This window comes from Rhipicephalus sanguineus, chromosome 7 (assembly GCF_013339695.2).
Source record: "Rhipicephalus sanguineus isolate Rsan-2018 chromosome 7, BIME_Rsan_1.4, whole genome shotgun sequence".
Taxonomy (NCBI): Eukaryota; Metazoa; Arthropoda; class Arachnida; order Ixodida; family Ixodidae; genus Rhipicephalus; species Rhipicephalus sanguineus.
The window spans coordinates 106,710,814-106,773,777 of NC_051182.1; the positions used below are offsets into that span (position 1 = coordinate 106,710,814).

Below are 62,964 nucleotides of genomic sequence, written 5' to 3' on the forward strand. Positions count from 1 at the left end.
ATTACTTTTGTAAATAGCTTGTAGACAACGGACAGTAAGCTTATGGGCCTGTAATTTTTCAGGTCCTTGACGTCCCCTTTCCTGTGGATCGAGATGATGTTGGCATTCTTCCAAGATTCTGGTATCCTCCCCGTCGAGAGACACTTCGTATACAGGGTGGCCAGTTGTTCTAACATAATCTCTCCACCGTCTTTCAACAGGTCTGATGTTACCTGATCCTCACCAGCTGCTTTGCCTCTTTGCATTCCCTTTAGGGCTTTCTTTACTTCTCCTGTCAATACTGCTGGGATGTCAGATTCCTCTGCGCTATTACTGCTTCTTACGTTATCATCCTGACTGTCTCGGCTGCCATACAGATCTCTGTAGAACTCTTCCGCTACCTCAACTATTATAGCCATATTGTTTGTGACCTTGCCTTCCTTGTCCCTTAATGCATACATCTGATTTTTGCCTATGCACAGTTTTGTCTTCATAGCTTTGAGGCTTCTTCCGTTCTTTAGAGCATGCTCAATTCTCTCCATATTATACTTTCTTATGTCGGCTACTTTACGCCTATTGATTAACTTCGAAAGCTCCGCCAGCTCTATTTTGTCTGTTGCATTTGAGGCTTTCATAGCTTGACGTTTCTTAAAGAGGTTTTTCGTCTCTTGGGATAGCTTACCAGTGTCCTGTCTAACGACTGTACCCCCGACTTCCACTGGACACTCCTTAATGATACTAGTCAGATTATCATTTATTGCGTCAACGCTAAGGTCGGTTTCCTCGGTTAAAGCCGCGTAGCTATTCTGAAGTGAAACTCTGAATTTCTGTACTTTCCCTCTCAGAGCTAGTTCATTAATCGCCTTCTTGCGTATCAGTTTCTGCCGTTCCTTCCTCACGTCTAGTTGAATTCTAGATATTACCATTCTGTGGTCACTGCCTGGTGTAGTACTTGGCCACTACCTCCCACATGAATACACCAATTAACCCTCGGCCCTCAGTCCCCAGCGGCTGCGAAGCGACTGACCAAGGCGGCGGTCAGACTTGCGACACAGCAAAGGGCGCTAAGAATCTCTGGGTCCGGACAGGCCGCCATTGGAATATGAATTTGGCTACGTATAACGCTAGAACTTTATCTAGTGCGGCGAGTCTAGCTGTACTATTCGAGGAATTAGAGGGTGTTAAATGGAATGTAATAGGGCTCAGTGAGGTTAGGAGGCCACATGAGGCTTATACAGTGCTGAAGAACGGACACGTCCTATGTTATCGTGGCTTAGCTGACAGAAGAGAACTAGGAGTGGGGTTCCTTATTCATAAAAATATAGCTGGTAATATAGAGGAATACTATAGCATTAATGAGAGGGTGATATGTATCGTAATTAAGTTTAATAAGAGGTACAAGATGAAAGTGGTACAGGCCTACGCGCCTACATCCAGCCATGATGATCAACTGGTTGAACGCTTCTACGAAGACGTAGAATCAGCAATGAGTAAGGGAAAGACACAGTATACTGTACTGATGGGCGACTTTAATGCAAAAGTAGGCAAGAAGCAGGCTGGAGATCATGCAGTTGGGGAATATGGCATCGGCTCTAGAAACGCCAGAGGGGAGTTACTAGTAGAGTTTGCAGAACGCAATAATTTACGCATCTTGAATACCTTCTACAGAAAACGGGCTACTCGTAAGTGGACGTGGAGGAGTCCTAATGGCGAAACTAAAAATGAAGTAGACGTCATAATGTGCGGCCACCCGGGCATTGTACAGGATGTGGAAGTAGTTAACAAGATCCAAGGGGTGTTTGATAATGATTATATGCAGAGAAAAACTATGAGGCGCATCACAAGCGCCTACAACATGTAATTACTAATCACTTAATCGGTACATCTCACATTCGCCATTATTATGTGGCTCGACGTTATTACTTCCAAAGTTAATTAATGAAAATTAGTTAACTTGCACATGTGACATCACTATTGTTCTGTATCCCATTCGTATTCACATGTGGATCAAGCGTATTAAATAAAACGTTAGTTAGTACACATGTAATTAGCTAAATGTATCAATTTTTGCTGTTAATGTAGGCTTAGCCACGTACGTACTGTATTTGCAAAGATGAAAGTCGCATAGATACAAGCTTTTTTTACGTGTTGGGCATGTGAAAAAAAAGCACCTAGTATGTTCCACTATATGCTGCACCTGCACGTTACATATACAAAACTATCAGAGTTATGCACAGGATAACCAAAGGTGCGTGTAGGAGCGTTATGTGTACAACACTACGTCGTCTTCGTGAGACAATAGTTGGCGTAATATTAATGAGAATGTCTAACTAAGAAATGAGCCCTTAAAAGTAATCGTATTTCCTTCATTAATAGTTGGCGTAGTATTTGAGCGCTGAAATCTACTTGTTCGCCGAGTCAACTTCGAAAAGAGACGCGTTTCACGTGCAGTTCTCAAAAAATTCCAACGCATTTATTCATTTACGACTTCGACCCCGGTTCAGGAATGGATCTTCCTCCACCAAAGACGCCTTTCGCCAGATTCATCGCTGTTTCTAACACCTTCATCGCATCCGCTTCCGTAGCGAATACCAGGAGTGTCACTGTGAAAGTAAAGGACAATGTGGCGTTACCAGCAGGTCAGGGTTGCCAACGGCCGTCAGAGCGTCCAATGGCGCAAGCTGCGCCATATAACAGAAAGCATTCACGTGCGAAAAGCAGCTGTAAGCGTCAGGCAAGTTCTGCTATAGCATACGTCAATGTGGTCTATAGGTAGGGCTCCGTGTTTTCGGAGTTTATTTTTCACTAAATTCGGAGGGTGTTTTTCGGAGTTTGTTTTTTGGCGGAAATTCTGCGTTTGCCGGAGTTTATTTCTCATAAATCCCCAATTATCCGAAATTAGGAGTTTAATTTTGCATTATTCTCAATACTCCAACATCTTATGTGAAAATATATCAGAACACGAAAACATCAGAACACACGGAGCGTATTTCAGTTGTCTGGAAGGTTTGAACTAAAAAAAAAACATGTACACACATGCACAAATACTTGAATACAAAGCACCTACGTTTGTGCGTATTACAACCTTAAAGCTTGTTGTGCCCCGCCACGGTGGTCTAGTAATTATGGCGCTCGAGTGGTCGCGGGATCGAATCCCGGCCGTGGCGGCTGCATTTTCGATGGAGGCGCAAATGTTTGAGGCCCGTGTACTTAGATTTAGGTGCACGTTAAAGAACCCCAGGTGGTCGAAATTTCCGGAGCCTTCCACTACGGCGTCTTTCATAATCATATCGTGGTTTTGGGACGTTAAAACCTCACATATTATTATTAATGCTTGTTGTAATAGACGCAAGCATACTTTACGAGGTCCGCATATTTGACGACGTCTGGCGCGCCCCAGTGCTGTCAAAAGTTTTACCGGCGAGTGTTTATCGGGTTTTTTCATCTTTACCCGAAAACATGGAGCCCTACCTATAGTGCACGGTGGTAAGATGGTCTATTGGGCTGAAAGTATAGGATGCGGCGCGTCATACCTTGAAGAAGCCATGAACCACTCATCGGGATTGGTGAGAAAACAGATCCTGCAGAAAGCAGGCGCTGCTCTGAACAGCTCAGCCAAATCTTGCCGTCGCGCAAGATTTGGCTGGTGCAAGGTGCGTTGACAAGCGGAGCTCAAAGTTGCAACTTTCTCAAGCGCGCTATCTTCATACAGAGGCCCGTCCTCACTCTCTTCGGTGGGCGGGGCGTCTACTGTACGTCTTAATACAGCAGGTTGCTGCCACTGGTAGATAGCTGACATAACTAAGAGCGCCATTTGGAGCAGATGCGCTTCTTGCCACGGGATGCCGCCACGTGCCGGCGCCGAGCTCCATAGTCAGCTAACGTTACACAGTGAGCCACACCCGCGCACAGGAATCACAACGAAAAAGAACGATCACGTTTCATCACGCGTGCTCAAGTTCATGACGCGCGCTGATGTAACTCCTTTCCCCCGTGCTGTCCCTCTCTGTGTAGCTTCCAGCGCGCTCGTCGGGACGAGAGAAGAGAGAGCGCGCTTAAAGGAGTACTGACAAATTTTAAAAATTTTTGTATTGCTCTAAATAAAAGCGTTGGTGTCGAGAACACAAAAGAGGGCATTGTGGTGTCTCAGGATGCATTGAATATATATTTTTAATACCACTTTCTCAAAAATCCACTTTAGCTTTCGGTATCGAAGGGGCGGTATCGCAGTCACGTGTAAACACAGTGTGAGGTAGGTCTAAGTCACGTTAATGCAGTAGCTCTTGACGTACGAGCAGCACTCTGTAGTCTTCTCTTAGTTGTACGTGCGCCACATAAACACAATAGGAATGAATTGCCGTCCTGCGGCTTCTACAGAAATTTCGGCCGCATCCAGGGCGCAGAGTTCGGAAACCCGGTGAACTGTGTTGACTCGTCACGATAATGTCCATTGCGGTGGGGTTGGCTTGCAGATGTTAGGCGACGAACACATGAGAATCAAAGTAAAATAGTGTATAGGTCTTTCCTGGCTCCAGTGTGTGGAGAGCGTTAACCCTGCATGCCAAATAAATAAGAAGTGACCCTTTTGCGATGCCTCAAAATTGTGTCAATACTCCTTTAAAGCGCGCAACAAATCCCTATAATTCCGCTCGTTCTCTACGGATTCGAGAAATTATTGTGGCAATCAATTCGTGAGACAGTAAGCTTTCATACTGAGGTCATTCGATGATTACTTGTAAAAGTGGTTCAGGACCCCTTCAAGGTGAAGCGCGCAACAAGTAACAAACACTGGCGGCGCTGCGATACTGGTCGCAGGTATGGTGGCCAGAAGCGCAGGCATGAACAACCGGCCGTCGGCTCATCACTCATTTGCTGTCAGTGTGGTATTTGATTCTCTTACATGTAAACTTTCTAAACGGTGCGGCGGTGGTGGTGTTGCAGCAAGCGGGGTTAGCTTGGCCCTTCGTGTAAACCCTCGTGTGGATTTTTTTTTTTTGCTAGGAACGTGTCTTGCTTTAGAGCCGTCTCTGTCTTTCTTTTTCTTTTTTTGTTCTTTCCTTATTTACGTGCTTCCATTGCAAGCAGTTGCAAACAGTGGAGGACGCTAAGATAAAAGCTTCAACGAGTAGATATAAAAATGGCGCGTGAAAACAATGCAAACATTGCGCACCCTTACATTACATACTATAATAGACACGTCGACGTACAGGCGAAAATCATTTGTGCTTGTTTCATACTGCGATAAATGGGATAAAGATCAAATAAGTGCGAACTGGGCAGGCCGTTTTAATTTTAGAGTGTCAAGGCAAGTGTCACGAATTTTCTTAGGTAGCCTGGGTAATTTACTTTTTGGTAATTTGCCAGCCATAAATGGTCCTTCAATGTACATTTCTCCTAAATTTCCCATGAGGGGTAGCATGGACAACTGTTTTTTTTTTCACTAACACCATGTTCACTAATTATCACAGCTATAAGAGTTAACGACGTGTAATCGCACTGGTCCTCTGAGTACGTCCCATATTCGTTAGAGCGAATGTACATTTTACCTTTTATGTAAATGCAGTCCATATGTGCTCAAAAAAACTTCGTCTAATAGCGCACCACATTTACATTGGGTTTTTGCTGTCCGCAGCTTATCTTATCTGAAAGCAAGAACTTTGAACAGGAGATATACGTACGGGATGCGATCAACATCATGATTCCATTTCTGGGCAGGAGCGCCATGACTCTTGACTACCGAAGACGACAGAACCTTTTGACAGAGAGATAAAATTGCCTTAATTATAAGGCGAAGGCATTATACAAGGACAGGCATCCGGCGTACGCGTAAGACGTTCATAACCTCAGACCCTTCAGCTTATGAGCACATATATGATGTGCAAACGCACAGCGTTACATAAATGCGCAAGTAACTACAAAGACTGTGCGTAACAGATAATTCATCAGGCACGCACCAGTAGTGAAACACGTGTATAAGTCCAACAAAATGTTAGCATAGAAAAAAAAGAGTAACGTTGATGAGAGAAAAGTGGTCATGCCGGTCTGAGTTATACGACTCGGGGACAGTCTGTGCAAAATAGGCAAGACCATTACACCTTTGCAGAAAAGGAAATTTTTTTAAGAATATTGCATTGACTCGCGCAAACGTTTCTTTTTTTTTTTTCTATGAGAAATAATTCGGTCTTGCCTCTTAACTTACTCTACCTTGAGTTCGGCTTCAACGATGAGCACAAGAACTGGGCGTCCCAAAAGCAGCAGTGCTGGCCGGATTCAACGCTCACCTTCTCTGGGAAACGGCTGTTCCTTTTATACTGACAGGTACATTCCGATTTCGCAACAAACTTTCCGCGAAAACCGCACAGTTCGCGGAATGAGCAGTGTACTTTAAAATAAGAAAAAAAAGGCTGCGGCTTATGGCTGCCACCTGTGACTCGTGAGCTCGGAACGAGTTGAGATATGGGCCGTATACGACCCATATCTCAACTCGTTCACAGCTCACGAGTCACACGTGGCAGATCTCAACTCGTTCCTCGATTACTCTATGCAGTCACCGCAAGGAGGGTGATTTATCAAGGTCTTGTTTTATTTGTTGGACACAACCTTGATGAAACCAGCAGACAATGAAGCCAGGGAAGGTGTAGTGGTCGTTATTGGTAGTCGAGGAATATGTACGCTGCACATTCTAGCTAAAACGTTCAGCGGTGGTATAACGATGACATTAGAGGAACGCTAGAGCCAGCTTCGAAATAGATGCCCATAACCAACTGGGACATGTGAATAACACTCATTGCGTTCCATGCACAGCGGGTGTAGCTTATTGGTATAAATCTCATGGATTGTACACTTTTTTTGTTTTTTTGTTATCCATCAATATGCACGCCAATCGCTACTGTTTAGTCATGCCTACAATGTTAGGTAGTTACGCCACACAATATTTTTTTCCTGATTAAGATCGGTGCGACACCAAGCAGCAGCAACAATTCAATAATTCAGCCATTTGTTTTGTGTTTTTTTTTCTTTATTTTTACGAACGTCACCGACAGGCAAAGGGTGCAAGATGTATCTTGGAGCATGATAAGTCAAAAGAACGCTTCGTCTAGCTCGTCACATAATCTATTAAGGACCCCTGCGGCGGTGGTCCAGTGGTTATGGTGCTTGAGTGTTGACCCGAAGGCTCCGGTATCGAGTACCGGCCGGGGCGGCCGTATTTTGATGGAGGCAAAATGCTAGGGGCTCGTTTCCATAGGTTCACATTAAAGAACCCCAGGTGGGCGAAATTTCCAAACCGCTACTCTACGGCGTCCCTCATAATTATATCCTGGTTTCGGGACGTAAATCTCCAACAATTATTATTACAATCTATTAATGCAGCCATAGTTTCTGTGTTTGTTTTTTATTATGACGCATGCAGGTGTATGAATCAGACACTGGGCATGACTTTACGAATAATTTATGGTTGCATATGTTACTATAGTAACATATGAGCTTGTCTATGTTATACATTCAATAGATAATCACTTAAAGCATGAATTACTATGTACTGTTGATGAATGCGTCAAATTTGAAATAATTCATCATAATTAAAAAGCTTTATTGCAATAAACCTATAGCGTGACAGGATGCTTATTTGTACATAAATATCTCAGTTAGCCATACTTCATTATTGTGCACTTGATGTGTTCTTGCATAAAAAGGACGGAATCTTTCATTCGAACGACATCCAGAAGTGAATTATGGGTTGCAAGCATTGCGAGGAATAACTAAAAAAATATAATTCTATTGCCGCTGCTGTCGTCAGCGGTACGTGTAACATACCGTAAAACGTAGTGTCTCTACAAAATTGATAATATTTAACATAACATAGCACGTTGCAATGTAAACGAATGCAAACTGAGTTTATGGGGCGTTTCAATTCGTGCAAAGCTCAATTTTTGTTACTGTTTCTTTGCCGTCGTTGACCACAACTGGGAAAAGCAAATCGCGTGCACAGTTGTGGGTACGATGCCTACACCGCATAAATAAGGGCTGCATAAATGCAGTCCCTCAAAAACAAAAGCATTTATCTTTAAAGGGACACTAAAGAGAAAAAACTACTTTTCGCGTTTTAGTAAATTACACTTTCACAGTACCGAAAACACCATCCTTACCGCAACAAGACGTTTGGTAAGCGAGAAAACACACAAAAAAGAAAATACAGGTTGCGACGCCCTCTTGAAGTTCCAGCACCAGCTCGCCGTGACGTCACAGATTTTGACGGCATCTGCTAGGGCATCCGTAATTGTTTATCATTAGGTGGTGCGGTGGAACAACATTATTGACTATTCATGCTAGGGAAATGGGAATAAGGCAGGAGGTAGAATGGGAAAAAGCGGGTAGGTGCGTTCCTATTCCAGGACTCCAGTGATCCTGGCTACACGCTCCGCCTGGTCCAAGAGGCCTCGTTGGACCTACAGCCCCGGCCGAGCGAGGAGGATACCCCACGGCCCTTTAGTGCAAATACGTGAAGAGCTGAAAGCAGTGGATCTGCTAACTCAGACGGAACCAGCGTCTGTAGAACTTGTTTAGTTTACAAACGTTAGACGGGACGACTACGTCTAACACAAGCTGGACAACTATACTGTTTGAACTAAGATACCCGGTGAGAGCGCAATATTGTAGTGACAAAATAAATCAAAGTCCAAGCCACATCAGGACGCAAATACAAGGGACATCAATACCAAAGAAGATGAATGCCAAATGCCACGAAGGCCGAAGGCAAGCCCAAGCCAATTAACTTATCAAAAGCTTCGGAGACAATCAAGAAGTACTATATACGGGCGCCGCTCGGACCGTCACAGTACACGTAATAGTAGCCATTCGCAACACGCAACGGAATAGAACTGACATAACGGCTTCAGTAAACACCAAATGCGTGCACAGCCACTGCCGAAGCTTCAGCAATCGCGTTAGCAATCAAACATAGCGACAGCGCCGGGCAGTCGGCACTGGTGATCTCCCGCTCTCAAGCAGCGTGCAGAATGTGTACGTATACAAGTTAGATTGCCAGGAATCGCGCTAAGAATATTAGGCGACGCACTCCAAAAAGAACATGCGATAATATGGTGTCCAGGACACGAGGTATTCCAGGCAACGAGAGGACGCACTCCCTAGCTCGAGAACTTACAAACCGAGCTGCGAGCCACAGCCCTTAACAAGATAGTCCGCTTAGGACCCAAGACATCCTCGAACACAGAACGTCGCGCGAGAGAAAGTCTTCCTTCGCCGCATCGGCAGCTGGGAGTAGCAGAAGCTCGTGCATACAGAATGAATGCAGTTGCACACCTATGTCCACTTGGAAAGGGCCCACCGTGCCACCACATATGAAGGGCACATTACATGCCGGCGTTTGTCCACGTGTCGTGCACGGCCGTCACTGCCACATGTAACGTCAGAATGCGCAGCAAGACCACAGCGGGGAAACTCGCTTAATTTAGAGGTAAAATGTATTTACATTGTGTTCTAAGAATCCAACGTCCTAACATATCAAGTTTCGCAAATTTTCGTTGAACCAATGAGGCCCGAATGAAGCCGGAATGAGGCAGGAAGACTTTAGAATTCAGGACGTCGCAGTGGCGTTCACGCGCTGAAGTTTCGGCGCGAAATTCCAAAATTAAACTACGACCTGTATATTCTCTTCTCATAATTAACCTATGATGGCGAAATTAATAACATAGTTCTGAAAGAATAACGTATCAGTCTAAACTGATTTAACGTTTCACTCTAGTGTCCCTTTAAGCAGACTTATGACAATGATGATGTCGATAATGACGATGCAAACTGCGCTTGCGTATGCCAACGTGCGACATGCTGTCGGGTGGTGCAGAGCCTGCCGCGGTTTTCCTGCAGCTGTGCACTCTCATCGCATCCAGCATTCCTCTCTCTTTTTCGGCGAAAACATTTCTTATCGCGCGCCGGCTCCGCTTGCGGCAATCCTCTGATATAACAGAACATAATAGCCTTATAAAAAAAACACCGTAATGCGTGATCAGTCCCAGCTGCGTTCTGTTGCGTAAAATCTAGTCGCGATTGCGCCTCGCGATGAGGTCGACGTTGCGCGATTCTGTGGCGGAGCTTCAGCTATTGCAATAGATGACGAAATAAGCGACGGCGTAGAAATGCCAGCGGAATATGTCGTTCCCATAATTATACGCTGAAAGCGCGTATTGTCAAAATCAGACTCGCTCATAAGCTGTTTAATTTGTTTAGGCCCTGTGCACGGGCTCACCAAAATTATACTCTGTCCGACTTCTCCAGACTCATACCTTATTTATTCTAATCTAAGCCAATGTTTTCCTCAAAAAAACGATGTGCGAAAGTGTGTGTGTGGGGGGGGGGGGGGGGGGGGGAGTCGGCTTAGATTCGAGTACTATGATTAAGGTTTTTTTTCTTTTTCTGGCCTTGCGAATTTCGGGGGTCGGCTTAGAATCGGGGCCGGCCTAGATTCGAGTAAATACGGTACTCACAGTTCGGCCCCAATGTGAGTGAGCTTGATCGAGTGAGTCGACCGATGGGAGACGTTGCCAATCTACGCGTACGCCGTGAAGGTATTACGAGCATTGTGTGTAGTTTCGCCTGTAAAACTGAGGGGCGAGCCATTTAAAAATACCTTTTTAACCTTCAGGGTGTTCGGTGCACTGAACGATGTGTAGGCTGCACAATGCCAAGACATAAGCTCAATTCTGTGTATGCTCACCACTTATAACTCATTGACGAACGGTGACTACATGATATAAGCACCATTTAAGAATTCTCAGGCCATTTTCACGCCAATTTTTCGGCACAATGAACTAAGCAGCCTGCCCTGGCGCAATAGAACACCCATGGATGTGGCACTTCTGCTGTGAACCATGCGCATATAAACTCCCAGGAGTTGACCACAACAATGAGTCATTATTTCTGTACCTTCGACAACACACAATATGCTCGGCTTTCACCCCAAGCGGGCAAGACGCAGCACTCATACCGTCACTACAGACATTTCCCAGCGTCGAATTCGCCATCTTGCCAGCTCTGATTGGCACAGTGGGATGCTACTACTACATAGTACGCAAGCTTTACGTTCTCAAATGCGCTTCTTATTAAACTTGTGTTCATTATCAGCATAACCAGGGCCGTAACTAACGTGGGGTTGAGGGGGTTCTGACACCCCCTGAAATTTTTTCACGCTTAACTTTTTTTCGGATGACACTAAAATACTTGCACGCCTTCACAGTGACCACCAGTTGCCAAGGTTAGCCGTCCTACACACAAACACCCCCCGAAAAAAGCTCCTGGGTACGGCCCTGAGCAGGGCACGCAAAGGGCACACAGTTTTCTGTAAGTTGGCCTACTTAGTTCTCCCGCGGCCACTTCACCTGTCTTTGTAGTATATGAACATGAACCATAGTTCAATATTAATACTCTTTGCTCGAAGAAACTGCAAGTCTGTACAGCTCAGCCGCTAAGCATCAGGTTTTTTGTGTTTTTCTTTTATTTACCTATGTCGTGAGGCAGCTTTCTTCGAAATAATAAATAATATTTTTCGTTAGCGATCTCCGTGACTTCAGTGTGAACCGTTTCACACTGTTCAGGCCGCTTTGTGCATGAAACACGCTTCACGAATCCTTATTTCTGACTAATTTTTCCGAAGGCTGTATTAACGACGAAAACGCCCTTTCCGCGCCATTATTTACCTAAAGCATGGAATGAGGATTCTACCACTAAATTTTCACTAGGTGTAGTATATTGCCGTCCTCTTCACGGAAGCCAAGGAGCACAGGCTCGAGTGCTTGGATATGTTTGGGCAAGTTGGTGTTTAGGGCGAGTTAGAGAGTGCAAAAAGACGATGACAACGAACAGGTACAGCACTGGTAGAGAAGCTTCGTAGCCTTGGCTGGGGCTGCCATTTGGACAATGTCGAATTCGCCATCTTGTCAGCTCCGATTGGCGCAGTGGGATGCTGCGGCCTCTCTGATTGGCTTAAAAAATAGTGCTAATACATAGCATGCAAGGTTTACGTTCTAAAATGCGCTCCTTATTAAACTATACTTCTTTTATTTTTGCTACTTGTAAATCTGAACGCAGATTTATTAGCTTATGCCCCTGAGAAATACTAGGGACAATCTTGCTGGGTAGACACTTTTATCAGTATGTTCTCACTCATTATTTAACTCATATTCTTTATCATATTAATTTGCGTTTCTTGGTTCTCATAGTTAATTTTTTCTATGTGTACCCACTCTTTGTGTAACAATAACACCCCTTAGAGAAATCCTTAGGAAATAAAGTGAGGTTATTTATTCTTGAAATTATTACTTTTTCAAGATAACCACCCGTTCAGGGTAGGTGCGGGATTGGAGCCCTATATCATAGAATGTACCCAGATGTGTATCACACCAGCACTTGGGCAGAGAATGATAACGCTACACTAAACCACATGCTCCTGGAATGCGAAGCAACAACTAAAGGAATTAGTCCCAATACTCTCTCGGCGAGGCGGGCCGATGTCCTGCACAGCTCAGAGCTCGCCAACCACACCTGCATCGTCCAGCAGGCCCGCGAAGCGGCGACTAGGCAAGACCTGGACGTCCCGAAGTGACAGACCTGAGCCCGGGTCGCTATAACGATTAAAGTTTCCTACCTGCCACGCTGGTCTAGTGCTTATGGTGATAGGATATGCTGACCCGAAGGTCGCGGGATCGAATCGCGATCACGGCGGCCGCATTTCGATGAAGGCGAAATGCTAGAGGCCCATAGATTTGGGTGAACGTTAAAGAACGCCAGATGGTCCAAATTTCCGGAGCACACCACTAAGGCGTCCCTCATAATTATATCGTGGCTTTGGGACGTAAAACTCCACTGATTAATAATCAATAAAGTTTTGCCAACCAACCAACCACCCGGATCGTGGCCGATCCCCAGCAGTGGGTGAAGAAATTATCATAACCATCATCGTCATCATATGTCAAAGAATGGCCGAGACGCGTGCTGAGATGCTAGCGCAACTGATGTTAGAATGCGATGCAAGACCCAGGTATAGAAGTGTACTCTATAGTGTACTCGCGGCATGCGCGACAGGTGGCATTGCACAGTGGATGCATGTGACGAGGAAGTGGCCCGACTTGGTGAGAAGTGTCCTACACGTGGCGGCAGAAATTGCGCAACACGGAGTCATGAAAGCCGACATGTGCACGAATGACGCAACCTTGCGCATTCATGGCGAGCCGGAGCTCTCGGATGAACAGTGATGATTTGACGTCATTTGGGCACGTGTCGTTATGACACGTAATGGTGCCCGTCCTTGTATCTTTTACGTTAGTATTTGCGTAGCACCTTGCTTAATAACATTCGTATTGAGTGCCTATTTCAACCCGTACGCTCCTTATGTCATATATATGGGTCACGCGTCCATAGGCGTGCGCAGGCTTCTCCATTAGGGGGAGCTAGTTCCAAGAAACATCCAAATTCCAAGAAAATATTCCCTGTCCTCTCTTGGCCTTTCGTTAGTCCCCAGTGTTTGCCGTGACGTCAAACATTCGCGTCTGCTCATGTCATCCACAAAAAGAACGTGTTTGTCGGCTCGCAGGTACGCGTGCTAACCGCTCTTCCTCCTCGCACGGTGAGGAGCATACGTCCAGGAGGAGAGACGTACGAGCCGACGAACATGTGGGCGCGAGGCCCACCACTGGAGACGCGGGCGCTGCAATCGCGGTGACGTGCAGGGTTGGATCACGTGACCTCGCCTCGCTCTGGCGACGGGAAGCGGACGGTTGAATGCGTTGTTTTTAACCGCGATTTCACGGCGTTTTCGCTATTGAACAGCATTTTTTTGCTCTCACTTCCTGTGTGTGGACCCCTAGAGACTACACAATCCGGAAAAGTGCAGTAAACGTTATCGGCGGCATGGTACTTTTCTGCTCCGTGTCACAGTGCACTACGCACGCTAAGGGGCCAGGCGTGAGCTTTCACTTTTACCGCCACTCTGCTTTTCACGAGCATGATGCCGCTGTCACTTGTCTTTATTTTTTTCTTATTTCAAGCCTATGGTATTAAAATGGACACCGACCACGAATATTCACATAAAAGCAAGACGTTCCGGGTCCCGCACGGGAAGCCTTGTTCACAGTTAAAAGCGAATGCGCAAACAGTTCGGTTATGTATGTTTTAAAATATGACGTAGGCAACGTGCGGACATGTGTGGAAAGTTGCCGTCATGATGATTAAGCTTGTGCGCCGTTGTTTAGATTGTCAGAGATTCAAGATAAAGCCGAGAAGTTCGGTTCTTTTCTCTTTCCGTTATCGTTGCCCGGTCTATATCATGGCCAGTTGCTTGTGCGTGTTCGGCCAGCGCGTTCGATGAAACCTTTCATACGTCATACATGTGCTACTTAAAATTTCCACCACAGTTAGCGTCCCCCCGCCTCCCCCTGCCCTCGTGTCCATTTTATTTGTCCTCGTGTATTTTCCCGACCACACGGGTTTCCGTTAGACTGTCGACTTCAGCACATGGGTTTCGCTTATAGATTATTTCTGTAAAATGAACTCATAGCCAGTGTCACTTGTTCTTCTCTATGTTGTTTTGCGCTACAGACGAAAACGTGGCCAGCTTCAAACACTGATTCACCTTCTAAAAGCAGCCGCGAAGTGTCATACTGCTTATCGATGAAGCTTTATGAATACTCCATGGGCGCTGGTATTTTCACTGCAACATAAAATTGCCATTTAGACCACGGTAATTACACCTTGCAGCATGGCCATTCAAGTGCACAAGTAATACGGCCGGCTGGCACAAGGTGCATTTGCTATCGCAATCGAGGCCGATCGGGACCGTGTTTTTCGATCGCGATTGGCCCCTTTATGCAAGCTGGAAAACGGAGTCATTCGTAGAAAATTTTTATCCCGATGTAGCTCAGTGGCGATCGAAAATGCACCGTACGTGCGACAACCTTAGAAAATTCGCGCAATGAGAAGCAACAGATTGATATTAAAATAGTGCCGCAGACAAACTCATGTGAAATGTTATCTAGCTACAACACTGAATGCGCGCGCGTACATATGGCTCTCGTGTGCTTGTCTCGATCCAATCATATCAGAAAGGTAGCGCTTGCCTGAATCTCTATACTGGATTGCTTCAAACAAAGCGGAGAAACCGCTTTCGTTGTGCTTCATAGGGCTATGTGTACTAAACAGGAATGTAAATTTGCCCATGCTTGTATTGTCAAGCGCGCCCCGTTTTTATATGCAAACCTACAATGAATGAAGTTGCACGGTTGCCCGCATTTCTTGGAGCAAAAATGTTTCTTTGACGCACGCACGCGCTAAAGCCCATTCGACACAACGTTACCTTTTACAAAAGCAGCGTGCGCGGCCCCCGTGGTTTCCATATCGGTGGCCATAGCAGACGACGCCGGCAGTCAGGACGCTATCTAAGGCATTATGAGCACGTAACATTTTTTTTCTGAGCATTTATTTAGGATTTCGTACAGTCAGTGACGAAGCCGCAGCAGTATTTTACTGATTTCGTTGAAGTGAAGCACAGCAATAATAGCAAAAAAGCAGACGCGAAAGCGGCTGCGGTCTGAGCGGGAGAGGGCTGGAGGAGCAATAAAACCTTGCACGTCACAGGGATGCCTCCGCATGGCGGCGCCACGGTATGTCCTCGCGCGAAGGAAAGAGCGAAACGAGCGAGGACCTCTTCTGGATCATCAAACGCCTGTAACTCCGCCGTTACGGCACCGTTTCAAAAAATTCTCGCGCCTACGCGTTCGTTGTAGGATCGTGAACAACTGCAACCCCACAACTAAATTTCGACCTCTGGGCGGTTTAGGTGCCCTTCAAAGGGGTACTGACACGTTTTTTTGAAGGCGAGTTTACTCTGCCATACAAATCTCATGTATGCATGAGACGGCTCTGAGCAAGTGTAAAGCTCAGCAAATGCTGATAAGATATTTTAATTTGATATTACAATCAATTTTTCCATGGCGCACCTACCGACATCGACACTAGCTTGACGTCAGGCTACAGTACAAATTCTGGTGACTTCACGCAGCAGTCTGGCTAATTGTGATGATGTTATAGACCGTTTTCACGGAGAGGAGGAGCGTAGCCTCGAACCGGTATATTTTCACCGCTTTCTCTCTCTCCACCTCGGCCGACCGCTGCCGCTGGTGTGTGCGGATTCCCGAGTTTTGCACTGCGTGGTGCGTGAGAGGTCAGCGTGTTTCCATTTTTCGACGCGCTGAAGCAATTGTGCTGCCGCAAATCGAAATGATGGACGAGGACAGGTTACCCAGCTACCATTGCGCTGTGTTTGGCTGCAGCAACAGCAACGGAAGCCTGAAGGACTGGCAGCCAAGGCATGCGAAGTGCACAATGCTTTTAAATGATTTCGCTTCTCTCAGGTCGCACGCCTTCTCCCGCAAATGGTATATTATATGTGGTGTCTTCACTTATGGCCACATTTTCAAGTCATCAAACCAGCTTGTGATTGTGCTTGGGTGCTGGTACACTTTATCATCTGCACCAAAGAGAACCAATGTCAATGCTGACGATTAATACACAAAATGTTTGGCCAAGAGTTGTTCTCTCATAACATCAACCTCTCTGATTTCTATGCTACAGCACATGATTTACAATGCCTGCGGCTAGAAAATGTTCCACGTTTGTGCGTGCAATTTCGAGGTTATCGAATTAGCACTTTCCAATCTACATGACAGAAAGGCCTGCATGACATGTGTGCTTTGGCGCAGGTACGCGTCTCGAACGTTTCGTCGAGAGCATGTTCTTTCCCGACTTGACAATTTTGTGACGATAACTAAGGTAGCGTTATGACAACCGCACCTTTTATTTTTTTTTTTCCGCGCGAAAACCTGGGTATCGTGAATAATCGGCCCAGGTTCGTTAAAGCCAGGTCGTTACTTGGACACGTGCGCTTGTCGTAATGCTTCTCAAATACTCGCCAGAAAACAAATTGACAATAATGTTACCAAAAGCGGGCGCCCTTTCGGCGTATCGCTAGTGGCGGCGGCTCGCGCCGAAGCGAACTTACGCCATGTCATGCTTCCAGATGTGCAACAGGCTTATTTTCATTTTATCATCGTGCTGTTTCTACGCCGAATTTTGAGCTCACCCGTCGTACATCTGTTTCTTATCTTGTGCAACGATCAGAGGCCACAAGCTTTTAACTACGACGGCGACACGAATGAACACAGGCATCGGTGTTTGTGCTCCTGTCGTTCCAAGAACATTGTATTGCGACGTGCTAAGCGGAACCAAATGGTCTGTTAGGGATTATAGTTACTTTTAACTTGCATAATCACGGCTCGGAAACCCGAGAGTCATCTTAAACATTAATGCGCGCACCTAGCGCGCAGCCGGACAATGGCCTACATGTTCGCTCGTCTCCATTTACGTTTCTCCGATTACTTCGAGAGTTGTCCTAAATTTAACGCTCTCTTATAGCGCATATTCCAAGAACCACACCGAGGTCAGCTATAACAAAACATACAAAGCAATTGCCAGTTTACAGATGCTGCTTAAGAACTGCATTGGCATTCTACTCATCGTCGGCACTGCTGCGGGTACGTCGCGTGGGCCGCCGCTGCTTGCTGTTTCAGCCATTTTGAAGCTGACAGCTTAGCGATTATTTACCAGCGCCTTTACACTCGCGAAGCGTTGCTCTGTTTTGCCCGTGTACCGCGAAGAACAGCGATACCTTGTGAACCGATACACCGCCGCGGAACCCCACACACCGGAAGGGCGGCAAAACACCGCAGACAAGGTCATAGGTCGCGAAAGTCGGAACGAAAAGTGGTCGGAAACCTATTGCGACAAACATCAACACCCGCGTGACGATTAAAGCGCTACTAGGTGAGGGGGGGACAAATAATGAAAACAAAAAATTAATTAAGCGTTTATTTTCATTAGTTTTAAATTTATTTGTCTCGAATTAAATTAGTAGATTACTTTAATCAAACTTTAGTCTTGGGAATGTGGTTGAGTGGCCAATTTTTTTTTTCGTTTATTTTCAGAAACAGCGGGCACATGCAGGCAGTCTGGTAACATGGGACAACGGTTTTGCGCATTTTGAGATTCAAATGGCGTCGCTCATTTTTGCGCAGTAGGTTTGTGCCTGTCGTCCGTAGATATTTCCTCGCATAACCGTTGTTTTCTAGTCGTGGTACTTGGCAGAAGGTAATATAGCCCATCGCAGCCATCGGGAATCGTTTCAGTGACTGTGTTTTGCCAGCGCACGGCCGGCGGGCTGTCGCCCTTCGGGACGATGAGTCCGCCACGCTACGCGAAGAAACGCTGCGCTGTCTACGATGCAAGAGCAACACGTGTGCAAGGTTTGTGTGTGTGATGATGTGGATTGTGTGGCCCGTGACGGGGCGAAAAGGGAACGACAGTTCTGCTCTGCGGTACGCCTTGGAGGGGAAGACGACGAAAAGGAAGCGCGAGCGGGGCTTGCGGCTCGAGGAGTTGGAGCGCGACACGGTTGGAACGGCAGCCGCTGGTCGGCGGTTCTGGTCGCGACATCGCTTAACCAGGCGTCCGGCAGCCATGTGGACCTGGTGAGCCTGATTCCCGCTCTGTGCCCGGTGCTGACAGAGACCGGCAGCCTAGTCTGTTCCTGGCCTGAGGTCCTGGGGCCCTAGTGGTGTCACGAGGTGGCCGCGGCTCATGTTGGCGACGGGCAGCTAACCTGCGCTGCAGTGGCCTGGTGATCTACCGACCTGCAGTGCCATCATCACCACCTCTACCACCTCGCCACGGTCAAGGCAGCGTGACTGTTGACTGCCCAAGGAGTACCGGTGACGACCGACCTCGCCGCAGCGGCAACAGTTCATAACGGCGAGTAGGACAGTTTGTGTGCGAGGCGCGTAGGACGTTTAGGATGTAAATAAGGAATGCTGTAGTGTGTTGTGTGTGAATCGTCAGAGTTATCGGTTGTGTTAAAGTCTGTGTTGTGTGTACAGAATCACCTGACTGCCGGTTGAATTATTTCGGATCCTGGGCCCACATTACACCATCACAGTGTGCACGTTGAATTGTTATGCTACTTCTGATTTCTGTGTTATATATTTTGGGGTAATATCCTGTTCAACTGCAATATTTCGCCAATAAAATACACCTTATTTATCAAATATGTCTTTTTCGTCTTCCCGTTATCTTGGAGGCTTCCATTATGGAGCCGTCATAGTGATAAGAAAAAGAACGTGCAGCTATAAAAAAAAGTAAGAAGCGGCGCCCTGTCAAAAAATTTCATAATTTCGCGCCCATCGCGTTAAAACGTGACGTCATTTCCGCTTCCGGTTGTGACGTCATCTTTTTCTTTTTTTTTAATTCAGTTTGTCCCCTCCTCACATAGATGGCGACTGTTGCAACAACTAGCCGCCGGCTTGACACGTGGGCTTCTACGGAAGTTACGCTACCAGTTTACATATACCTTGCCGCAGACGCTAGACGGCGCTGCGGCAGTGGCGAGCTTTAAAAATGGCAGCCTCCTTGTGAAATTGGTGTATAGGTACCAAAACTTTCAAGATGGCCGCTTGTGCGTCATCAACACTTCTGAAATGGCCGCTTGTGCGTCACCAACGGAGCCACGGTGCGGAGCAGCCGTGGAAACGTCAATATTTTGCGAGCACGTGACAAGAAGCTCATGGCGTGTTGTGACGTCAGGGTACAGTAGGAACCGAAACTAGCTTTTCAAAACATGCTGTAATTATTTTTTCAGGGCGCACTCGCGCTTGGCTTTAGGCTCTTGATGGCTTGACCTTTCATTTGACGCAAAAAAAACGACCATCAATATAATCAGGGCTCAGCGCACAAGGTGCAGGCGGCTGCCGCATTAGGCACGTTGCAACAAGAGACAGTTGTGTACACGGGTTGAAATAAAAGACTGAAGTTGCGAGAGCACGTCGCGAGATGTCAATTAGAACACTTGGCAAACCACTCCTAACGACACGTCGATTAAAAAGATACCGGGGATCACGAAAAGTAAATTGTGCATGTGCTTCGGCATATGCAAAAACACATGGCAGTCTTCAGAATATGTGTTTATTATGATGAATCCCTAATAAATGAGCAAGCTTCAACACACAACTGCATTGTCTTTTTAGAGCGCAGCTTTAGGCGCCCATTCCTACGTTGAGCGGCGTCGCCGTTGGTGTTGCTGGCGTCCTCGTAACCGATGCAGCGAACGAGTACGAAAGAGAGCGAACGCGGAGTCTGTCGATATCGATAGCCACTGGCCGATTACGCGGTATATTGGTGTTATAGAGGACTGGCACCAGGATCGACAAAGCTCATTTTACGTAACGGACTCGTGAGTCGACTCACTCAGACTCACGTCAAGCCGTGAATCTGAGTCAGAGTCCGGCTGAATAATATGTTCGTGAGTCTGAGTGCGAGTGAGTCCGGTTGAGGAAAATTTTGGCGAGCCTGAGTGAGCCCTCAGAGCAAAATATATTTCTTGAGTGAGTCTGAGTGAGCGCCAATTTTTTAGCCGACCTATGATTATCTGACAAATTGATCGCCGCAAAAATTTCTCGAATCCGTCAAAAACGAGCGGGGCTACAAGGATTTAACTGTGTCGCACGCTTTAAGCGCTTTCTCTCTCCTCTCGTACCGACGACCGCACTGGAAGCTACACAGGGGGGATGGGCACTGGCACGAGGGAAAGAAGTTACGACAGCGCGCGTGACGAAACGCGATCTCTCTTTCCCGTTTCTGATTCCTGTGCGCGCTGGTGTGGCTACTGTGTAATGTTAGCAGACTACGGAGCTCGGCGCCGCCACATGGCGGCACCCCGTGACAAGAAGCGCACCCGACCTAAACGCCGCTCTTGATTTAGGTTGGCTATTGGCCAATAGCATGCTATCTGCTGTTTGACGTCAAACAGCAGGCACAGGCAGCTCCGAAGAGAGTGAGCACATGCCTCTGTATGAAAAGAGGGCACCTGAGAAAAACGGCAGCTTCGCGCTCCGCTTCTAAACTCTCCTTGCCGCGCACGACTGCAAGGTTTCATTGAGCTGTTCATAGTAATGTCTGCTTTCCGCAGCGTGTTTTTTCTCAGCAAACCCGCGGGAGGGTTCATGATCCTTTAAAGGGGTCATGAACCACTTTTCCAAGTAATGATCTAATGACCTTAGTATCGGAGTTTACTGCCTCCCGAATCGATTGCCGCAAAAATTTCTCGAATCCGTCAAGAATCAGCGGAGTTACGGGGGTTTGTCGCATGCTCTCAGCGCTTTCTCTTTTCTCGTGCCGACGAGAGCACTGGAAGCTAGACAGGGAGAGATGGCACGGGGGTAAGAAGTTACGTCAGCGCGCGTCATGAAACGCGATCGCTCTCCCGCTGTGATTCGCATGCGCGAGTGCGGCTAACGTGTAAAGTTAGCAGACTGATGAGTGCGGCGCGGGCAAGTGGCGGCACCCCGTGGCAAGAAGCGCGTCTCATCCGGCTATCGGCCAATAAGCATGCTATGCCTCCGCGATGTCAACGTGTAGGCGCCCCGCCCACCGACGAGAGTGAGAACTGGCCTCTGTTTGAAAAGAGGGCGCCTGAGGAAACGGCAACATCGCGCTCCGCTTGTGGCCTTCACGCGGTGCGCACGACTGTAATATTTTGCAGAGCAGTTCATAGCAGTGTCAGCTTTCCGCAGGTTGTGTTTTTTCAACAAGCCCAAGGGGTGCTTCATGACCCCTTTAAGGCGAAAGCCTTACGTGGCTTGTTGCGCGATGGCCTTGAAAAGAAACGCGGCGTCTATTCAAGTAGTGCAAAATAAACCACGTGACTTCCTCCGAGCGAGAGGCGGGTGGAGAGGTGAACGAGCGGCGCACGCAGACAGAAAAACAGGTGCTGCGCCGACTTCGCGCAGCGGAGAATGCGGCAACAGTCGACTGCGAAGCGAGAGAGACGGCGATTGCACGCCTCGGCGTTGAGTCACTAGCGTTTCTTATTGAAGTAGAGGGAGAGCTATAATTGGACTTGGTCGCTGCCAAGAAGACTGTCACTACAAACAGAAATGTTCTCCAACCACGACACTGTCCAAATAGTTGAGGTACATACCTTGCTACATTACAGACCATAAGGCCATGATGAGGTCTGTCAGGGGCGTAGCCAAGGGGGGGGGGGGGGGGGGGGGGGAGGGTTGGGGGGGGGGTTCAAACCCCCCCGAAATTTTTCGATTTTGCTTGCGTATATAGGCACGCACACATACAAACGCAAGCACGAACATACATGAAATATGGTTGAACCCCCCCCCCCCCGAAAAAAATTTCTGGCTACGCCCCTGAGGTCTGTGCACGTCTAGAAGCCACCGCGGAGCCCCGGTGACGGTTTGTGGTCATCAAGAGTCAAGACGTGCAACAATCATACGTATTTCGGCTTGTGTTGCACATTAGAAAAACTTCTATGCCAAGGCATAGGAGACAGGCATGCCGAGCCTTTAGGTGGTGCATTAAGAGCTCGCATGTGTCGTTCAGATGATCAACCTAAACGCGCCACACGTGTACTTCACAGTGTGATTCACTATGTCTAGCAAGAAGTCTAGTCCCTGATTGTACAACTTCATGCATTACCAAATGTGAAGTAGGCTATCGCCTTCAAGTGTTACAAAGAGTGTAACGTGCTGTCGAACTTTTTTCTTTATGGCAAAGCTGTTTATGGCGAAGGTCTGGTGAAAAGATTTTTTTCTGTGCATTCATGTAGCCACCAGCCTTGTTTGACGCCAGCTGCATTGGTTAACAAAACAAAAGAAAATACAAATGCGGAGAGAAGTGCGTTTGGAATGTTAACTGTGTCAAGGTGTGATGAAGACCGACACAGACCGTGCAAAAAGATCCAAACGGCTGACCGCAAGCGAGAAGCCAGGCGGTGCCTGGCAAACAGTAACCCTGCGTGATGTGTTCTGTTTTGCACGGCCCTGTGTGACAAAATAAAATTTGGTCATACATCTTCCCAGGGTGGAATTGTGTGGTAATTTTTTTGTCTCCTCTTGATATTGTTTGCTCAAGTAAACTATTAATCAAAATGACAGCACCAAAATTTGCTACAGTGCACTGCACATGCATGGTCGTAGATTACCAAGGCGAAAGCCTTAGGTGCCTCATCAAATGCAAAAGTTGACCGTCGGAGTCGACGTCCCCACGGCATTGGGGACAACACAAGTGATACAAAAAATCATCATGACGTTACAGATCACAAAAATTTTGTCATTATGATGTCATCATGACACCACATGATCACGTCATTACACGACATAGTAGCTTGGTCAAAGATCGACCGACCACGGAGGCAGTGCAAAACCACGTTAAGTGCAGAAAGCTTTCAGAGGGTGGCGAGGCAGGATCAATACATCGACTGACAAAAAAAAGAAGATGGCTTTCGCCTTCAAGTCATCTCAGGCGCATGCATAAGAGAGCTTGTGAGTTTGTTGGTAGTTGTGCTTGCGTGGTCTTACTGGGGTTGTTGAACCCTCCGGTGGAATTAGGCGCGCACGCAGTCAGCCTCTTCAGGCGGCGCGAAGTATGCGTCCAGAACGGCTAAGGCTTGCTGGTACGCGTCGCGTGCTGCGGTGCGCTCGGGCGCCCAGCCGCCCTCCTTTCTTTCATTGAACGGTGCTTCCGGTGGCGATACAACATACGTCTTTGCAACAAAGTTATGAATATAATAAACTTTATTTACACCCAAAACAAAAAACAAGTCAATACCTGCACAATAAATAGAAAAAAATTTGAGCTATGTTACAAGACAAGTTCACTCATCAATTTTAACTGTCAATTACGGCATTGAAATTGTCACTAGTGTACATAAAAACATAAATCCCACAATTATAAGAAGTATAAAAGAGTATAAAAAGTATAAAATAAGGACACCACTCTACAATAAAGTCTAGATCGTAAAAATTTCAATCTAAAATTTCAATTGGTCAAAATTAAAAGTACCATCTCCAGACTAGGCTTAAATCGATGCCTTCCTGAGTGGTTCCAAAAAGGTGGAACTTCCCAGCTTAATTTACATAACATGTAATTACCTCACTCATTTTCCCTGAGGAAAAAGAAAGTGTGCCACACTGTGAAAAACACGCACATAGTTCCACACCTCACTAGTTAACTATTTACAGCATCATTTACATTTTCAGCGCCACTTGGAAGAAAAAATGCTTCTGCATGCAAGCAATATACACTGACATGTAGAACGAGGGGAAAGCGGCAAGGCAAGTGAGACTACTGAAGAGCGCAGTAGACTTTTTGAAACTTGAACAAGGCAACCAATCCATGATGAACTAAGACAGCCTGAAAAATCGTGGTCTTTGGCTGCCATGCACATATATCATCATAAAAAGCTATAAGGAAACATCTTATTATAATGGCACCGCTGACTCACACTGATCCCACTAATTCTAACATTTGAAGCACCTTGACCAGTTCATATTCTCACAACAAGCCTCTACCACAGATAACATTCACCTTTTAAAAACACCCGATGTATTAAGTTTAACTCACTATATACACCAATAAAAGAGCAAACCGGGTGCTATTGGTCAACAAGTAACAAAAACGCATACATATTTACATGTGAGCACAGTGCAATCCAGATTTTTCTATTGCTCCAGCAAGCAGCAACAAATGGGGTCCTTGTCTCGAGCGTTCCGACCAGAAATCCACCGCATCAATTCCGAGCTGTGCAGAGAAGGCTATGGATCACCATATGCTATGGCTATGAGCATATGGTTATGGTCCATCAACCAGAAAATGCTATTGCAAGGCTCCCCCGCCGTCGGCCTCTGATCACTCACTGCATGACACTTGCCGTGATGGAAACTTCTTGGATGAATCAGTAACATGCATTGGGCAAGCCCTCCTGCCATCTGTAGAACATGTAGTCAGCCATTGCTACCACTAAGCTGGCATGAAACCCGGGCTTTACTTTGAACTGATGAGCGTAACTTCGGACATGGCGATACAGCAAGATCAGAGGCACGCAGCAATTCATCATTGCACAGCCACCAATCTGAAGCACCGGAAGTCGAGCCATTTGTGCTGGAACGTCTTGCGCCGGGCTTCTTCACCAGTGGGGACTTCATATGACAAGGCCTGCTCAATCAAAGTAGGCATTCTGGTCCGTCGCCACAAAAAAGCGGTAGATGCGGCCAGACACGACGGGTCCAACGCGTCGCGTCGATTGCAGCACTCCCGCACCTCTTCGCACCTGCGGATGGTGAACAGCTCAGCAACCACTGTGGCAAGCTTGTTTGCAAGACTTAAAAGCAGGGGCTCAGCCAGGGAATGGTGCAATAGACACATTCCCGTCCCAAAAATTTCTATGCGCCATACGATGCCCAGTATAAAACAACACTCGATGCACCTGCCTTTTGTACCATGGCCAAGTTGCCACTTCACAGTCAAGGATATGCCCCCCCCCCCCAAAAAAAACAGTTCCCGGCTGTGCCACTTCTTTATAAGGGCATAATTTCAATCATAATTGTAATTTATTCATGTGCTGTACCAGCAACACCCCTCTTGCTGCAAGAAGATGCTTGGTAGACTAGAAAATGCATAAAAAGTAAATATGGGTAGTGAAACCCCCTTAAGTTTCTATACCACCTTGCCATGTCTTGCCCGATTTTGATGCGTTTGTTAGGACTGACATGGTTATTTATCAGTAAAAATGGATTACATCTTTCGAGCCAACATAGCCAAAACACGAGAAAATACATTGAAGTCCATACTGTTACTCTAGCATATAAGCACTGTAGCTTTAGCATGTAATTAAAAAATGAAGCTGACATTAATTTCCTCTTCTGATGCGAGATTCATGAAAATCGAGTCTTCAAAGACCAATTCATCTGCCTGGACTGATTTGGCATTTATCTTTAGTGGTACATTAAAATACACACAAGATACCAAATGAGACCGAGTAGCCTTTGCTTTGCTTGTCTGTCAAGTAAGTACCATCAAGACAAGCCAAAATGGAAGGCAGCAAAGGCCATCCCAAGCAATACATGACCACAGCATAAAGGGACATTAAAGACAAGCCCAAGTTACGTTAGACTGGCAAAACGCACATTTGCTATGCCCACAGTTCACATAGTACAAGTGCAAAGGATATTAACTATAGAGTATAATTTTACTAGTATAGCTTCTCTTTTTATGTATGCATCTGTAAGTTGGGGTAACTGGAACACATTTTGTGCATACCAATTTACTTGAGTCAGAGGCAACTCATAGCAGTGTCATACCTGTATGTCTGCCAGTAACGTTTCTCCTTCTGCACGTTGCTTGCACGCTTGGTAGGCCTGGGAAAACATGCATTCACTGACACACACGGACGCAACGCAACGTTCACAAATTCTTGCCTCAAATCATCACAGTTATCATCAGCCTACGCCACGACCACTGCCCGACAAACACCTCTCCCAGCAATCACCACGTATACTATCTGCCTTGCGTCAGCTCGTACCATCTTGCATGCAAGTTTTGTCATTTAATCTGACCACTTATTCTCTGCCATCCTCAACAGCGTTTCCCTTCCATTGTTACCCACTATGTAACTATAATATAGATTAACAGAATGCTTTGCTGGGCGAGTTGGTGCATGGTCTTAAAATAAAAGCAGGAAACAAAAGAGACGGGACATACGAAGACAAGAAGATGGGACAAGCATCCCATCTTCTCGTTTTCTTTCTTCTTTATTTTAAGACTATAATGGATTGATGGTTACCTGGTCTATTGGTTACGTACCCCGCTGTATATTTCACTTTTACCGCTTAATCCTAACAAGGAGATTGACTGCATCTGCTCACTTTGCAGTCAACATCGTTGCCCTACCATGTCTTAACGTTATTCATGTCAGTTTGGAGCGAAGGAAGAGAATTTTAAGGGCTCGTTTCTTCGTTGATACAGCCTTAATGACGACTAGCTGATAATGAAGCCAAGGAAAGTATAGGGGGAAAAAGTCAGCTGTCCACTTGTTGAAAGACCCCGTGCTACGTGACATGCTACGTGATGCCAGATGGCAAAAGAAAGAGTGTTCCACAGTCGCCGTCATGGCTAAGAGTGGTGCTACCTAACACTCCCAGGTTTGAATGCACATAAATACCCGATAAAGTTTCAATAAATGTGTCCAAAATCCTCAAAAATCAGGGAAATGCGATGTTTGTTCGATGCTTTCACAATTACTTCCTTTTGTATCCGCAGGCATCTTAAGATGGCTGAAGACAACATTTGGGACAGTAATCAAGAAAGTTAAATCAATTAACTTTTTAATTAGTGCAATTCGGCAGTAATGTCAAATGGGAGAATTGAAGTCCTTTATGCGAAGAACCCATTGCAGCTTTGAGTTCACGAAAAAAAAAAAGGCCCCTGGTAATAACTGCGAAGTAATACAGTTCAACCAAATTCAGCAGCGAAACCGAAACGCAGACTAGTGCAAATGCAATATTCTTCTGAGACGCCCAGAATAAGTGAACGTTGTTATATCAACCACCAACCAACTTTATAGTGTGGATGTAGGCTGCGTTTGCAATTTTAGCACGCATGGTGCGCATACGTTAATGAACGCGGAAGAACTACACCTCTGTAATCGTAGTCTTGAACAGTGATGTCATTCTGGTCGTCTGCTTGTTGCGCACATTGGTGCTTCGGTTTCGCCATTGAGTTTGATTGAATTTCATTACAACACAATAATTACTACAGGACGCTTTTTCTATATCCCAAAGCTGCGATGGGTTCTTCCACTCGAAGAACTTTAATTCTTCAGTTTGACATAACCATGTAACTCCCCTAATTAAACAGTTAATTAATTTAACTTTCTTAATTACTGTTCCAAATAATGTCTTTAACTCTCTTAAGATGCCTGCCGCTACAGAAAAAGCAACTGTGAAGGCAGTGAGCGAATATCGCATTTTTCTGGTTTTTGAGTATTTTGGACACATTTCTTGAAACACCCAGTATATCGTAATTACTACAATACAGGTAACGTGCCCTATACCTTCCTTGGCTTTATTATCTGTTGGTCATCAAAGTTGTATCATGTCAGTTTTGTTAGACAACTCACTGCATTTAACTTGTTCTCAAACATCAGTGGTAAATATGCTCACGTCTTTCATGCCATTTTGTTATAGCGAGACTTAAAGGGACCCTGAAACGGTTTTGATGGTTTTGTACGAACACATTGAGCCGGTAGAGCAAGTCCCAAGGATCATTTACAGACCGATTTAGGCTCTGTGCGTAAACTGTGTAATTTATTACAAGGCTTTAAATCTGCGAATCACCACCGATCACAGCGGCTCAGCCAAACGAGTTTTCAAACCGCCCACTTCCAGTGCGCGTCGTATTGGAAGCGCGACGTCACGTAGGCGGCTGATCTGATTGGATATGTCCAGTACACGTCACTGAACCTCCTGTGGGCAGCGAGCGTCGTCGTACTCCGTGTTGACGTGAGCTGAGCGAGAGTGTTTATCTCGAGGTTTCTTTTCTTGGACATAATTATTTGCCCTAGCCGTGTTGTGTACCACATATCTAGCAATTTCTAGCAATTGGTGACTTGTAAAGCTGCGACATCGTGCAATGTTCGTGAGGCATCTGGCGAGCGGAATCCCTTCAGCTCGTCGCTGCAATGAGCGTCGCGCTCTCACTATGCGTTCAACGCCACGATCCACGTTTGTGTGGCTGTAACTTCACCCCTGAAGACACAACCACATTGCCCGAGTTTACGCTTATCGGTGATCGTTCTCGAATTATTTTTGTTTGTCCACATGCTTTTGCAGATTGTCGCCGTACAGGAGAATAAAATAAGATCTGCTGGTAGTGTGGCGGCACCTGTCGGAGCAGATATCAACCACTCCGCGAGCTTCGTCTTTGTTGGGCCTCCGAGATTGCGCGCAACCCGTCGACGCACAATATCAGAGGCCATGACTGGGCGAAGCTCAAACCGTCGAGTGCGCTCATGAGAGCGCTGCGATCGCCGGCGATGTCAGGGTGTCTGTGAGTTGAGGGTGCAAGGCAGTGGTGAGGAGGAGGGTATAGATATAAATTCCATAGCGGCCTTGGTACACAGTGCGTCGCTTAATTTGTGGTGCGAATGATTTGGGGATGCTCCTGCCTAAACGCTGACAAAACTTTTGAAAAAACCGTTTCAGTGTCCCTTTGATGGCATGACCATAGGGGTGCACAGTGGGTAGGGTGGTTCAGGAGATTAATTTAATTATGGCACTTCTGCGACTTTTATTATTTTTCAAGCAGCATGTCAAAGCCCACATAACAATTGAAATGACAAGGAAGACACCTGAAAATGTTGACTGTGTGTGGCACTGCATTAGATACCAGCTTAGGAAAATGCTTGGCTGTAGTTCCTGTGTATAGTGCTGCAGCTACAGTAAAATATATAAGTTGAGACGCTTGTTTAATTGGAAATTAAATGAAGTGAGCCTTTTCTTTCTTTTTTTTTCCCAACAGGTGCCAATAGGTGGCCAGATTGTGAGGAGGGCAGTTGTCTGGCTACTGTGCCCCCCCCCCCCACTAATTTGGAACACTGTGCAAGCTCATGGGCATCACCAAAGAGAGGCATGACAGAATCAAGGAAGTGACATAAACCAGAAATCCAGTTTTCTACCCTACAGCCCGAGGCATGGTCAGTGCAGTGAATGTTAATGAGCGAACAACTCGGCACCTGTAGAAGGAGCTTGGGTGCGGGGTACTGGCAGACAATGGCCTCGGCCACGTCCCGACTGACGCTGGCAAACTGCTCCAGCTGCGCCTGCCAGGTGCGCCTGAGGCTGTCGTGCTTGGAGAGCGAGCCGGGGGCCAGGTGTTGCAGTGGACGGCTCTGTTTGGCCTCCCTGTCCAGTTGGGGACACAGAGTCGCGAGAACATGAACATTTCACCCATGGTTTGGCCCCCTTTATGAAAACTGACTTTATTAACTGATTTATGAAAAGAGTTTAATTGAACCACTCCCTAAGCTTCACGTTAGGAACACCCTGCGTTCCTTTCTGCTAGGCATCAATGAAAGAAGCAAGCATGGCTGCACTCACAAAAGCAGCACTTTGATAAAGCAATGATGTATACCCACAAACTTGAAAACTTAAAGGATTTGTAAAAATTGAGCAGACACAACACCAATGGGGAGGGAGGGGAGAAGGGTAAGAGCATACATATTTTTTTAGAAACTTGCCCTGATCACATATACACTCTGATATACCAATAGTAATTTACCTTTACATGCAGCGTACACTGAAACCTCGATACAAAGAACACGGATATAACGAAATATCGGTTATAACGAAGTAAATGAGGAATAGTCTTGCAATACATACAGTGTCAGGAATCTACGTTTATAACGAATTGTCGGATATAACGAAGTTACTTTCGTGTAATATGTAACTTCATTATAATCAGGTTCGAGTGTATAAGTAGCTGAAAGCTAGGAAAAGTGAAGATTGGCAAGCAACAAATTGTTGCTTACACAATGACTTATTCAGCAACACTGGTGTTGCTCACGATTTTTTTTTTTTGTGCTTCAGAGGCTCCTCTGTAGAAACTTGATGAAAGTGAGCACCACTCCTCTTGCGTTTATTCCATATTGGGAGATACTTAAATGGAAGCTTTAGAGACCAAGCTGTGAAACTTTTTCATGCACACAATGTAGTTTTACTAAAACCTGTTGCAACATTTGTAAAATTGTAAAACAAGCCGGAGTTTGTAAACTACACAGAAAATTCGAAAGAGCTCATGGGAACGGACGCTGCACATCTGTGTTCAAGCACACTCGTCACACGCAACAGGCAGATGCACACAGGTGGAATCGTGCGAAAATCTTGCCTGTGTCATGCATGTAACATACATACATACAGTGGTCATGGATTCAAGTGCAACAACTTGGGGCTAAGTAATTCACATGATTTTGTTTCTACCGTCATCAGGCCGTGTCATATCAGGTACTTTCGACACGAATGCTTAACATCGGAGTCAACATTACCTTTAGCGGCCGGATGCACAGCGACATGAAGTAGCTGTCTCAAGCAATTGCACATAAGAGATGTTAAACTAAAGGTTCTTATGTATTTCACTGCATGTAAAAACATTGTTTCGCTGCAGCATCGGGCTACTATGCCAGGAAACCACCTAACTAGGAAAAATCTGCACTGCCACAAAGCCACACTTCATAATTAAGTGTTCATACTAGACTTGCATCCCAATTAATCTTTTTTTTAATGTTTAAAAGCATGCTATGCAGGCTTACATGAGCTAAGTATGGCATATTTTAAGATGTAATGTATTTTACCAGTTATAACCTCACTACATTAGTGTTCAAACCATGCTGCTAGTCAAATTTGCTTCAAAATTATTCAATACTCATTACCATTTCCTTCAAACCAAAAATGTGATATTCACATAACCCTGATTATAACTAAGGGAAAAAAGCCAGAAAATAAAAAACGAGTTCCCTTTTAAAAGAAAGAAATAGGCCCGACACTACAGCAGCCCCTTCGTACCTGTGTGGCCGCTCGGCTAGTGCACGAGTGAATTTGGCCAGGTACTCGGCCAGCTCCTCAGTGCTCTCCTTGGTTGCCACGGTGATGCCGCTGTCCAGTTGCAGTGGCACCAGCGTCTGCACAGCCACGGCCAACCAACCAAGGAATTTTGGAAATCAGCCACTTGACATACAAGTTTCCTCGACATAAAAACATATATGAAAGACAACCACGAGAAACAAAATCAATGAGATGGAGGGTGATCAAAAGCTATGCAACACAGTTGTTACACCATGATATGCAGTCAGTGTACAAATACAGTACACAGAAAAACTGAGAGACAAAAGAATAGTATAATAATTGTTAGATCTTCAAGTCCCTATACCACAATATCATTATGAGGGATGCCATAGTGGAAGGCTTCGGAAATTTCGACCAACCGAGATTTTTTTTAACGTGCACTTATATCCAAGTACACGGGCCTCCAGCATTTTAAAATGCCTCCATGAAAATGCGGCTTGGGATTCGATCCCGTCACCTTCAGGTCAGCAATCAAGCACCATAACCACCAGACCTCCCCGGACAGCAGAGAAAAAAGGACGCAGATTTGTCCGCGTTCATTCCTTTGTTTTTCAACTGCCATGTGTGAGCCCCACACAGTCAGGCTTCGCCAAAAAGAGGCTAACGTTTTTATGTGTTCATTATATGTTATAAACATATATATTTGCGACACAGCATTACCAGCTAGAAAATGTATTGCACGCCACCACCACTTGAAGTGACAGAAGCAGATCTTCGCTGATCTTCGCAGCACAGTGCCGCTGCCTCACCTCCTGGATGTCTTTGCGGGAGAGGGGCACTCCGTCGTAGACACCCGGCTTGCGCCTCCGGACTGCCGGCTGCGAGCCCAATACCAGGGCTCGATACTCTGCGTTGGCTCGACTCTTCTGCTGCCTGTTGTTATTGTAACACCAGAGACAAAAATTGAAACAAGAAATTTAATCGAGGAGTGGTTTAATGGGTCCCAAAATCGTAGCATCCATTTCGTCCTAGGGATTGTGAAATAGAACTAAGTCAGTGAGAAAGAAAAGCCCCCTCCTACATAGCTGCAATAGAAGTCCTTATAGTCAGCTGACAATTATAAATTAATTTATTAGTATTGGGGGTTGGTATAGTAACCCAGAATGTAAAACTCTGTGCAAAAAGAACACTTGTAAAGGTACATTCGGCTCCAATCAGAATGTGGGTGCCAGAGCTGCGACACGAATCCTTAACCTTGTGCTCAGTGGTAGTGCACTTAAGCCACAGTGAGATCAATGGGTGAAAAGTAAAGCTAGTCGATAAAACTTCAGCTCATTTGTGGTGTATAATGGCACAACCAGCGCTGAAGCTGAGAGACACCGCAGCAAAGAGCACAAGACAAATTTTGGCTGCTCGTGGTTCTTTATCGTGCCCCTAAGTCAAGCATACAGGCATTTCCTTGGAGTCTGCTCGCTTTGAAAGGTGACTGTTGTGTCCAGGGATTAAACCTGCAACCTCGTGTTCAGGTGGTAAAACCTTCACAATACCGATGCACCGAAACACAGAGCAAGCTAAGGACAGTAAGAGACAAATGGAGGCATACTCACAACTGATAAGATCAGCACAGGAAGCAGAGCATATGCAAGTACAATACCCACGGACTGAAATAGGACAATTTAGGGCTAAGTAATGCCGTCTTCAGTTTGGGTGATATCGGCGTAATTTCGACTCGAATGCTTAGATCAGAGCCAACATTATCTCTGGAGACCAGATTCGTCGCGACATGACGTGGTTATTTCGAGCAATTGCACATAAAAGTTGTTATACTAAAAATCTTGACGTCGCGTTTGAGTCCGTAAGTACTGTACATGTAGCAACATCAAAAAAAATGTCAAAACTATACGTCATGCTTACGTAATCACATCTGTGCTGAAGGGAAAGAAAGAAGCGAAAGCAAGAAATAATCAGGAGACTTTAGATTCCTCCATGTTCAAACTGATTTAGTGGGAGTAGCCTCTCGCAGTGCACAACGAAAAACAGCTATCAAATTTGAATGTAATGAATACGGGCGAAGGCCCATCCACCTACACTAAACTTGAAGGGAACTATGAAATAGTCGATACATGAGCAATTCAAAATGCAAAACATGTCTACCTGAAGCTTATTCATAAACTTCACACAAATTGGACATTCTCTCGAGATCATGAAAAGGGGGAATAAGGCATAGAAGTTTAATGATAATTTTTCGTCAATGCCTTCTTGCGGAACACACGATCAAACACAGTCACCACAACAAGCCTGTATTTGCGAGAACTAATGTGCATAAATATTCATTCTCCAAGCAGACAGTCACAGAATGGAATTCGTTACCACAAACTTCATCCTTGTCACATGGTAAATTTGCAATCGTTTTGCATGCCTTTTGATATTTTTTGTGCACACTGTCCTGCTTGGACTACATTCCGCAGTATTGTACGAAATAAAAAGTAAATGTCAAACCAGGAGGCCTATCATGTTCTTGAATCAGCGTGGCAGTCCTTTTGCCTTTTCAGCAACAAATGGCCGCAAACAGTGTGCTTCAGTGCACAGCGGTTACTTCCATTAGTGCTCTTCACCCTACTACATGACTGTATCGCAGCGAAGCACACTAAGGACAATTTACACATTGTATGGAGCACGAATATTATTCCAGCGGCACGAGGCATCCATATCGTGAGACAAGCGCCTTGCTCATTTCATACTCCATGGCTTGCACTGCCCACTAGATGCAATGCACTGGTTTGAATGCGTGTATGATGTCCGACAGCACGCGTTTACAGAGAGAATTTAGTGGTTGTCCTCTGTTGCTCTCTGTTCGTCCTTCGTCTACGTGCGCGCTCTAATACATCACGGATTATTTCCTGTGATGCAGGCGATTGCGTACCAGTTAAACATGCACTTGCAGGGGCCCAATGTTCAATATATGAAATATGGAGGCAAATAGGAGTTTCATATACATAAAGTCGTATACTATTGAACAGGAATTACACAGGGTTACTAGATCTGTTAAATATAGCAAATAATGATACACATATTCACATCCAACTGCATAATGAGTCTGAAGTTGTCTGGTGGGTCAAAAAAAGGAAGCAGGTAAAGAAAAAGGAACCCCCCTCCTTTTTTTTTTTATTTGCATGCACCTGTCCAGTTCTAACATGCCCTCGAATCTAACACACGATATGTTTTAAAGGCTTTCAATGAGAACAACTAACGCATAATTAATGCTGAAGCTCTTAAATAAATCAGAAATGTGAAGCACATTCCATTTTTTTTTAATAAGAAGAAACAAGTATGCCTCATAACTAAATATAATAAGATGAAACAAGTGAAGAGATTGTGTAGCGCAAGTTTGAGGTGCACAAGTCTTTAAGTGTAGCCAGTGGCTTACTTGAAGTACTTCTCCAGGCCGTAGACAACATAGGTGAGCTGCCTGTTGGGGTAGACCTCGCTGATGCTCATCATGTGCTCGCTGAGAGATGTCTGCGTCCTCACTGATGAGTCCTGCAACACAGGATATTGTGGAAACGTGTTGAAAGGAAAATAGTGTTGCCCTTCTTTGACTAAATTATTACTTGCCTTTGCCGAATCTACTGAAAAGTCCCAAACTTTATGTTTAAAGAACTAACTGAGTGCTCATTACATCAGTAAATAAAAACAATGGCTCGGTATATTCCATAGACGGAATGTGAGTGAGTGAGTGGAACAAATAACGGTAGATGAGCGAGTGAGAAAACACGTACGAGAACAACGGGCAGGTGCCTGAGTGACTATAAGTAGAACCTCGTTGATACGTTCCCGCTTGATACGATTTCCCGGCTCCTACGCTCGAAATCGCGAAAATTAAAAATAACCCAATACAGCTGTGTGTAATATGTTCCGGTTAATACGTTCCCGGAAAATACGATTATTCGGCAACAACGTTCAGCACAGCGGAAAACTAGGGTCGTATGATACGTTTTCTACTCAGAAACTCTCATTCAGATGTGCAAAAAAAGGCCCTCTCAGCAACGGCAGCTTCTCCGCAGTGCCTTTCCCCCCTCCGTGCTTTCTCTGATTTGCTCAATTGTCCCCTCCGCGTCTCTTCCGAATTGCTCGATCGCCGCTCTCTGTCACCCACGCGGCGACGCGGGCCGTCACAATCTTCGAACGGCTTGCCGCGGAAACACGCATGCCGCTGCCGCATCGCCACCGCTGCACAACACGCCGCGACCCGTAACCATAGCAACGCCGCCATTGTGCCTAGTCAATATGGCCGATAATTTCCCGCACACTTTTCTCCCGGAGCGCAATCGTTTTTGGGTTGCTCCGCCCGGCGCAATTCCAGTCGGCGTTCGTATTTCTCTGGCTGGGCAGTTCTGCCGACCAGCGGCTCGTCAGAAGCTGACAGAAAAGATTTGTTCTGGAAGATATCTAGGAGGTTTCTGGTTATCAGACGCCAAAAACGAGACGATGTGTGCTCGCCGCCATCTTTGTGAGGACTCGACAGATCGCAGTGCGGGCACTTGGGGACTTCACCTTCGGTTGCCATTACGCCGTGCGTTATCTTTTAAAGCCCGTTTCGCCGCGCGAGATGGTGCGATTACTAGTGGCGGCGAACATACCAGCGCATGTCTCAAGTTAAGACAGAACGCAAACTGATCAGCGCGAGTGTGCGACGTAGTATGCGATAGCCGCGAATAGCTGTCGCTTTCGGGGACGCTTGTCACTCTCGCGAGATATCGCATATCGTGTTGTACCGCGATTGTTACGTGCACTGCGAAGAGTTGAGCTTGTTAAGCCTTTAGAGGGGCGGCAGTTTTCTTCACGGACGGGGCGAGTCACGCGTGATCTTTCGAACGTACGTGATCGTATCCCAAATGCGTATGTTCGAGAATATCACTTCTGCTCTTCGGCAAACCTAGCCCCATATTTCCAAGCGACAATGCAGAAAGAACCGACGCTCATGCGGCGCAAAGTTTCGTCTGCTGACATGGCGGTAGCGTTTCTTTACGTTTACGCTGGTTGTCTCAGAGTTCGATTTTGCAATATTCGGGTTGTCTCGGGATTTCAATACACGTGACCATGACGTTATTTTCGGTCAGGATCGGAACTAGCTGGCTGACCTCTGGCGGCCAGCGAGATGCCAGGAGTTCGAAAATCGAAGAGTCCCTCCATGTTTTTTGAGAAATAAATGTTTTTTGCCCTTGCACCTCAATATGGGCTTGTCAGCCTCAATTTTTACTGGATTCGGATCGTACGTTTTCCCGGATCATACGTTTATTTTCCGCGTTTTTTTCGGAAACGTATCAACGAGGTTCTAATGTAATACCCCTTACGGACTTTCTTTTTACTTGTTCAAAATATCTAAATCCTTATGTTACTGCTGTTAAACATGCCACCTGCCTGCCTCTGGGAAGCGACCAGGTGCAGGAATTGGTCCCAGGGAAGCACCACCATCACGTCTCTCTCTTCCACCTGATCCCGGGACAGCAAACAGTCATCCTGCACAAGGACAAAACATGCCGAGTCATGCACTTGGAGATGGCGCACCACAACACGAAGTGCACAGATGTCGGGAACTAATCTGTGCAGGATGATGTCCTTCATTGACGATACGTGCTACAATAAGTAAACGTGCACAATAAACATGTTACTTATAATGAATAGAATGTGTCAAAACTACACGTAACACATGAACTTTTGTTCCTTCTCTCGGTGATCGTTTCGCTAGGTAAAAAGCTGTTACAGGTGTAGGTAAAAACGGTCATGTGTTGTTGCTTGGCACAATACACGCAATCATATGGAACCTCCTTTAATGTTGTGTGCAGTTGGATAACAGGTAATCTTGCCTGTAATCAAATCGCATCCACAACACAACACATTCTGAAACATAGATATCAACCTGTCCGATCCATAGATCAGGTTTCGATGACTGTGCTCACGTTACCCCCATGTGCGAGTGTTTCCTGGGCATAAGTTCTCCCAACAAAGAGTTAACCTTTAAGTTACACTGCGACTGTTGTATTCTTCAGTCACAATCATGTGAGAACGCAACAAACATAAATATATAATGAAGTAAATGCAAAATCTGGCTAGCCATGCATTAGTTCTTTGAGTAGTAGGCTACACTTCTAAATATGAAACTCAAAAATACAACATATGAAACTACCTTCAAGACATGACCGAGATGGCAGTGATTGGGTGGCTGTGGCACTTGTGAGAAGTACGAACAAATTTTGCCTGTAGTAGGCATCTTATGGCTACCGTAACGTCGGAGCTAATAAATTGAGGTAGGGTGCTTGAAGGTACAAACATGCGCTTTTCACAAAACTGAATTTTTTCGTACATTTCTAAGAACCACTGGCTCCCTTATTCCCTTCCACGCTGCACTGTTATCCCGAATTCTGACCAAAAATGGCCAAAGTTTTTAAACTGTGGACCCCTCTTGCGCACGCGTTTTAGTTCCTCCAAGCAAATGAACTTGCTCTTGCTTTCACTGCCCAACAGAATGCACACTGCCATCTACCAGAGCACGGCAAAGCACTGAGGCGGCAGCCGCCTCATCCATGGCAGTGCGAGAAAAAGGGCCCCTAAACCACTTTCGATATATTTTTTTTAACATTTCAAGTAAACACATGCATAGAGTTCAGAATGCCATCACGATCAACAGTGCCACAATGCGGCAGTGCTATGCGCCATGGGCACACCACCACATAAAAAAAAATAATAATCCTGTGCTCCCCTCCAGGCCTTTCGGTATCCCCAGCTTTGGTCGTGACGTCACCAGGAGTATCTGGTCACTTCAGCAGCAGAAAAAAGCTGTTTATCTGCCTGCAGGTGTGCGCACTCCCTGATTCTCCTCCTCGCGCGGTGAGGAGGAATGCTCGGCCAGGAGAAGAGACGAGCCAACGAACGGAGCGCAGCAAAGGGAAAGAGCGAAACCCCAAGCCAGGACCGCACTTCGATCATCAAACGCGTGTAACTCCACTATTACAGCACCGTTTTGAAAAATTCTTGTGGCTATGTGTTCATTGTAGAGTCATGCACAAATGCAACACCATGACGAAATTTCGACCTCTGGGTGGTTTAGGGGCCCTTCAAAGTACCGTCAACGACTTAAGCTCGTTCTCAACCGCTTTTACTAAAAATGCACACACGAGCCCATGGCACGGACGGAGTTAAACTTCCGACGCTTCTCCCTTTGAAGACACTCCTGAGCTCAACACACCTCGTTTAGGGACAATGCAGTGCGCCTCCAACAAACGGCACGCTCCACAGGCAGCGTCTGGATTTCAGCACGAATCTCCGCCTGCTCAAGAGTCTCGCACAGCAGCTGGAGAGAGGCCTCGTCATCCAGAAGCCGGGAGTCCAACACCACCGTCACATACTGCATGACGCATTAGTGCTGCCATTATTACAGCTTAGCCCTTCGCTATGATGAAACCACTGGCACAGAAAAGAGAACTCATTATGAGCAGCACTTCATTAGACAGAGGCTCTGGACAAGGTAAGGTAACCTTCATTTTAAAACAAAGCCACATTAAATTTACGTCAAAGAAAATAACCACGTGCACATGTCTCTTTACGAATTCTTTTTTTCCCGTTTACTATCAAGTGTTGGAATCGCCTTCCTAGTGACGTCATGACCATGATCCGCAAAAAACGTTGCACTGAAGCTTTGAGCAAGCATATCTTGAATGTATTAAGCAATGCTGACACAGCCGGTCTTCTGCAAAATTCAGTTTTTTTTTTAAGTGTCGGTTACTGGCACTTTTGTACTACACATTCTTTCATTTTCTTCATGTTCTTGACGTTTGTTACATTACTATGCATTATTTGTACTTACTATATGCTTCCATTTTGTATCGCAAAATTTGTTCATTTAACACACTTGTTCACTTTCTGTATTTTTGCACATTTACTTTTTCCGCTGTGTTTCATACCCCCTTACTGCAGTGCCTTCAGGCGAACTTATGTATTGAAATAAATAAATAAATAAATAAATAAATAAATAAATAAACGGTGGATTCCCTAAAACAACAAAGTTCAGCCAAAGCCTGTCAGCAGCTGCTTCAACTGTCAGTTAACATGGTACGATACATCTACACAGTAGTTTCAAGAAGCTGGCGGTATATTGGTGAGGAAGGAAATAATATCAATTTTTCCTAAAGGAACAAACACCTCCGGGGAGATTCAGGCTTCCTAGTGAGCACCTTATCGATGAGCTGCATCAATTAAACAGACACCGCGCTCTTCCTTTTTTTTTTCTTTACTGTTGCAAGACAGTGGCTCACTCCTCCCAGCTGAAGGGATGCCCATCTCGTGGCACGTATCCAGGACGGTAAGAAGAGATGCAAACGGGCCAATAACACTATTTCAAGTTATGCTAGAAGAGAGTGTTCTTTGACTGACCTTATAGAATTCAGAAAGAGCCGACCTTGGGGAACGTCACATAGATTTCGAAAAGAAAACCCTAGAAAATATTCATAATTTTTCTTTTACAAGGCTTGTGTGATACAGGCCGTACCTTGAGGAGTCTAGAACGAGCGGGAAGTGACGGCAACTGCGGTGAAGCAAATGTGCGTAAGCAAGCGCGGTAAGCGAATATGAACCCAAACCAACTTGCTTACCTATCTGTCATTCTGCAAGCTAATGTAATGTTCCCACATGACGCACAACTCAGAGCCACAGAGAGGTGTTGCCTGCCGCTCACCTTCATGCAATGTCCTGGCTTAGTGGCGCGCCCCATTTCAGTCGCCATGGCCTTGCGCTGTTTCTCGAGCTCCTTCGCAACACGGCGGGCCTCCCGCTCTTCGGCAGTGATGCGCACACGCTTGGCCTTCAGCTGGGTGTATGCCGGCGCCTCTGCAGTCTCTTCACCCATCTACGCAGGAGAAGCAGCTTCGTCTGTCAGGTTTATGCGCGCCAACCTGAAGTTGAAGCACTTTTTAAACACTCAATGCATTCGTTCGCTCTTCAGGAACCAGCAAAGTTGTCTAAGGATGCCAGACGATCTTAGCGCCGTGAAAAATACTTTAAATGGAAACTATGTGGTGAAGTTCTCATAACACAACACCAGAGACGGCAGGGAGGTACAGTACCATATTTACTCGAATGTAACGCGAGTTTTTTTCCAGATTTTTGCTACCTGAAGTCGACCCTTGTGTTACAATCGAATAACGAAAATCTAGCTTTTCTTCCTGGGCGCGATAAAAAGTCACTCCTCGCGTTACGATCATGGTCGCATTACAACTGAGTAAATACGGTATACAGGCATTTTTAGAGCTTATTTCGGGCACACACTTTCTTGAGGCACCATATTGTCACCAAGTTATGACAGTAAAAAGTGGAACAGCCGGACTGGTGAAGATTTAGCTATTTATCTGGTGAACTTGTGCCCAGCAAAACAAAATACTCACAGTACAAAAATAGTGGCGAGAATGGTCGTCAGTCATTGAAAAACTTATCTTTTGGTGAAACGCGTCAGCTGTACATGGAGTCGTCGTACATTTCAGCGTAATCGCTGGGGCTGATGTAAGCTCCAGAATTTACATTGCTATTTACACTGTGTGGGCAATCGGACTGAAATTGTCAATAACATTTCAGTAGCTTCTGATACATCAAGGCACAGCTTGTGCCGAGTGGTAACATGTGCAACAGCTTGAGCTGGTGAAATCCGGTCAGCATGAAAAAGAAAGACAAGTACACAAGGCGATATGCACTTTCTTAATTGCCATTAACGTTTAGAAGTGGCAGGAAAGCACCAGCACACTTGGAACAGCACCAAGTGACAAGCAGCACACTTTTTTTTTTTTTTTATCACAGCAGCTTTCAAAATGATACTGTGATCATCGTATATGAATAATAATTCCAGCATGGGCAGTCGTATTTTTCAAAATGCAACTGCTTTGGCTGGGAATCGAACCCAGCTTACAATTGCAAGAATTCCAAGCGTACGGTCAGAGAATGACAACCAAAACTTCTTCATAAACAGAATTTTTTTTTTTAAACTAGATTAAACATACTGTAGCATAGGGATGGGAGAATATTCAGGCGTTTCGGATATTCGAACGAATATTACTGTATTCGGATTCACTTCTATACGAATTTATATTATTCGAAATTTCGAAGTATTCGAAATGAACGAATATATGTATACATTTGACCGCATGTAACCACCTGTAAAAGTGGTTTCACTGCAGAGTCTGGTTGCTGTGCCGTGAAACAACCCATCCAGGGGAAATCTGCACTGCCGCGAAGCCACACTTCAAGGTTAAATGTACATATTTTTTAAAGTTTAAAAGCACGTTATGTGGGCTTATATGCAGTAAGTATAGTAATTTTTAAATTATAACTTGCACCCTGCTGCTATTTAAATCTTGATACTATTCAAGGCTGCTTCCACTTCATTTCAAACCAAAAAAGTGACATTCACTCATGCCTAGTTACAATCCTTAAAAATATTGTGCGAGGGTCATGACAAAAATGCTCATTTTTCTTAATAATGTGCAGTAAATGCTATTCGAACTATTCTATTCGAAATTATTCGACCAAATCACTATTCGCTTCGGATTCGCTTCGAACCTCAAATTCACTATTCGCCCATCCCTACTGTAGCAGAACAAGCCTAAATCTGTAAACATCGCGAAAATTTTTAGATGAGTTGACAGGCACGTAAGTTTGGAACGAACGGGCCACTGAAGGATAATGAAGCCTTCATTTTTGTGCAGTTTAGATTGCTTGACACCTTCCTTTTTTTTTCAGGATGGAACGTAATATCATTCCCCATAGCTACAGGACGGAGTTTCTTGGATAGATATAAAGCCTAATATTGAACATAGCCATATTGACTAATTACAGTCCTCTTAATTTCTGAAAAGCTTGTTCTAGGCCACGAGGTACGTTAGTTGCTGAGATATATCACAAACTGTAAACATTAGGTTATAAGAAGGACAAGGCAAGGTGCCAGAGGATGCAAGTGCAGTTGCCGCACCCCGTATGACTGCAACGTCATCTATTGACATAAATCATAAAGCGATAGTATGAACCAAATGAACAGGCACACAGGTAATGTAATGTAGAGCGCAAAAGGACACGCACAAAAGTCTAGTCTCATTAGAATAACAGAGAGCTGAGCTAGTTGGTACGTATTCATTCTAAAAAAAAGAGACAGGGCGTGCAAGCACGGACACAAGAAAGAAGTCAGGACACCACAAACGCTGTGTCCGAATGTCTAGTCTCCTCTTTGGTCCTGCTGTTAGCCATGAATGCAATCCAACTCACCCAATCTTATATCCTTATTCACTAACATAACAGAGCAACATTTTAGACTGCTGCAAAGGTAAAGTACCACAGTGCAAGACAGTGTGCAGACACAGTTCAGCATTCACTAGCCAGACTTTCTGTCTACTACATTTTCTATCACATGCAACTGGGAGCGCAGTTATGTTTCCATAAGAAGTGCAGCTGCACAACACAGACTCGAAATGAATTGTGATGGTTGCTGCATCCCAATAATGGTTTGACATTTTAATGCATTCATTCCATTATCATCATTTCCAGCCTGTTTCACGTCCATCGCTGAACACAGGTCTCTCCCGCTGATTTCCAATTTACCCTGTCTAGTGCAAGCTGGTTCCAGTTTATGCATGCGAACATTTTAATGTCATCACTCCACCATCCCTCTGCCTTTCTGGCTACGTTTCCCATCTTTTGGTGTCCATTCCATAACTCCAACAGACCATCTTTCACATTACGTAACCTGCCCAGGTCCGCTCGTTCTTCTTAAAGGGGCACTGCAACACTTTTACAAGCAATCGTCTAATGGCTTCATTAAAACAGCTTATTGCCTCACGAATCGACCGCTCCAAAAATTTTTAGAATCAGTCAAGTATGAGCGGAGTTACAGGGATTTGCCACACGCTTTGAGCGCTTCCTCTCTCCTTTCGTACAAACGAGCACGCTGAAAGCTACGCAGGGAGGGTGATGACAAGGCAGCAAGAAGATGCGTCACTTTGTCAGCATGCATCACGGCCTTGAGCGCTATCTTTTCATTTTTCTTTGAACGCGTGGCTTACTTTCAATATGATAGCAGGCCCTCGCATGGGCATGTGGCGGCATCCCTCGGCCGCCACGGTAACCATGCAGCTCACAATGCTCAAATCAGCCAATGGCCGTGGACTTTTGGTATATGATGCAGTAATTTGGGTATATGGCATCATTCGTAGAGAGAAGAGGGAGCGATTTCTGGCTGACTTTGAGAATGCAAATTCCAGGCCATGTGCTGCGTTATAACGTTTGGCTCATGTGTTCTCAGGAGCCTCGACTACCTATCGGCAGCATTTTCTGACCATGCTGAAAAAGTGTTGCAGGGCTCCTTTAAGGTCAGCTAGAATGTTGGCAACCTATTACTTCGCTAATCGACTCTGCTCTCTTCGCGACTCTTAATGTTACGCCTGCCATTTCTCATTCCAACACTCATACCCTGGTTCTCAACTTCTTCTCAAGTTTCTTTGTTATATCCTCCAAGTTTCCACCCCACACGTTTGTACTGGAAGCATGCAATAATTGTATACTTTCTGTTCTGGGGACAGCGGCAGATTTCCTGTCATGATTTGGGAAGGCCTGCTGTAAGTGTTCCAGCCAATCCTTACCCTTTGGTGAATTTCCTTTTCATGAGTAAACGAAAGAAATTTTAAGGGACCTTTTTTTTTTGTTTGACACAACCTTAATGAAAACCAGCAGATAATGAAGCCAAGGAAAGCATAGGGAGACGTTAATTCTACTGTTTTAAGTGTATCGCAGTAATTGCGATATAAATGTGAAAAAAGTAAAGTGTACGAAAAGAAAACTTGCTGCCGGCAGGGACCAAACCTGCAACCTTCGGATAACGCGTCCGGCGCTCTATCAACTGAGCTACGGCGGCGGTCGTCCTCTCGTCCACTTTATCGGGTATTCCTGCGCATTTCATGAGTATGCTTCCCTGTCAATAATTGGCCTAGGCATGCATTCTCTTGTATGGACTCAGTAGTAGGAAATGAAAAGAAGCGAAAGAACTTACGCGTGTAACCACGTCGGATGTCGAAACTGTGGCGACGGGCTCGCTGCTCGAGCTCGGAAGACGACCGCTTTCCCTCGCCCCCACACAAACACCAATGACGCGTCCCAGGTCCGGAAGCTCGTCTTCATCTTCGCTGTCCGAAATTCTGTGCACAGCATTCCGTTTCAAGGGGCTTGTTATTCCATTCGACGGACTTGTCTTCTTATCCTGTTGGTTTGTCTTCCCATTATGTGAGCCTGTTTTGGTATCCTGCGAGCTTGTCTTCATACACTGTGGGCTTGCCTTCACCTTTGGTAGGCTAGTAAGCACAAGGACAAAAGGAGATAACGTTAAGCAGGACTGACAGTTGGGCGAGCCGGTACGGGTGCATTATTAAGAAAAGGGCACAACGGAAAGAGACACAAAGACTGTGTTCATACAGTTCCAGTGCTTTCGTGTCATTCCATCAGGCCATTTTCTTAATAAGACAACGGGAGATGGAGGAACATGTTTTAGTGTTCACAGAAACAAACATATTTGTGTAGAACACGTTTTGCCAACTGTCAAATATAGTCTCATGGCAATGCAAAATTTCATTGCAGTAGGCCTTTAAAGAGCCCCTCACTGAAGCCCCTTTTTAAATTTTGTCCATACACTCAATGCCACAAAGCACCATCTAGCGAGTAATTTTACCAAAAGGAGCTTTCAAATCAGTTCATTAGCGGAGGAGTCGGAAGAATTTGAACTGTCCAGTTAACACACCACTGGGACGACAGATGCACTCTTCCCTTTGCCTCAGGAATTGTCCGCAAGCGGCACACCTTCGCAGTGTTCTCCCTTCTGCTGAAGCTGATGAATTGTGTCAAGTTCACGTGAACAGAAACGGTTTCCTTTGCATTTTGCTTTGTAGCACATTTCCAATGGCCACATTTACACTCCGAATTGAACAACAAACGAAAGTCACATGCCATGATCAGTAATGTTCCATGCAGTGCGTAAATATGACCGTGGCTTTCAATGAAAAGAAGCAGGGCTTTCGTGGGAAGGGCACACACCTTTCGGTTCAAGTTTTGATCATTCTTGTCCCTCAGAGCTGTTTCATACTTTGCAGACATGAATGCCACCAAGCTACCTACACAATGTGCTAGTTCATTCGTAATATGCATCTTTGAAACGGGCGGCGCAAAAACAAGGACAAAAGAAAGGTACGACACACCACAGAGCGTCACAGGCGCTCTGTGGTGTGTCGTACCTTTCTTTTGTCCTTGTTTTTGCGCCGCCCGTTTCAAAGATGCATAACCAGTTCCAACTTGCCCAGACATCAATTCTTCTGCATTCGTAATATCTAAGCTTGGTGACGGGCGCTTTTAAAATGAAACTGAGTATATGCCACTTTTACTAATACAGAGCTAAAAGGTGCGAGACCTCAGTCAAGTGTTCCTCGCTTTTAGTCTCGCACCTTCCATCAAGCCTTGATTGTATTGATGGGAAATAAATTACCATTATTATAAAGTCTTGCTTGACATTCAACCGAACTAAGTGAAAATTTGAGCGAGTTGCACAGGGCCTTAACCACACAAATACAAGGTTATCTGTTGTGCTTGATCAGCACCTTTCTACTTTTCCTCGGCATATATACGTACTGTTCTTCTTTCAATAAACATCAGTTCAAAGTATTACCACTCTTGACGCACATGCTCCGTTTACATTTGTTCTTTCTATGACGCATGTTTTCAAATTTAAGCTGATATCAAACGTATGTCTTGTCTGTGTTTTCTTCCAATTTTTAAACGAGCTGCCCACCCTCACAACGTCAAGCAACAATATAATGAGCACAAATACAATGAATCAGCAGATGTAATGAGCTAAATCCACAAAATAATTTTTTATATGCTTACAATGAATGTCATAATGAACGATGGTAATTTCGTGTCGGATATTTCTTTCAATCAAGTGCAACTGCAAATCACTCTTCAGTGGTCCCGTTTCATTTTCTATCTAGAATTAACAGTAGGTGCTGACCTGCTGCTGGATTGTTGCGGCTGCAGCCTGGCCGACAGTGGTGGCAGGTCCTCGTCGTCACTGTCCCAGAGGCTGCCACGGCGCACCTCGCATTCAGAGGTACTACTCCTCCCACTGTTCTCGCTAAAAGAAAGAGAGGAGAACAAAACCCAGCAGTACGTTAAAGTGGGTGCACCAGAAAACAGCACAAACCTGCATCTTGTAACAGCACAATCAGGGGCAGTGCCAGGGGGAGGCATGGGGGGTGGGCAGCTGCCCCCCCCCCCCCCAAAAAAAAAAAAAGCTGACCCGAGGTAGGTGATGTGCCCCTCCTTGCACCCCCCTCCCCTCAAAGGAACTTGATTGTCCTCGTTGTCCTGGATGCCTCCCCCTCCCACGAGTAAAAAAAATCCTGAAGCTGCCCCTGAGCACATAACACAACGAAGGCCACTAGACGAGCACCTACTCACAACTAAGTTTTGTTTCCACAGAGTACACGCTTGGGCTAGTTGGCACATATTTTATGGGGAACAGCGCAAAATACAAGCACTAAAGAAAAAGACAGACGACGGTGCTTCATCTTCACACAAAAGTTTATGTAACATTTGTCTGAGGTAACGCTTTTAAAACTTACTTAAAATGCATGTCCGTCTTGATCGTGCAGGCAAGTTGAAGCCTCATCCAACTAAGGACGGTTTCAGGTAAAACTTTTTAAGCGTAGGGTTTCCAAGGAAGAGCTTTATTATTTTTTTTAAGTAGGCCGTCAGCTGCGGCAAGCTTAGTTAATTAGGTAAGGTTCATTAATTACACTTGCATTACATACATTGCAGTAGATATTGCAAGTGACGAATTGTGGTCGTTGAGTTCGCAAGACGAATCGATTTTGAACGAACTTACAGGGTTACGCCAGTTTCGACTTATTTGCCAAAGAGTACTGGAAAACGAGTAGGAGTTCCGATTAGTTCTGTGGTCCAACGTACAAAACTGCGTTTCGTTACAAAAGCAACTGGAACAACAGTATGACTTATCACAGCGAACAGCGGGTGAAAGGAAACACGAAACAAGAAAGACATACACAAGCGCCGAAAGTAGTCAACCGATTAGCCGACCAGCACATTTTGAAACAACAGAGCATTTTTGACGCAAGTTTGACGGCCCATACATCAAAAACCATCGACATTCCCCAGCCTGCACACACAGGGAATGTTTACATAGCGTAAGCAGGACAAACCAAAGCAGAATCAAATCTTTCCACATGCGTCGTTTTCACAAGAAACTACCTCGTTCGTCGAGGTGCCTCAACAGGAGTCGACGTCATCACCGTTCCACTGCCGAGGCGTTCCCTTACTGGTGACGATTCCCGCTGGCGTTTTGACGGCGAGCCCTTCGTGTGGAGGTCGTCGCAGTCATTCATTTCTTCGACATCGCTGCACAAATCGACAACCGCCACAGCGCTGCCGTTACGCGAACCATCTCGCGCCGGCGCGGTAGAAGGCACCCCCAAGCCGCAGTCGATTTCATCGTCACCGTCCGAGTCGAGAATTATGCATGCTGTGGCCATAGTTGTATTAGTTTTTATCAATTATCGGCCACTGATCACGCACGTTTATCAGATCCGCGGATGAAATCAACTCGATCCAAGCAGCCCGCCATTACGGACGTTGAAATGCAGAAACAAAAAAGGTGCCTAAAAAAACAAAACGTTTTTATTTTTAAAAAATGCGCTGTAAAAATCAACCTGAGAACCAAACAATAACTCATTTTTATTGCTTTATTTTGATCATGTAAGTTTAATTTTTTTAAACAAGCTTGTTACGTTTGTTTCACGTTTTCTTTTTCCTGACCTTCAAGATGGCGGCAGCGCTGCAGCGCATTGTTTCCTCGCTCCCTGCGAGGGGATCGCAACTAGGTAACTATTGACTCTGTTTATTTCTGACGTTCCTTCTTACCCCGTGCACCAGTCGAACATCGTGCGACCGGGGAAAAGGGGCGCGGCACTGTTGTCTTCCCCGATCTCTCTGCCGTTCCCTTCACTTTCGGCACTGCGATGGGGAAACGAGACACGCGGTACGCGTTCATGAACCCGATCGCGATGGCTCGCATGCGCGGGCCCTCCGGACCGAGCGGGCCGACCATCAAGGACTACCTGAGCCGCAACCGTCCCACCTGGGAAGAAGTGAAGCGGATCATCGAGAAGAAGAAGCAGGGGTCCAGCACGCTAGCCGCCTGGGAGGAACACCTGAACAGCAAGTTCGAAGAGGAACTGCGCAAAAACCGGGAGCGAGTCATGGCGGAACGCGCTTCGACATCGAGCGACGCCGGCGCTTCGTCGTGCTCCAAGAGCAAGAAGCGACGGCGTAGATCGTCTTCTTCGTCCTCCTCTTCTTCCTTATCGTCGTCTTCGACGACCTCAAGCAGCAGGAGTAGCAGCCCGGCCCAGACGTCGAGCGCATCGGAGAGCGGGCGCCACGACTCCGAGCACCGCAAGCGAAAGAAGCGGCGTCACAAGCACAGGAGCAAGAACCGTTCCAAGTCGTCCTCATCCAACAAGGAACATCCTGCGACAACGTCTGAGGACAGAACCGGAGACAGGGACCACTCGAAGAAGAAGAAAAAGAAGTCCAAAAAGAAGCACAAGAGGCACAAGAAGGAGAAATCGGAGTGATTAAAACAATAAGTTGTGGTGCAATCATTCAGCTAAAGACACGTGAGAGTGACCATAGGACCATCCTGAGGTTTTCTTTTATTTAAGTCCCTGGTGCTGAAAGTGTCGGAGAAGGAGCGGCGTCTGTGATTCTAGTTGCTTGCGCATCGGATGTGTTATAAAACAGACCGTTTCTGTTGCCCACTACGTCGTGGGGTCTGGCGGTATAAAAAACGACGTGGCGCCTGACTGTACAGACGCGTTCGAAACTCCACGACAGCGGGGACGATAGATAACGCTACAGACTTCGCGATCGCGCTCGTTTGCATGCATGAAACGTATCACACGCGCAGCTGTTCCTATGCCGCACCCTGAATTGCAGGATTCGACAGCCGTCTAGACGGGCTCATTAGACGGAGGTTTTTGTCATCCGAGCTCGCGAAGTGCGCTAGCCGGAATGAACCTTGATCTACAAAGTGGATGCCGAAAATTACTGACCGACTCGAGGCCTATTGAATGCATACAAAGCTGTGCGCCGTTGATTGTGAACCGGAATCGAGAAACACCAATAGCCGTTTCGTTAGCGACTGGCATCGGGAATTGGTGAAGCCCGGTTTTTAAACACGCACACACACACAACTGTGCTCAGTTTTTACCAGTTCACGAGTAAAGCGAAGTTATCCGACCTGGGAAACTGTGGTCTTTCGCCTGAAGCGTTACGCTTGTGTCACACTCGGCACTTTTTATTGGCATCAAGGGTTGCGATTGGTAGCGGTGTCACACGAGCACTTTTAATCCCGATCAACTATGGTCGCCGCTACACGGCCTCCCAACGAATCCGGATTGAGCTTCGCACAGATGTCAGTCAAATCGGGATCTGGCTCCCAAATCGCGATTGAAAGTGACCTTGTAGCAGCTCCTGATCCAGATCGCTCCTTATCTGTGTCCTCATCCGGATCGGCCCTGATCACGATTAGAATGGCGCGTGTGACACCAGCATGAGAGAGCCATTTGCAATCGCCAAGATTGATCACCATCAGGCCCCCATTTGGATCGAATTTCTCGACTGGCATTCGCTTCCTCTCAGATTTCATGCAAATAAGGCAATCGTAATCAACACACTTGATCAGAACTGTACTGTGTCTCACTTACTTGACACACGTTCATTTGCCCGGTTCAATTCCATTTCCTTTGATCTCATAATTACTACTACACAATTAAAAACTACAAATAATACCCGGTATGCTTGAGCATACAGGGCATTACCTGCTTGAGCTAATCGATTTTTGCTGCGTGTATTGCATTTTGCCCAGCTCTTTATTCTGTCTCATTGTGAAAGCCTCTCTCGCTACATAGGGTAACTCAGGTCTGGAGTGACCCCTGCTGCATCTTATACCATCTTTTATTTTCTGCCGGCCCTTAGAAACACCTCTTCCTAATCTTAGCAATGGATAAACTTAAAACTCCCATCAGCTTCAGATGCCAGCACCTCTGCAAACGCTGATTTTCACTAGTCTTGGCTGGATGATTATCTTTGTCAATGCAGAAGGACTTGTTTTTGAGTGAATTGGTGCTTCAATTGCTTAGGATTCCTTAGTCAAGCATACCTAAGCAATTTTTGTCATTTTGTCACAATGCGCTGAGGACGTTGCATAAGAACGGCTGCCTCGTAAGCACTGTGGTTGCCACAGAAACTACTACATCGAGCTGAGCAGTATTGAGGATAAATATCAGCTGAGCAGTGTTCTCGGATCATCACTTTCGTGGACACTTTCACAAGATTTCACGAGACCAGAGCTGGACGTGTAGGGCACCTACGGGGCACGGCAATCTGGCATTGTGCCATCTGTGATAAGACATCACGCGAGAAGCGGTGTTCTTAGATGCAACTCATTCGGCAATAACCTTGTGAAATCTCATGGAAGGGAAGGTATTGCTGATAGCAATTGCTCAAGAAGATTGCCACTGATAACCACGGTGTGCAGTTTTCAGCTACCTTAAGATGAGTGCACTGCTGCTATTGAGTGCCACAGCTCCTGTGGCACCATAACAAAAAAATTCAGGGCGAGAGTAACTGTGATTTTGGGTCATTTCACTGGTATTTTCGAGGTGTCTGCGGCCGATAGCTAGGGTTAGTGTACACCACCGTAATTCATTGACATGCTGAGAATAGATCTCGAGCAACAGTGCAGCCTGGAAAAAATATGCGCTGCTCGGCCACTTGAGATGGCGCATACGCATGTTGCTTGCTACTGGTGGCATCATAACTGTATTTCATATCAAAGTGGTGTAAAAGGTAGTTGCGTGTGGGCCAAAAGAAACCAGCTTTCACTGCAGAGCAAGGTCATCTACTACATGCTAGTCTCAAAAGCAAATGCTGTGCTGCATGCATATGTGTTCAACTTAGAATTGTTTCCAATTGTGTGTGTGGAGGAGTGATGGAGAGGAGGGCTGCATTTTCTGAGCCCATTGGTTGTGCTGCTCTTGTGCACTTTGCAATCAGAAGCACCAGATACTGCAAATGGGACAGTTCTTGCTGTTGTCTTGTCTGAAGTATCAAAGAGCGCTGTAGTAGGGTTCTATTCTTGAAACTATGCTACACTAGCATAAGGCAGATGAGCTGAGAAAGGATGACGGGACGTGAAAGTGCAGTGTATCGTGTTGTACTCAACACCGCCACGATAGCTTAGCTGGTCGAGTATCGCACTGCTGAGCTCAGGAATGCGGGTTCGGTTCCTGGCTACTGCAGCTGTATTTCAACGGGTGAAAAAATGCGAGAATCTGGCATTTCCCACTGCGGCATGTTTCATAATCAGATGGTGGTCTCAGAATGTCAAACCCCAGAATTTAATTTTCGTGTTGTACTCAACTAGAGGGCTACGTAGGCCAACCTGTCACTGTTAGAGCCCAGCTCCGTTTCCCAAGCACCACTGGTCACACTTCGTCGTGGCCCACCTGCTTTTTGACGGAACCTCTACCGTTAACCACTAATGGCCGTAAAAACAGAATCCGAACAATACTGACCTCATTATCGGTACCTCTCCTTTTTGGCGAAATCCTGAGGGCTGCTATCATGTGACACCTGATTTCAAGGCTGGTAGTAGCAGAACAAAGAGTTTTAAAGGGACGCTGAAGTGAATTTCAACGTTTACCTTTTGAATTTCATGCGGAAATTTTCGTGCATTGTTGCCAGCGAGACATCACGGGTTTCAAGCTGTTTTTTTTTTCGTGTTTTAGCCGTATTTGAGCAAAAAAATTTGCTGAAACTTGGCGCGTCAAATTTCTGGCCCTCTCGGAGGACAGTGGTCTTCATTTTTACAGATTGAGAACCATGTGGGCCCTAGCAAATGCCCTAATAACCTGTGACATCACAGCGAGTTGGCGCACTAATCTCAAGGTGGTGTCCACCTGCGTATTCTTTTTCTGCAGTTTTCTAATTGCATTTTTGTGGCAGGGGTTGTGATTTTGTTGTTGTGAAAGGGTAATTTACTAATACGGGAAAAATCGTTTTTCTCTTTAGTGTCCTTTAAGTATTCAGATGATACAATCCAAAATTCAGATTCCTCAGCTGCCACAAAAAGGCTCTGCAAGGGTGTTGCATGAAAGAACACAGCTACTGTTTAATCTGCCGGCAACGTTGGCTTAATGTTATCCCTAGGCTTTCATTCACGGCTTCAATGTATCATCAAAGCTGTGAATGAAACTTAAATATAGGGTCTGTGAAGTCTCATACGAACCTTCTTTTGGCATCCTAGGTATACTCAATACCTCCATGCAGACCCGCTGGGCATGCTTTGGCATTGAAGAACTTTTATCAAAATGTATTTTATGGCTCATAGACCTGTGCAACAAGCTGTAGCATGCGTAGTTAAGATTCAGGGCTGAATAAGGGGCTGGCAGACCAAAAATACTTCAGTAATGCAATACTTCAGTCATTTTCATAGAAGACCAATGACACATTTATTCAGTGACCAACTTTCCTGTCCCAAAAGGGCATTCATAAAGCTGATTGATTGCTGACTTCGGAGCATGTGTCTCCTGCACAAACTTTAAACCTAGTGGTTATGGTGCTCGACTACTAACCCAAAGGTCACGGGATCGAATCCCGGCTGCAGTGGCTGCATTTTGATGGCACAAAAATGCTAGAGGCTCGTATGCTTAGATTTAAGTGCACATTCAAGAACCCCAGGTGGTCAAAATTTCCGAAGCCCTCCCCTAAGGTGTCCCTCATAATCATGGTTTTCGGACACAATACCCCTACAACTACTGTTAAACAAAACTTTAAAAGCTGCATATGACAATGTTTTCTACTTTCTCCCTACAAATTGTTTTGCTTTCAAATTTTGCAACATCTATCTGATCACACACACTGAATACCATTCAAAGCCTTCGTGTCACTTCTTCAGATTACCTGACTTTCTGGCTCACTTCAAAAAATTTTCAGCATAAAGCAGTGAATAGTGTCAGATGGTGCTCATTTATGATCGCATGTCATCTGTTTTTGCGGTGTTACATTTCTTCTTTGTAAAAACTCGTTGCAACGGGATCATGAATATTTGGTGTATGGGACATAGTTGGAATGCCCTCGGGCTATGTTGTGTGAGGAGCGCTTGACAACAGAGACGCTCCAGTGCTTGAAATAAAGTGGTTGCTGTTTGAAAAAGAACTTGTTTTGTGGGCTAGATGGTGTCTTAAGTTTGCTTAATGTGTTATTTCCATTACTAGGCACAGAACGTGAAAAAAAATATATGTCACTTAACAGTCTCCATATGTGCATTGAATACAAAAGAATGGCATGTCCGGATGCACCAAATATATTGACGTCTATTCTATTTTCACAACCATATCACATTATGTTATCACTTATCACACAATGTCACCATTTTGTAACATGCTGACGTCATCACTTGATCACAGGAGTTCTTTTTCTTCTCCTATTCAGTGGTCCGCCTGCTTGTTAAGCAGATGCCGGATTTTTCACTTCGTGGGGCATATAATGCTTTCGCATTAAAAAGGGTCAGGGACAAGACGGAGGAGCACTCCTAGATTACGAAGAAACATCCGGAGTGGAAGAAAATTTATAAACTTTCGGAGTTTTTTTTTTCCTCCCTGAACAAGTAGTGATGTGTCTTGCATGTGTTTCCTTTCTGTAACACTGTGCATCCAGAACTTCCAGATCTCAAACAACAGAGGTATTATCATTATGCTCAAAAGTTAGGATGCAGATACACACAACACGAATAGTAGGTACACAGAATCAAATTACCTCGCACCAACATGGTAAGACATGAGAATGGAAGCACTTTAAAACGATTTTCAAAAGTAAACAAGGTTATTGTTTATGTAGCGTTTATTGTTTAATAGCTTCAGACAGCTGAAGCTATTAGATTTTTTTCAGGGGTGCTGATGTTGTGCCACTAACTCCATCCTGACCATCGCGACGGCCACACCCATGCCACAGTTACTGCTGCAGTTATGCCACAGTTATGCCACAGTTACTGCTAGTACTAGTAGTGATGTCATGGTTAAAACATGCCTGAAGTCTGTACAGTGCACGAGCAAGCAGCTGCTGACGCATGGTTTACAAAGCATAGAGTCAGACATAACAATGGACGCACGCATAAACAGCTTGGCAGCCATCCACGTTCATCTACGCTTGTTCATTGTTTCGGCCCGTGCTTTCACCTGTCTCCTCTGCGAGATGCCTTGTTGAGGCTTCAAGTAAAGGCTTGTTTTTTGTTTTGTTCCTTTGAAGCCTTTTCAGTATGCATACAGCAGCCGTTTGACTCATCGTATTGTTCCTCACTTACATAGACATTTTCATAGTAGTGCATCGAATAGTTCTGCTTGGCATTTATCTCGAAACTGCAAGGTGACACCACTAAATACATAGCGGAGACAAGCATATGCAAACACAACACTGTGTTTGTTGTTTTAGTTCTTGCACTGCAAGCATAGTAGTCTGCATAAAGGATCCTGTCTGAAGCATTGTACCAATGAAAAAGCAGCAGGCAGCTTCTAATGTCTTATAAACTCGTGGGAATCTCCCCGTGAAAATTTAACTATGCGCTATGTACCTCGCATGCACATATGTGCACTGTGTCCTATACACTTTATGACCCGCCGCTACATAGAATATCTAGCCATAACCTTGATCGTAACCTTGATCGTGATCTCTACTGTCATCTTCCCGTCTGTTGACATCACACGTCACTTTTCATATCGTCGCAACGTCAAAACGGTGTAACACACTGATCGAGAGGAACAGCAGCAGGTCGGTCTTTTTAGTACCACGTGCTAGCGACTTCCTCTTCTTTGCCATTTGTGCCTTCTTTAATGCGTGTTTGCATTGTTTTTGTCTTTCTCACAGTACATGCAGCAATATTCATAGGTCTTAAGGCAAAACCTCTGTGTGCTCTTTTTTTAAATACAAACCAATTTGTTGTGCTTCTTAAAGATGCACATTGCACAATGAAAGAAAACACCAATATGCATAGCTGTATAGCACTTTTACAGTATTTGGAACAAGGACACCGCGTTGAGGCTGATGTTAATAGACAGCCCTTCCTGGGTCTTGCAAGCATGCAAAATGAGCCAGCTGAAGGTTGGTACCTAATGACATTGCTTACAGGGATCTTGGCTCTTGACTTGGCTCTTGACTCCACAATGCCCCATAATTAGCTTTTCGGGGACTCGCCGTCTGCTGGGGAAGCTCATCTTCCTGATTTACATTTGAGCACTGGCGCTGTTTATGTTTCTTCTGCCTCGCATGGTGATTGGCCTAGGCTGTTGCCTCATCCCAGAGAGAGTTCAGCAACAATAAAGAATGTGGCAATCTCCAAGTCACCATGGTCTGTGTGTAAGGTGTCTAGGACAGTGTAACGGTTCGATGTCAGACTGGAAGCTGACAACCTGGAAGATATGTGCTAGATAAGTTTCATTTTGAATGCCGAACACGGACAAAGAGGCAAAATAAATGACACAGCACAAGTGGCAGGCAGAAAAAACAGTAACAGCGCTTTGCGACTGACTGACTGACTGAAAAAACTTTATTGAGAGTCCAGCAAAAGTTGGTAGTTGTTGCTGTTCATTTACACTGTTTTACACATCTAAAATGAACCCTAGCCAACTTGGCCACCTCGCCATCATCCTAGATGGTTGACAGAGATTGGTAAAGACGAAGTAAGGTACCTAGACAGGTATAAAGAGAATGGCAGTTTCTATGGTGATTTGATGCCCTGTTTTGTGATATTTCAATCATGCGATGCCCCAAAAGAAAAGCAAGCCATGCTTGTCTCACTTTTAAATTTAAATCACTTGAACAATGAAGACTGTTCTCAGTAAGTGGTACAAATTGATCTTCTCAACTTGGAACGAGCAACGATGGTTTGTATGATGAACGTGGTTGCGAGGAAACCCTTCGCACATTTCTTGTGACTGTCCTTGTTGTAGCATCCAGAGACGATTGCTTGCAATCACACTCGCTCTTTTTGATGAAAGGCCACTATCATGGAAGCTGTTCTTGAATGTAGACATCGTAAGTCTTTGCAGCTAAGGGCAACGACGACATTAAACCCTTAACTGCTTTGGACGAGCAGAGCTCGTCCTGCCCAAACTGTCCCCAAAGTGCTTTGGACGAGCAGAGCTCGTCCTAGCGGAATAGGTACTCCCCTCTAGCGTTCAGGACAAGAGGCGCTCTTCTATAGCTTAGATTGCATGTAATCCACCAGATGGCAGCATTTACTTGGCAATTTATATTTTTCTCCTGCGGAAAGAGCGCGGTTTTTGTATGAAAAGATGGCTTGTGGTGGCGGCCACCCATTCATAGCTGGCTCGTCAACACGAAAAAGAATCTTTTCATTTTCTGTCATCTTCGAGTGATGATGATTCGATACAGATGTTTATCTTGTGTCCTGGAGCGAAGACAGCGATGGTGGTGAATTGTGCATCTCCTCCGGTGATGATGAAAACAGCTCGGAAGCGAACATCGCGATGCTCTCCAGTGGATCCTGCGTGATGCGGACAATCCTCCTGTGAAGCCTCCTGGCTTTCCGTTCTTGGCCATTTGTCATCGCCAGATGACCTTATGTAATATATTCAGCAGTTTCTTCAAAAGTGCTTCATTTGCTCTCGGAAACGAGAAGAAAACTGGAAAAAGTTGAGAAAGGAAACGCACTTTTGGTGCAGCAGCTGCAACAGGTCTCCTTGCGTTATTCCGTGTTTTGATTTGACTAAGTATGTGGTACAAATATTTTTTCAACATCGACTAGCTATTTTTTAGAACAATCAGATTCGAAATCAGGAATAAAAAAAATAGGCACTTTTGGTTGGGAAATTTTCAAAAAAATAAAGCACTTAAGGGGTTAACGAACCTCTTTAAGGACAACATACCTGCATGAGTGGCTGTAGCCCATATTGGTGTTTATGATAGACAAATGACAGTGCAGAGTGACAGTTCGCTGTAATAGTGACACACTGCAATGTTATGTTGGTGCTCCCTATTTCTCTCTACTTTCAAAACTCCACTGTCCCAGTGCAGGGTATGTCAGATTTTTCCTTCGCGTTATCCTCCCTGCCTTTACCCTCTTTTATATTCTCCCTTTCTCTTTTAATGCACTAGTCCATCACTTTTGGGTTTATTTCATACACTCCAAGAAAAAGAAAGCATTGTTTGACTCCTTTTTTGTGAGTCCTGACCAGCCACATATATGACTCTCTTAAAAGAGACACGTGAACTCTCTTTGAAGATCATTATATACTCTCTTAGGGGAGTTGTGGGACCCAAAAGGGAGTTGACGTGTCTCCTTAAAGAGAGCCATACGTGGTAAGTCGAGACTCACCGAGAAGAGTTACACATACACTTTATTTTTCTTAGAGCGTATCTTAACTATCTCTTTCAGGGGATGACAACCTAGCACCTGTAACGTTTACTCGAGCCAATACTGTCACGGTTATATGTTCTCACGTCAAACTCACCGTCTCTTGCAGTTGCAGCAGCGTCAGTCGGAGTGCCCGGCACCAGTGCAGTGCAGCTCCAGTGCGTTCGGGGTGCCGCCAAGGGCAACCGTGCCTGCCGCCAGGGTCCCACGGCGAAAGGCCAGAAGCTGAATGTCTACATCCACGATGGCATGATTGCTCACAAAGGGGACATGATTGTCAAGCAGAACCGGCTTAGGTTTCACCCGGGACTAAATGTGAGAACCCCGTTAGAAGAGCAGACGTTTATTTACGCAAACACGTGGCTCTATCATACTGAAGTGCTTCGCAGACACAGGGCACTTTACAGTTTACTAGAAAGAGCAGTAAAGCTGTTGTTTTGATGTGGAATGCTTGGAAGTCGGCACTTTGTAATTGGCATTTGTCTAGCCATTGTGACCTCAGAAACAAGGCTGGTGATTGATTAATTGATTCATTGATTGATTCATTGATTGATTCATTCATTCATTGGAATACCAGGAAGCCTGGACTTTAAATTAGCATTTGTCCACCTAGATCACCTTAGAGGATGTCGATTGATTGATTGATTGATTGATCGATTGATTGATTGATTGATTGATTGATTGATTGATTGATTGATTGATTGATTGATTGATTGATTGATTGATTGATTGGGAATGCCAAGAAGCTGGAGTCTTTTAGATTTACATTTAGATTTACAACTGCTAGATCAGCAAGTCTCTTTGGAGGGCCGTCACCTAATTTCACCAATTTGGTGTCGCCTAATGCACACCCAAACTTTAGCACAACATTTACACACCCTGCATTCATCGGAATTAGGGATGGGCAAATGGTAAATTTTAGGTTTGAAGCAAATAGCCATTTGGCCGAATAATTTTCAATCGGATATTATATATAACTTATTATAAAGAAAAATTAGCATTTTTTGTTATGACTTAACCCACTTGTACAATATTTTTAAGAATTAGAACTAAGCTTGTGCAAAATGGAAGCAACTTTGAATAGTAGCAGATCTGAGTAGTAATAGTATGCAAGTTAGAAGCAATAAAATATGTTAAATTTTGAGATTTGCTATACTTAGCGCATATAAGCCCATATAATGCAATTTTAAGTTTTGAAAAAAAAATTGATCCGGGTGCAGGAGTTGTGGCTTTACGGCAGTACAGATTTACCCTGGGTAGGCGGTCTCACGGCATTGCGGTACCACACTGCAGTAAAACCATCTTTTCAGGAGGTTTGCATGTGGTGAATTATACGTCTATTCACTTGTTTCAAATACTTGAAATTTCTGAAATTTTATATTCATGTCGAAGCGAATTCGAATACCATTATATTCGTTCGAATATTTGAAGCGCTCAAATATTCACTAATGCCTAACCAGAATGCGACTACCATGGCCGAACATTGAAACCTTTTGCTCTGGGGCAGAACAGTGTGCCAGCGGCCATTGTGTACTTTGCTGGCAATGTAATACGACAGTGGTAATGAACTTCCAGACAAACTACAGGGATTACATCAGAAATCTTATGCTTCTTTAATAAAATTAACATGAGCAGCCAGGTTTGTGTACAAGAACACCTCTGTGAGGCATTGCAGTTGGACAAACGTTACAACATATCACTCCAAGCACCCTGTAACCTGTATTACGCTCATCCCATCGCATATGCTACCATAACAAACACGCTAAAAGAAAAGTGCGGTTCCCTTTCACTGTGATCATGAGCGCGCTGGTGTAATTTTAGCACCATAGAGCGAGGTGCAGGCATCTCCCGGCATCCCACAGCAGCCGCCGTAACTATACAGTTCATGATGCTCAAATCGACCAATAGGCTGTGGACTTTAGGTTTATAATGCGGTCTTCTCTTGTCGAGAGAAGGGCGAGCAATTTCTAGCTGACTCTGAAATTTAATTGTAAATTCCATGCCGCGTGCTGCGCTGTAATTTTTTGCTCACACGTTCACAGGAGCCTCAACTATTAATCGGCAGCATTACCTGACCATGTTTAAAAAGCGTTGCAGGGTCCCGTCATTTACCACGTGAAGCGACGTGCGAGATTCGTATCCCCAGGAGGCCTAACCAGGGACGCATATGCACGCAGGTGGTGTTTGGGCCCAGTCGACAGACGCTGATCGCCGCCGTCGAGGGCCGCGTCATGCTGACGCGAGAGAAGGTGAACCTGGACTTCAATCACCCACGCGTGCAGAAGTTCTACGAAGGGCGAAACACCGAAGCCCTCTACAAGAAGTACTTCCACGTCATTCCCGAACCCCAGGGACAGACGTTCCGGCTCGTATCGCAGATTTAGAATTTTTGTGACAAACAATTAGGGCATTTGAAGAATAAATACGTTTAGTATAACATGCGTCTTGTGTTTATTTGCGTGACATTATTATCGGCAGTGGCCTAAATCCAGGAAAATCACAAGGGATACACGCATCTTGCCATGGCAACCATTTTGTTTTTATATAGATGTTTTATTTTTGCTTATATAAAATTGAAGTGATGCTTTGAAACGAAGAGAACGAGCATGAGCTTAGGTGCTGGATCAGGAAGCTTAACTTGACAGCATTGAGCAGCCAATAGCATAAACGTACAGTGACGAAGTTAGTTTCTAAGTGCAACTCGGGGGCAGGCTCTAGCACGCCACCGATTATTGGTGTAATAATGTGTTAACAGCTTTTGCACGTTCGATATTAATGGCCTAATGTCACATGTCAAATGTTTTTTGTCCTTTTAATATCATTATTTGCATTAGTTTTTGTTCATTGGGCAAGATTATTGAGCTGTTGTATAATAGTAACAAATCTGTGAAGTCGGTGCAAGTTCCACCCACAAAACCACACTGCCCTCTACCTGCGTGCTCTAAAACTGAAAAATGGCAACTTTGAAAGTAGTTCATTTCTGCCATGATTTTTCGCTCCAGGCAATTGTAGTTTTTCATAGTGCTTTCTCTCTTCACTCCCTCTTTCCTTCCTTGACCTTCCCTATTCAAGTGAAAGGTCAAATTACCATGTTTTCCTTGTAAAATACGTTCCAAGTAGTTCACGAGTAGCATGCAGAAGCCATTTATGGCTCAGTTGATCAAAAAGATCTGTCAAAATTATCAGAAGCAATAATGTCACCAATATGGATATACGCACAACTTTCACAACACAGTCACACAGTATGCTAAAATGTGAAGTGCTTCGAGAAATTGCTTAAAACGCTCCATTGCAAGGTTGTGCAGGATTTACGAAGTTAACTGCAACAGAAGTTACGTTGCGAAATGCCAGCCTGAAGAAGTGTTCTCAAACTCTTCCGGCACCTTCCATAAAAAATCTAACAGAAGGCGGATTGTCAACATACACAAAACTTGAATTCTGACTTTCTTTTAGCTGAATAAACTCTTTTTGACTTAACATCTTCTAAATATCCTCATAACACGGATCAGCTACTGCTAAGACAAAGAATATTTCCGTGTTTGTCGTAAGCGGTTGCACTGCAAACGTGAGGCATTCGAAACATCCAAAACTTCAGGGCGAGGACACTGAGCACAGACAAAGTAGATTTAACACAACTGGTTGACAGTTTTTATTTTCACGATAGAACACCACTTGTGGAGATGCCGTTGGGTAGCTGGAAAAAAAAACAAAAAAAAACATGGCACATCGTGTAGAGAGTGTCATCGATCCATGAATTCCTGAACCTCGGCCGTTCCAGAAAGAAAATACGAGTACTACACGATCCAACAGGCTCACATGTAATATACGTCACCAAGTTCCAACGAGTACGTTCAAAAGCGCAACCGACTGCCGTCCATTTAAGCGTGTCCGACAATGCTCTCACTTTCTGCCTAGGCACTGCATTGTCAAGGCTTGTGTGTATATACATAGGTATATATATATATATATATATACGTCTGTAATCCTACGCATCTCTCAAGGGTAACAAATACACTGGGAATTTACATATTCACAAAATACAAATGTGTAAAGTGCACACATACACTACGCTGATTTGTACATGCCTTGCAGCTTGCACATGCATACAAACACAAAGAGATGTCTTAGTTAATTAGCACAATGGAAAGTTGGGGAATTTGGTTTTGACTCATGACGTGAAAAGGTGCGAAAAAGATGACAAACACCTCGACTTCCTCAGGCCTTTTGATGCTGCGAGTCTTACAAATGTTTTAAACACATCAACTGGCCATCAATTAACCATCAGAGCAGCGGGCATCAAGGAACCAGAATGGAACTTTGCACTTGGCCAAACACAACAACAGTAAAACATATTTCGGAAATAAAGCATTGCTCGCAATCCCTGCTGAAACATGCATCTTAAAGGGACCGACAACTGATTTTTCTCGGCCCATTTTTTTACGTCACAACAGAAAGCTCGCCCTTCGCAGTGTTTGTAGCTGCAGTAGTTAATCCCAAAAGCACGTAGTTATTTTACAAGCAGTATTTTTCGATCTGAAAGGCTCTACACACGGACGCACCTTTCCTCCAGCAACGCTGAGAATTTATAGCGATGCCGCCAGCCCTTCTCGCGGTTTGTGAAAGCTATCGTTGTTCGGCTTTCGCAGGAGTCCCTGTAACTTTGCTTAACCACCTTTATTTATAGCTTTTCAACTATTTTTGAAAATAACAAGCTGTTACAATGAGATGATGTGGCATTATATACCTTCCCTGCAACTGTACCGTGTTTTGTGCGCATGCGGCCAAGGTTGCCTGCGCCTGTGTCATGGGTGGCTTGTACCGGCGTCGTTACTCTCTCGATGAACGAGCCAACCCAAGTCATCGAAAACGTCACTACGCATATGT

The 62,964-nt window shown here is 45.2% G+C and overlaps 4 protein-coding genes across 5 annotated transcripts; 2 read left to right on the forward strand and 2 right to left on the reverse strand.

Annotated features, from left to right (window-relative positions):
* Positions 1–23,677: 23,677 nt before the first annotated feature.
* LOC119399706 (crossover junction endonuclease EME1) lies at positions 23,678–35,037 on the reverse strand. Its single transcript, XM_037666537.2, has 6 exons — positions 34,927–35,037; positions 32,309–32,432; positions 31,500–31,615; positions 29,675–29,843; positions 26,244–26,300; positions 23,678–25,213 (listed from the first exon to the last, which is right to left on the reverse strand). Exons 1-6 carry the CDS (start codon positions 34,998–35,000, stop codon positions 25,103–25,105), a joined length of 651 nt encoding a protein of 216 aa, XP_037522465.2. The 5' UTR covers positions 35,001–35,037; the 3' UTR covers positions 23,678–25,102.
* Positions 35,038–36,881: 1,844 nt separating this feature from the next.
* On the reverse strand, positions 36,882–48,203 carry LOC125759338 (crossover junction endonuclease EME1-like). The gene is made up of 6 exons (XM_049417826.1): positions 47,838–48,203; positions 46,579–46,701; positions 44,578–44,875; positions 40,231–40,401; positions 38,746–38,904; positions 36,882–37,019 (listed from the first exon to the last, which is right to left on the reverse strand). The coding sequence occupies exons 1-6, from the start codon at positions 48,116–48,118 to the stop codon at positions 36,882–36,884; spliced, it is 1,170 nt and encodes a 389-aa protein (XP_049273783.1). The 5' UTR covers positions 48,119–48,203.
* Positions 48,204–48,380: 177 nt separating this feature from the next.
* On the forward strand, positions 48,381–60,522 carry LOC119399708 (39S ribosomal protein L27, mitochondrial). 2 transcript variants are annotated; one of them, XM_037666539.1, is made up of 3 exons: positions 48,381–48,466; positions 58,190–58,395; positions 60,258–60,522. In XM_037666539.1, the coding sequence occupies exons 1-3, from the start codon at positions 48,409–48,411 to the stop codon at positions 60,462–60,464; spliced, it is 471 nt and encodes a 156-aa protein (XP_037522467.1). In that variant the 5' UTR covers positions 48,381–48,408; the 3' UTR covers positions 60,465–60,522. The 2 variants fall into 2 exon arrangements, with proteins under 2 accessions (XP_037522467.1, XP_037522468.1); XM_037666540.1 differs by having other exon boundaries at positions 48,392–48,466; positions 58,199–58,395.
* On the forward strand, positions 48,478–52,025 carry LOC119399707 (protein FAM133). The gene has a single exon (XM_037666538.2). It carries the CDS (start codon positions 48,605–48,607, stop codon positions 49,220–49,222), a length of 618 nt encoding a protein of 205 aa, XP_037522466.1. The 5' UTR covers positions 48,478–48,604; the 3' UTR covers positions 49,223–52,025.
* Positions 60,523–62,964: the final 2,442 nt, after the last annotated feature.

Coding starts and splice junctions, on each gene's coding strand:
- LOC125759338 (XM_049417826.1), bottom strand. CDS start 48,118: ATGGCCACAGCATGCATAATTCTCGACTCGGACGGTGACGATGAAATC. Junction 44,876..46,578: donor CCGCAACAATCCAGCAGCAG/GTCAGCACCTAC, acceptor TGTGCTTACTAG/CCTACCAAAGGTGAAGGCAA. Junction 38,905..40,230: donor AGCCAGGACATTGCATGAAG/GTGAGCGGCAGG, acceptor TGCGTCATGCAG/TATGTGACGGTGGTGTTGGA.
- LOC119399708 (XM_037666539.1), top strand. CDS start 48,409: ATGGCGGCAGCGCTGCAGCGCATTGTTTCCTCGCTCCCTGCGAGGGGA. Junction 48,467..58,189: donor TGCGAGGGGATCGCAACTAG/GTAACTATTGAC, acceptor CGTCTCTTGCAG/TTGCAGCAGCGTCAGTCGGA. Junction 58,396..60,257: donor GGTTTCACCCGGGACTAAAT/GTGAGAACCCCG, acceptor ATATGCACGCAG/GTGGTGTTTGGGCCCAGTCG.
- LOC119399706 (XM_037666537.2), bottom strand. CDS start 35,000: ATGATGAGCATCAGCGAGGTCTACCCCAACAGGCAGCTCACCTATGTT. Junction 32,433..34,926: donor GGCCTGGAGAAGTACTTCAA/GTAAGCCACTGG, acceptor CAATAACAACAG/GCAGCAGAAGAGTCGAGCCA. Junction 25,214..26,243: donor CGTTACTGGCAGACATACAG/GTATGACACTGC, acceptor CACCATCCGCAG/GTGCGAAGAGGTGCGGGAGT.
- LOC119399707 (XM_037666538.2), top strand. CDS start 48,605: ATGGGGAAACGAGACACGCGGTACGCGTTCATGAACCCGATCGCGATG.